The sequence below is a fragment of the Zonotrichia leucophrys genome, chromosome Z, assembly GCF_028769735.1.
Source record: "Zonotrichia leucophrys gambelii isolate GWCS_2022_RI chromosome Z, RI_Zleu_2.0, whole genome shotgun sequence".
Lineage (NCBI taxonomy): Eukaryota > Metazoa > Chordata > Aves > Passeriformes > Passerellidae > Zonotrichia > Zonotrichia leucophrys.
Window position 1 is genome coordinate 66,928,984 of NC_088200.1, and position 58,181 is coordinate 66,987,164.

Genomic DNA, 58,181 nt, shown 5'->3' on the forward strand with positions numbered 1-58,181 from the left:
GCTGCGGCACTCCCACACACGCTGCCGCTCCGGCCGGGCACTCTTCCCCCCCCTTCTCCTCCTGGGCCAGCTGCTATCACATTCGGTGTCACGGGCTCTCTCTCTCCCTCCTGGGGGGTGGGGGATGGCTGCCCGAGGGCTGACTCCCTGGGATCTTCCACCCTTCCATCCTCAAGGGCCTCCTCACCTCCCATCTCTATTCAGGCCCAGGGCCTACCACGTGGCTGCCCCTCCCCCGCCCAGCAGCAGCGGCTGGACAGGGGAGGGTGATCTGACCTCTTCGCTTCGACGTCCCAAGAGAGCCTGCCAGGGGCAGAGCTCTGCTTTTTAACCCCTGTGTATTCTCGGAGGTGTGTCCAAACCCCACTGGCTACACCAGGTGCCAGTATCAAACTCTCGAACATCCATTGGTTTGACCACAGCATCCCAGAATTCCCACTTCTTCCTGGTCAAACCACCACAGTAATCACATGTTGTTTGAAGTTCTACATATTCTCACAGACATATTTTTCCCTTCGTCCTTATAAATGCTAAAGTGTGTTTTTTTCACAATCAATGAAAGCAACTTCTACAGTCTGACAAAAATTTTAATTCTTGTGTTAGTTACACCACTTCTTTCTTGTGTGAAGAATGTCTCAGAACATTTCTCTTTACACTAGGTGAATTGCTCCATTATCATTATACTGAAGTGTTGCTGTATTTGCCTACAGAAGCTTTGCAGCATGAAGGGAGATTCTGGCAAGGAACCCACATACCAGTGACTACAGTGACTGCTCTCTTGAAGAAGAGACTTACCAGCAGGACGAGGATCAGGAGCCGGAGCAGGAACAAGAGCAGGAACTGGAGCAGGAGCAGGGGCTGGAGCAGGAGCAGGAGGAAGAACAAGAACTGGAACTGGAGCAGGAGCAGGAATGGGAGCAGGAGCAGGAGCTGGAGCAGGAATAGGAGCAAGAACAGGAGCAGGAATAGGAGCCGGAATTGCACGAGCTGCTTGGGGTGAAACACGAGGCTGGAAAATAGCTGTTGAGTAAAAGTAGGATTTAAAAACTAAGGAAATGAACTGTTTGGAAATGTTTGTGTTTGAAAGGAAAGCCTAATTCAAAATGGGAATATTTTATATCAGATAAAAATGAAAAACCATTTGGTTATTAAAAAAAAGGGAACATAGAATGAAAGAAAGAATGAAAGACAGTAAGAAAGAAATTTAGAAAAGAAAGAATTCTAAAATCAAACACCCATCCACCTACCCACCTCAATCACTCCCCAAAACCAAAAAAGTCCAAGCAACCAAACATCGAAACCCAAAATAAAACCAAAACAAACTCACAAAAGGTATAGGAACTAGGAGTAATTACATTCCAGTAATGATTTTAATCCCTGTGTTAGCTTTCACCATTCCCTTTCTCTTCTGATAAATGTCTCAGAATGTTTCTGTTTGCACTAGTTGTGTTGCTCCATTGTGTTAACATTTAAGTATTGTTGCATTTGTCTGCAGAAGCCGTGCAGCATGAAGGCAGATGCTGGCTAGGAACCCACATCCCAGTGACTACAATTGTTTGACAAGCAGACTTACAATCATGAGCTTGTGCTAGTGCAGGAGGTGTACGAGCAGCTTGGGCTGAAACAGGAATCCAAAAAAACTCTTTTCAAAAACAGTAAAATTACTTCAGGCGAGGTACATTTTAAAAAGCAAGGAAATGCGAGGTACTAAAATAGTTATGGATGCAAGAAATGGCTATTTCAAAATATCTGCAGTAGTGTTATTGCTCAATTATGTTTAAAATGATGTATTTGTCTGCAGAAACTGTGCAGCATGAAGGCAGATGCTGGCTAGGAACACACATCCAAATGTCTATAATTTCTTGACAAGCCACCTTATCATCAGGAGCAGGAGTACAAGGTGTAGTGGATCCTTGGGGTTGAATGCAATGGTGAAAGGAGTCTGCTCAGAGAAAGTAAATTTACTTCAGTGTCTTAGGGTATCATGGAAAATGTAACCCAGAGGTGTGTAGTCTATTACCATCTATGTCAGCTGTTTAAAGAAATGATGCAGTATTCTTTATTGTCTCCATGACTCATCGCTGACAACTCCCTCCAGGGGCCTATGTCTGCTCATGGACCATCAAGGTCTCACTGCATCACCCATAAAATTACATCATCACATTTGAGATGCTCTGCCCAACGGGGAGAACCAAGCATTCCTTCCTGGATACAGTCTGAGGTTTGGAACACCAGAATGGCCTTACTGACTGGATTCCCAGCGGACAAGAAGTACATAACCACCACTGGATCTTCAGAGGAAGACCAGAACCTTCTATAAGATCAGCACATCAACAGAACCACATCTATCACTCCGGCAGGACTGCAGCCACCATTTAATCAGACTGCTACCACCACCCCGTCCAACTGGGTGTCAGGTTGTATCCTGACTCTTCAGGTTTCCTGCCAGTGTTTTCTGCCTGTATTTTAATTGTCCTATTAAGCTGTAGTTCTGGCTTAGAATCTGACACTAGTTTGTTTTCAAACTAGTACATAGTACAAGATACCAGCTGGTTGGGGTTTTAAGTGATGCCAGAAAGATTCTGTTCAGAGAAAGTAATTTTACTTCAGAGAAGATAAATTTTAAAAACCAAGGAAATGCACAGAATGGAAATGGTTGTGGTTGAATGGAAAGATGATAAAGAAATGTTAATGGTTTACAACATAATGAAAGGGAAAAGTCTTCAGTTAAAAAAATAAAGAAACAAAAAGAAGAAATAAAAAAAATCAAAAATCAAACACCCGCTCACCACGACCACTTCCCAAAATCAAAAATAAACCAACTAACCAAGCAGCTAAACCTAGAGTGATATCAAAAGTATCAAAGCATATTAAAGACCCATTATTAACAAAAATTCCTCCAGCATTAATTTTAATCCCTATGTTAGCTTTCACCATCCCCTTTCTCTTCTGAAGAGTGTCTTCGAATGTTTCTGTTTGCATTAACTTTATTGCTCCATTATGTTTACAATTAAGTGTTGTCACATTTTCCTACAGAAGCTGTGCAGCAGGAAGGGAGATGCTGGCTAGGAACCCACATCCCAGTGACTACAATTGCTTGAAAAAGAGACTCACCAGCTGAAACCGGAACAGGAACAGGAGGCGGAGGAGGTGGAGGAGGTGTACGAGGTGCTTGGGTGAAACACAAGACAAAATATTATCTCTTGAGTAAAAATAGGATTTATAAACCAAGGAATTGCACAGATTGCAAGTGGCTATGTTTGAAAGGAAAGGCTATTACAGAATTTGAATGGTTTGTAACAGAAATGAAAAACCCTTTTGTTATTAAAAAAAAAGAAAGTATTTAAAAGAAGTAATAAAAGGAAAAAATCAAAATGCAAACATCCACCCACCTCAACCACTCCCCAAAACCAAAAAAGTCCATACAACCAAGTATCCAAACCCAAACTAAAACAAACAAAAAACAAAAACTAGAAGGAAATAGGGACCAACTGAAAAAACTTTCCAGTAATAATTTTAATCCCTGTTTTATCTTCTACCATCCCCTTTCTCTTTTTTAAAAAATATCACAACATTTCTGTTACCACTAGTTTTAATGCTCCATTATGTTTTCACTTATATGTTGCTGTATTTGCCTACAGAAGCTGTGCAGCCTGAAGGGTGATGCTGGCTAGGAACCCACATCCGGGGGACTAGAATTGTTTGACAAGCAGACTTACCAGCAGGAACTGGAACAGGAATAGTAGGTGTACGGGGTGGTCTAATCCGAAATAGATCTGTTCAGAGAAGGTAAGTTTTTAAAAGCAAGGAAATGCATAGAACTGAAATGGTTATTTTTGCAGAAGATGATTAAAAACCATTATTGCTCTACAATAAAATGAAAGGAAGAAGCCTTTGGGGGGCAAAAAAAAGGGAGAAAATAAGAAAAGAAAAGTCAAAAAACAAACACCCACCCACTTACTACTGCTACTTTGCAAAACAAAAAGCATCCAACCAACCAAAAAAAAAAAAACCCACAAAAAAACAAACCCGACCCTAAAATAGCCAAGCTAATGGGGATCAATAGAAAAAAACCACAGTATTCAGAGAATTCACAGAATGACTAGGTTGGAAAAGACCTTAAACATCATTGAGTCCAACCCATGCATTAACACCTCCACTAAAGCACTAAACCATGGCACCAAGTGCCACATCCAGTCTTTTTTTAAGCACATGCAGAGATGGTGACTCCACTGCCTCCTTGGGTAGACCATTCCAGTACTTTATCACCCTTTCTATAAAAAACTTTTTCCTATTATCAAACCTATATTTCCCCTGATGCAGCTTGAGACTGTGTCCTTGGGTTCTGTCAGTTGCTGCCTGGAGAAAGAGACCAACCCCCACCTGAGCACAGCCGCCTTTCAGGAAGTTGTAGAGAGTGATAAAGTCACCTCTGAGTCTCCTTTTCTCCAGGCTGAACAGCCCCAGCTCCCTCAGTCATTCCTCACCGGATTTGTGTTCCCAGCCCCTCACCAGCCTTGTTGCCTCCTCTGGAGGCATCAAGCATCTTACCCCTTAAGTATCTCAACTTCCTTCTTAAACTGAGGACCCAGAACTGGACACAACACTCAAAGTGTGGCCTCACCAGTGCCACACTTTGAGTATAGTAGAAGGATGACCTCCCTGCTCCTGTTAGCCACGCAATTCCTGACACAGGCCAGGAAGCCATTGGTTTTCTTGGCCACCAGGGCACACTGCTGGATCATGTCCAGCCAGTGTCAAAGACTAACCCCAAGTCTTTTTCTGCCTGGGCACTGTCCAGCCCCATCATCCCCAGCCCATAACATTGCAGCTGGTTATTGTGGCCAAAATGCAGGACTCAGTACTTGGATTTATTAAACTTCACCTTGTTAGGCTCTGCCCATCCATCCAACCATTCCAGATCTCTCTGCAGAGCCCTCGTACCCTCCAACAGATCAACACACGCTCCCAGCTTACTATTGTCTGCAAACTTACTAATGAAAGACTCAATCCCCTCATCCATGGCATCAGTGAAGATATTGAACAGAACTGGCCCCAGCACAGAGCCCTGAGGGACACCCCTGGTGCCTGGCTGTCAGCTGGATGCAGCACTGCTCACCACCACTCTCTGGGTCTGGCCCTGCAGCCAGTTCTGAACCCAGCACAGAGTGCTCCTGCCCAAGCCGTGGGCTGCCAGCTTGTCTAGGAGTATGCTGTTGGAGACAGTGCCAAAGTCCTTGCTGGAGTCCAGGCACACAGCATCAACAGCCTTTTCTACATTGACCAGGTGGGTCACTTGGTCATAAAAGGAGACCAGGTTGGTCAAACATGACCAACTCCTCCTAAACCCTTGCTGGGTCTGACTGGGTCTGATACTCTGGCCATCCTGTAAGCGCTGAGTGATGACACTCCATATAAACTTACAGGGGGACTGAGGTCAGGCTGACTGGCCTATAATTAACAGGATCCTCCTTTCCACCCTTTTTTTTATGAATGATTGACACATTGGCTAGCTTCCAGTCATCTGGAACCTCACCAGTGAGCCGGGACTGTTGGTAAATGATAGAGAGCAGCTTCGCAAGCTCATCTGCCTGCTCTCTCATCACCCTGGGATGGATCCCACCTGGACCCATGGATTTATGAACATCCAAGCAGCTCAGTTCTCTGACTGCCTCCTCAGAAAATGGGGGGACCATTCTGCTCCCTAGTATCATCGAGAAACCCAAGAGGATGGTTGTCCTGAAGGCAAGCCTTCCCACTAAAAACTGAGGCAAAGAAGGTGTTAAGCACCTCTGCCTTCTCCTCATCTGCAGTTATTAAGTTCCTTTCTGCATTTAATAAACAACAAAGGTTGATCTTACTCTTCCTTTTACCATTAATATATTTACAAAAGTATTTTTTATTATTCTTTACAAAAGTCACCATTTTCAGTTCAAACTGAGCTTTGGCCTCTCTAACTTTTTCCTACATGCTCTAGCAGCCCCCTTAAATACTTCCTGAGAGACCTTACTCTCCTTTCAAAGATAATACATCCTTTTTCTTATTCCTAACTTCCTCCAAAATCTTCTTGCCCATCCAAGCTGGACGTTTATCCTATTGACTGATCTTTCAGCACCCAGGGACAGTCTGTTCCTGTGCCCTCAAGATCTCTATTTTGAAGCTCACCTACCCTTCCTGAACTCCTTTGTTTTTAACGGCTGCTTCCCAAGGAAGTCTCTGAATAAGTGTACTGAGCAGGCCAAAGTCTGCCCTCCAGAAGTCACCTGTGAAAGTCTTATTAAAGTTCCTCTTGATTTAACCAAATATAGAGAATTTTATAATTTTATTATCACTGTGCCCTGAGTGACTTCCAACTACCACATCTCCCACCAGTCCACCTCTATTTGCAAATAACAGATTTAACGTTGTCCCTCCCCTGGTGGGCTCACCCACCAGCTGTGACAAAAAGTTGTCCTCTGAAAACTCTCAAAAATTTCCTGGACTGTCTTTTTACAGCTGTATTGAGTTCCCAAAAAATGTCCAGCAGGTTGAAATCACCAGCAAGAAAAATGGCTGATGATCCAGAAACATTCTCTAGCTGATTATAGAATGAATTGCCCACCACTTCTTCCTGGTTGGGTGGACAATAACAGACTCCCAGTAGGATGTCAGCCTTGTTGGCCTTCCCCTTAATTCTTACCTGTAGGCATTCAACTTCATAACTTTCAATACCCATGGTATCAAAAGCCTCCCTAATATAAAGGGCCACCCCTCTGTGGGGGCGTGAATATATGTTGTATGGTAAGACCTGTGTGGGTCTGAGTTGCTCCAAACGAGCTGCAGCTGCAGGGTCCTTAGTTGGGCAGCAGCTGTAGCTCGTGAAGGTAACTGAGATAAATAGGGGTGGGTCAAGAGCCCAGGAGGAGCCCCTGAGAAGATGGGAAGGACTGTGCTGCAGAGAATGGAGAAGAGCCCCAGCAGAGAGGCAAGAACAACACTGCAGTGAAGATTACAACACAACTTTATTTGAATATTCTGATACTTGTATCTAATAAGTAGCACAATGTCAGCATTTAAGTATTCTATCCATCAGAACATCAGAGATGACTACAATTTCCTATATTTTAAAAGACTTAAGTACAAATTTATGACCCTAGCCTCTAAAAAATTGAAGTCATCCATGCAATATTCAAGTAGGTTACACTGATAATGGTCTTATCTCAGCATACATAGGTTTTTTTAGATCATATAGAAAGATGTATCATATATTTTTAAATTCTACCCTAAATCCCACATTGGATATGCAAAAAAACTAAGCGAATAACCATATTTTTATACACCTTCCTATGTTCTTATTGGCAGCTTTCAAGGCACCTCCTGAATGCTCCAGCTGTATCCTCAGTATGCCATAAATACAGACTCAAGAATTCACAGTACCTCAAGATGCATCATTCCTCTTCAACTGCCATCCACCTATCTGTGCCCAGTGAGTGGATGGAAGGGGTCCTGCTACATCTTTTCTTGGAGCTTGGACAGGAGCGAGTGGTGAGCAGGGATAGGATCCAGTTCTTTGTGAGACGCTCAGCCTTCCTCATCTTTTCTCCTCACCTCATGAGCAGTCTGTGCCTGGACCTGACAACTTGTACCAGGTTGCAGAGCACAGCAAACGTCTCTCTTGATAGGTTCCTGCTGCCTGAACACCTGTGCAAAAGCACTGGTGCCAGAAGTCTTCCAGTCCCTCCAGCCAACATCATTTCTACAGACATTATGGCCTCTGGACAAGCCCTGATACAGCAGCAGCCTGCTGCAAGAGAAGTATGTGCCAGAATTGCTTTTTCAGCCCTTCCTTGATGAATAGGCACATAGAAGTCATCCTGGCACATAGACTGGATGGATGACAGTAAATGCTGGGGCACATACCACTATCAGAAAATGAAGTAATATTACCTAACAGATATATACCCCTGTTAATGTATTGTCAGGGACAGCAGTGATGGTGAGGATCACACAGACTGTCCTGAAGTCTCTTCCTGGAAGACCAACCCACCGGAACCAGCACTGTCTCCTGAGGGGGCAGACCATGTCCTGTGCCTGCATGGACTCTGCTTCATCCTCTTCTGCTCTATGTAACCAGCCCTGTTTTCTGGGCAGGAGACAGGACTTCTCCAGACAACAGAGAGAAGGCACTGCTTGCTCTGCTTGTGGCTCCTGCTGCACTGAGAGCCCCAAGTGGAACTTTATAGAGGCAGGCCCCTCCCCAGCAGGTGCTGCTGCCCAGCATGGCAGTATGCACTTTCATGAACTCTCTGGAGTATTTAGGTAAAGTCAAAGAAACTAATGTTGAATCCACACAAGTGTGCACAAACAATCCTTTTGATGTCACTAGAAAACAGGTACCTGGAAGACCCTGAGTATGCTAAGCAAGTTTTTAGATAAAAATAGCATGATGCCACTGCATGTCTATGCAAATCAGAGTTGTATATATTGCCTTTCTAAGTAGGATTAGAACAACTTAGCCAAACACAGGATCAGAACAACAGCCACAACAAACAAAGTTATGGTCTTATCCTAACCACTAAAAAATTGTACTCCAAAATTAATACAGGGTAAATCTTCCAAATTTCAACAACTGGATCATTTATATTTTAAAACTAGAAGACTAATTAATATTATAAATATTTAAGTTGGTTTTGTGGGGAGTGACACTACACCACATGAACATCCAAGCCTTTCTGAAAATTTCAACAACTATGTCTAGATCCAGATTTTAGTAGTGAGCCATATATATTTAATTTTTAAAGATCTAAAGGTGCTGCAACTGAAAAATAGTTCAATCATTAGGTATGAAGTAATAAATAGTCTCTAAACATGAATCTTGATTCTTAACAATTGTTCCAAAACTATCATGTTTTCTTCATGTCTATGGACATGTGCTATTCATTACTTGTGATATGATATTACTTATGAACTATATGATATTACTTATGAACTCTATGATATTGCTTATTCATTACTTATGATATTACTTATATGATACTTTTAGTCCTGTGTCTCTGATACCAAGTGCAAGTGACTACCTGAGACAAAATCAGTCAGGCTTTTTGGAGTGCAAACCCAGCTGGATCCTGCCTGGCCTGCCAACTATGTCTGTCAGCTATCTGGTTCAGCCAGCAATAACCTTCCATAGGAGAGAGCAAAAAAACCCAGAGCACAAGCGCATCCTCTGCTAATGCAGAAGAACCTGGGCCAAACTTAAGCTGAACCAAGTGACATATTTGCCCAGAGCAGGTACTGCTCCCAAACCATGCCTTGAACAGCTGTTTGCCACAAAGTGATTCCAGGTGTGTAGATCTTATTTGTTTGATCATTCACCTGATGGCTTCCAAAAGTGATCACTCCCACTGACACATCAGGCAGGTCCACTGAGGCAAGTGGCCAGAGGCAGCTCCAAGTGAGCAGCTGGGGAAACAGGTTTGTGACACCACAGATCTCAGCATCTCTTGAAGAAAAAAGGCTTCAAAACAGCACATATTTTGCAGAAACTCAGTTGACCTGTGAAGAGAAAGTTGCATGTTTCTTGGAAGAAAATATTCCAAATCTTCAAGGATTTCAAATGCATTAAAATAATTAGTTCCATGGACTGGTTGTGTTTGCTGTTCTGGAGAAATCAGCATGTCAGCTGTTTCAGATCTATATTCCTAGAATCAGGCAGGAAGTGGGAGGCTGCTCTTCCTTCTTCCATTTTAACCTTACAACTGCAAAAAAAGGAGGAACTGAGACATCAGTCCACTATCTTTATATTATTGTGCCAGTACAGTAGCAACGCCATGAAGACAACTTGGTGATCTCCACAATAAGCTTTTTTTGTTTTAATTAATGATTATTTAATTTAATTCTCTTTTGAATTTTATATATATATATATATAATAGACAGTGATAGATACACACGGATAGAATTATATTTTGTATACCAGAAGAGTATATATATAGATATTTTGAGAGTGGTGTACATATCTAGTACTCAAATGAGAGAATATATAGAGAGAATATATATAGTCTGTATACTTCACAAATATAGACTATACACTATATATAAGTTCTTTATCATAAATATAGACTATACATTATATATAAGTACTTCATCTATATGCAGTGATATATATTTACCTCCACATCCTTTCACTCTCTTGTATTGATTTATAGTGGGTATTTTTGTAAAAAATGCATATTTTTGTAAAAGATCAAAGCTAAAAAGGCTAAAATGTAGCTTGTGCCAAAGTACACATCTACCTCAGCTACCCAAGAAAAGGACCAAAGATAAGGTGATACTTTCTATAAGTTTCCTGTTTGGTCATTTAAAAGAGGCACAAGAGATAGTGAGGGTGATCTAGAGTAAACTGGGATTCCTCTTTGAAGGTGTGTATTTCCTAAGTAAAAGGGAAACATAAAACTGAGGATACTTACATTAAAGGAAATTCAATATCATGCTTAAAAACAGGTACGCAAAAGCTCTTTACTATCTGTCTTTATCTGAAAGTGAAAATATACCTAAGATAAAATGAGCGTCCTTATGGTGAAGCTGGGTTTTTTAAGGGTTGAAGTTAAAACAATCCCACTATGGGCTACTCTGGAATAGTCATGCTGAATTTTATTAGTATCACTTTCAGTTTACACAAAAATTATTTCTAAGCAGATTCAGTGATTTCATTAATTATCTTATTGCCAAATCATATTTGTAACCTCTGTTATTGAAATGAGAGGCTTGGTGTCCTGTTTCTTGAAAAATGCAACACAAAATTAATCAAGACAAATAAAATATGCTGTAGGATGCAATGTAAAATAGATAAATAGATTATTAGAAAGCCACACACCCTCTCTGTAGCTAAATTTGTAGTTTATGCAGGCCAAGCATTTAAAAAATCCCTTCTAAGATATCAATTTAATTTCAATGCTTTTTTACTGAAGTTCACATCTATTCATCAATGGATTCCTTCTAACTTATTACTTCACTGAGCTCTTGAAGCTGTTTTCTTATGAAGAAATTTGAAAATGTGTTTATTAACTTTAGAAACTATGTTGATCACTTTCTCTACACTTTTGAGAGATTAATATTTTTTTTCTTCGTCTCTCTTTAGCATCTGTTATCACTTGAATTAAAAGCTTGAAGGAAATAGATTTTTCAAAGCCCAGGTTTATGCCTCCAGAGGATAAAATTAGCCACAGCAGAGTGAAATAAAATTTGTCAAAAGAGAATTGTCTTGCAAAACCAGATTTTTGCTTAACATGTCTGAAAATATCTTAAAGAAAAGTAAATATATGTATTAGATACAGTATCAGCTCTAGTGGCAACAGTGCCAGATTTTTCTGCATTGTTGTTTTGCAAACTTTCCTATTCCTCAATGGGAAAGCCATAATCAACATTAAATTGATAAACTAATTGTTATAACAGCCAGAGATAGTGCTATTTGGTGGAAATCAATTATGCTGGAAGATTTCCATTTTTCCTACTTATCTTTTGCCTGGTTTGGCTATAATGTAGACAGATGCCCCAAGTCAGTTTACAGCAAAATTGTAAATTATGCAAATTACAGCTGCATTTGGGCTGTGAAACTTGAAATAAAGCAAATTCTGGTTCATGCATATCCACTGTGCAATTTTCAATGAAAAATTGCTTTCACATACCCTTATCTTGTATGTCCACAAAGTGGGGAAAAAAAGGCTCTGTGGACTGGAGGCTACATTGTGAAAAAAATGACTGGGAATATTTGAAACAAATCTTTCTTGTTCCTAGTTCTCATTATCCATGCAAATGCAAACATTTTGAGAGATATTTGTAAGTTGGAGTGTGTGTTTTGTTTTCTTTTATTTTAGGGCTCTGGTTCTTTTAAAGCAGTGGCAGACACGTACCAGTGTGTCTGGACGGAGTGAAGAAATTTTTTCTCAGGCTAATTTTGGACTATTTGGAGTATTATTAATACTATTTTTTCTCAAGTTAATTCTGCAGTCACTTTATAATTTTTATTATGCTAAATACTATAATCAGCCAGAAAGCTACATTTAAGATTAAGGCTCATCAACTCGGAGAGTTTATAATTTAGATTATGTGCATATGTTTTGCAGAATGGGATTTTCTCACCTAATCACAGTTGGTGTAAAGTTAAGCATCTACGTAAGTACAAACTTCCTCTCTTGGCAATGAAAATAGGCACTCATCATTAAATTGCTCCTAGTGTAAGAGTTAAAGATGGATAGGATGCCTGAGAAATCATCTATTTGTTTTTATTATCTCCTGCCACAGCCCAAATTAGGTGGAATAGCTTTCATTAGATTGCTACCTTTTATCCTGAAGTTATTTGATGTGAACTGTACCCAAATGCATATGAAAAACCTAAGGGAGTGCTGAAGTGCAGGATTTTGGAAGGAAGTGTTGGATATGCATGTTCTTAAAATTCCAACTATGGTTTCAGAGAGCAGATTTCCATTCTCTTACTTTCTGCTTTAAAATCCAGGTGAATTACCTCAAATAAATCACACTCAGCAGGCTGAGAGGGACAAACTATTTAAAAGCACTAAAAACCTATATAAGACCTGATGCAACGACTCCCTTATTTTGTACATGGGTAGTTGCAGCAAGGGAACAGCTGGAAGCCAAAAAGCAGACCTTCCACAATCTCTTTGGAAATCCTCTTGGCAACTCCCTAGCAATGACTTCAAAGGCCAGAGAACATACAAAATACATTGTGTCCACCATCTGGAATATAAATAACAAATATTATTCCTTATATATTCCAAAGGCATAGTAGCAATGTCACCTTTGCCTTCCACATACATTTTATGAATTAATTAATTAATTAACCAGCGCTATAGTTCAATGTTTTGAGAACACAGATCTTTGAGAAAAATACTGTCATCAGTAAAACTTGTATATATTCTGATGGTAACACCTGAAAACTCTCAGTCTCCTTGTGATGGACCAAGGCCCCATTACTGCAATCCCATAGAATAGCAGTAGGCTGGTGTACGTGTTTATAGCAGCCCCTACTTTGTGCCAAGCAAGCAGGGAAATAAGCTTCCTTCCCACAGACTGCAGACCTGATGGAACAGCACAGTTCTGCCAAGGTTTACAGCAGTGAGCTGGAGTGGTTATAATACTGGTTTTTGCTGCATATCAAAATTGCATATCTCATTTGCTGCATATCAAAAATGCATATCTCATTTTCTTCCATACTGCCACCTTCTGTACCCTTAGACTTCTTCCATGATTGTCCAATGAAGAACAAATATGCAAAAATCTTCCACTTCATTCACATTCTGCCTTACTCAAATCTTCTAAACTAAGATCAGCACAGGAATTGTAACACTTTGAAAGAGAAAGACAGTATAGACCTTCTTCATCTATCAAGTGATAACACAAAATCATTTAAAAACACTCATCTTAGTAAGTCCTGCGCTAGATGGAGATAGTACTGCTGGCTGATAGAGATACAATGAGATGTAGATCTGGTTACAGAAAGTTCTTCTCAAAGTGTGTGCTTTCAGCAGGTGATTTTTAAAAAAATTCTCCTACAAATAGACACTTGGAAATGAATCGTTGCTTTGTTTGTTGTTGGTAGTTTTGGTTTGATTTGGTTTTTTCCCCTTGACATTCTTTTCGTTATGGTTCTGACCACAAAGTTCTCGCTAGATTAAATTTTCCCTGGACAAATTAGATGAAATTGAATGGGAATGTTACATTCATCACTGGTGAAGCGGTGGCAGTAAGAATTAGGAGGCACTGGGCATTTCCTAGTGCAGTACCAGAAATTAGCTGCAGAAAAGAGGATCACCTCTGACCCTGACTCCCATTTGAGGAAAAGAAAATGTTCCACAGTTTAAGAAACAAGAATCCATTACAGAAAAATTCCAAAGATCTAGAAAAATTGCTCAGATCAAGGCCTCCCTTACATGAAACCTCTTCTCTATCTGGAGGAATTTCCCAATGGTATCTTTTGATGTGCCACCCAGGGACAGCACCGATACTGTGCAGTGACTTGTCTCTGACACTGTATGGAAGGTCCAGACTCCTTCCCTCACTGTTCCCTTTTTTTTTGTGTCATTCAGTTTTGGATGAAAGAATTAAGAAAACTCACAACATAAATATGAAGAGATAGCTCTAAAAAAAAGGTGTCAAATAATAGCAACCAGAATTAGGGGATATAAACATCATTTGGATGACAACTAAGATTGCACATGAATCTTTGAAGAGATTGATGGCTTCTGATGTCCTTATATCTAACTGAAAGTCCTAGCAAATCAGAGAATGGTAAAAAAATATATGTTGACTTCAGTGATTTGACATAAAAAACCTTGTAAAAATTTATCCCTGATAAAATGAGTTAAAGCTATTAATAAAATGCTGCAAATGATCATGCCCTACATCAGACAAGCTGCACATTTTACAGTATTTTGCTACATTCTCTGAAAGCAGGAAAGCAGGTCAAGACAGTTATAGACACTTTATAGTTATAGAAATGTATGAAATTAACTTAGTCATGCACCACAGCTTTGAAATTACATGGCACAAAATTTAACTGGGCTATAACTGGATAAACTAGGTCAGGGAGATGAGATTAACACTTGGTCAGAGCATGGTGCTAATAACACCAAGTTGTGGGTTCAATACCCACACAGGACATTTACTTAGGAGTTGCACTTGATGATCCTTGTGGGTCTCTTCCAACTCAGAATATGCCAGGATTACTTGGCACTTAGGAACCCATAGTTCCCTTTATTGTGATTAAGACTGTGCTTCTCTCTGTGGACAAAAGCAGATCACTGAAGAAGTGTTAACTTCAGGCAGTTGCATATTACGCTTTTTCCAAGTATTGTCCCATCTCCATCCATTCTGGATCTTTTAAAACACATTTCCTACTTTGGCAAGAGATGTCTCAGGTTGGTCTGAGACATCAGGTAAACATCAGGTAAAATGTTGCTAACATCATCTGGTATTTGTCTTGAGCATGACTCCTGTATCAGAACACAACCCATGAAATTTGACAGACAGTTGTCAAGGAGCAGGATTCTGAAGCCCAAAGCAAATCAGGATCTCAGAGGCTACTCTGTCTTTTATAAATTGCAATGACCTGGATTATCTAAGATTAGCAGTGCAAAATAAATTCAAAGCTCTCTGTTGTAAATAATAAACAGTGGAGGAAAATCTAAATAGCAGGTCAGCATATGTAACAGTAACCAGTGCTTAGTTGTCCCTTGCTGTTAGTGCTTAAGAATCTTCAAAACAAAGTACTTCTAGATCATTCTAACAGGGTAAACATACCCAGCTAGTGCAGTAGAGCTCCATATTTAAGTGTACTGGAACATTAGATGAACTAGAGAATAGAAATTCTCATTCCATTATTTGTTAGAGGGCAGAACATGCCACTACTCCAAAGGCAAATGAAATATCTAACTGATAGAAGAACTGGTTTCTTTCACATACATTAAAAATATTTCTCTGTAATATATGAGAACACTGACCACTCACTGGGAAAAAAAGGTGACAGAAAAGGTGGTTTTTTTAATAAGATATGCAATTAAATACTCAGATGGAAAGACAGAACAAAAGAACAGTCATCATAATTTGAAGTGTAAAGTTTATTTGTCTGAAAGTATGAGTGGGCACAAAATCAAATATTACAGATTTGGTAAATACTTTTGCTTCGTGATTTTTCTTAGGAAGGCTGACTCACTGAAAGTCTCTACTGCTGTGAGTGAGCGCAGTCAATATACAAGAACACAATATTCCTTTTAATATATTTTATAAAAGGGAAAAACAAAATCTCAAAAAATGTATTTCCTCTAATTCTATGCGTTCTGGTGGTTGTTGTTGCCCCATGGTATTTAGCCATTTTCTTAAAAAATCTCAGAATGATTGAATGTTACCAGAGGAAACATTCCTTTGGTATTTCTTGAACATTTATCTTTTATGACTGCTTCATAATAAAGCTTATGAAACAATATATGTTAATCTATTATAGAGTAGGTACAAAGCCAGTGCAGAAAACAAAGTTAAAAGCTATTTTTCGGTGATTACAATTTTTTTGTAATTGGAAGGATGAATTGAATGAAAGATGAATGATCTACCATAGGCCTGATACAATTTAATATTCTCACCAGAAATAGAAAGTGGGAAATGCATACTGTATTTACGAGTGCCACCAAACAGTTGTAGCATAGTTTAAGAATTTAAAATCATCAAAACAAACTGGAGTAAATGTTGGTAAAAATACAAAATTCAGTAGGGAGAGATTTTATCCAGTCAGAATAATCACTTCCTACCTACAAAGTGAGGCCAATACCTGTCCTGAATATGGTCACAAACTGAACAAGGCCAGCGTCGTGCTGCTGCAAAATTAGACTTCATATGTGTTTGAAGATGTTTGACTGGTAGAATAGGGATGGAATTTCTTTTCTGATCCTAGAGAGCAAAGCATTAAAGCAGTTTTGCTGCAGAAGTTTTGGAGTGTTCATCACTGGAGTTGTTGAAGAAAAGGTTACAAACATTTTCCAGCAAACAGACTAGGTGATCTCCTGTGGCTCCATCCAGATCCAAACCACGCAGGCTGACCTTGAACTTGCATAATTCACTATCACTCTCTCTCCCAAAACAGTTATTTCTAAGTCATGAATCATGTTTTTCTTTCAGTTTTACTGATATTTCAGTTACTAAAATAACACAACATTACAGTGGCTATTGTACTAATACAATCCTAAAACAGAGTCAGTGAAATAAGACACTAAAAATCAGACATATTTGATTGTAAACCTTGATTCACATTGCTTGAGCATGTTCATCTTTATTTTGCATCTAATTTAATAGTTTTTGACAGATGGGCAGAAGGTAGTAAAAAGGACAGTGCCTAAACCCAGATAAGTTCTTGTAACTATCTCAAGGCTTCAGCACCTCTGTGAGCTGAACCAGGGAAGCCCTGATTATATGGAGCCCTAACGCTGTTATACTGTTCATTTAAAAAGCAATTTAAAACCAAGGGTATTATACTCCTGAGTGAAACCTGATTCTGCAGAGAAAAAAAATGAAGCTTTTTATTGTGTAAGAGCTCCCAGGTGTGTTTATGCAGAGTACATTTTTGACTTCTATATGTCCTCTAAAGTGCTGGACTACGGAGACTGGCAGAGCCCACAGATGCTGGGGGCAGAAGAAGGAGTGGTACAGTGACAGTTTCATGCCGCAGGTGTATTGATTTGGAGGAACTATTGGTTGGTGGGCCAAAACCAGAAATTACCTTTTTCAGAGGGTTCTCAATGGCTCCCAAGGCTAATCAAGAAAGTTTGGGACCTGACAAGAGTTAATAAAGGGAAGAAAGTGACACAATAGAGAAGGAAAGAAATAAAAGGCTGCTCCTGAAAATGGGTGGGGGTAAGGATAGTACGGTGATTCTGGGGCTTCCTGCCTAGGTCACAGAACTGTTGAATTGTTAGGTATTCTAGCAAAAAAACCCCACAAATCCTTGTGATCTCAATTAGGGCATCTAGGTCAGTAAATAGTTTAGGTCAAATTTTTTCCATCTCTGCTCAGTTCCTGCGTAATGGGCATCATACCCTGAAGATAAAATTCATCAGTGCTTGTCACACAGGCCATGACAGACCTCAGAGAAATGGATGGATGTGAGAAGACAAATCCTTTTGTCTTCAGTGTAGACTTGAGAATGCATATAATAAATGAATGCAGAGTGGTTAGGAAAAAAGGGAAAACGGTGACTGTAGTAAATGCTACTTGGGAAGAGGGCTCCTGTAAAATCTTATCACATAACCAGATAATTAAAGTAGGCACGTGGCATATACACAAGCTCCACATGTAAACTTAGCTTTGGTATTTCTATTTCTGCTGTTCAGCAGCTTTGCAACTTTATTCATATCCATCTCACACAGCATTACAGGGGTGGATTTATTGGCTGCAGAAGAAGGGGTGGCAGTGGTTTCCACTAGGATCCATGAGTACCTTCCTCTTAGATTTTCACTTAGTAGCATGAGGTACCTCTTATGTATTTGTCAAATGACATATTAATACCTACACTGACAAGGATAAGGCTTCGGTTTAAACTGGGGTTTTGCTTTTTGCAGTAACATATCACAATCTCACATGTGATTGGCTTTTTGCAGTCCCTCTAAATTTTCCTGCAGCATTCATTATTTTCCAATTTATTTCTTTGAATACTTTTCTCTAATTTTGGTTCTTTTTCCACACATATTTACTAATCCAGTTTTTCAACCCTGAATATCAATTAGTTAAAAATCCAGGTTTTATAATTATCTTTGGGTTATTTCTTGTCCCCTCTGACATAAAAAACCCCCTTATAATAGGTTTCTGTGTCCACAGTTCTCTTTAGCCCATTATTGAATCAAAGAAGTTAAACTTCTCGCACACCTTTCTTAATGAGTGCCCAAAACCAAACAATCTAACTTATGGAATTCTGCGTCTTTACCTCTTCTTGGAAAGACTAAGGGGCTGTGGATGCGACAGGTGCTGTGGCAGGGGTTTGATGAGGGGCTGCGGATGTGGCAGGGGCTGTGGATGTGGCAGGGGCTATGGAAGTGGCAGGGGCTGTGGCGGCTGCAGGGGTGTCGCAGGGGCTGTGAGGATGTGGCAGGGGCTGTGGCGGCTGCGGGGATGTGGCAGGGGCTGTGGATGTGGCAGGGGCTGCGGATGTGGCAGGGCTGTGACGGCTGCAGGGGTGTCGCAGGCCCCACGGACACTGCCCGGCCCCTCCCCGGCCGGGCCGCCGCGGTCACGTGCGGCGGGGCGGCGGGCAGTCACGTGAGCGCTGGGGCCGGGCCGGAGGGGAAGATGGCGGCGGAGCGGGAGCCGCCGCCGCTGGGAGAGACGCGGCCCGCCGACCTCGAGGAGCTGGAGGACGGCGAGGACCTCTTCACCAGCACCGTGTCCACCCTGGAGGTGAGGAGAGGTCGCTCTCGGCTGCAGGTCCTGCGCGCCGTGGCCGATCCGGCGCCCGCCGGGCCCTCCCCTCCTGTAGCCTCCTCTCCCCGGCACGCCGCCGGTGCTTCGCTCCTGCCCAGGCCCCCCTCACTCTTGCGCGGGCCCCCGCCCCGCCGCTGCCCTTGCCGACCTGGCCCCCACCAGGTCGCGGCCCCACCGCACACCTCTGCTTCGGCTCCTCGGTGCTTCCGTCACGGAGAGATGGGGGTTCTGCTGCCAGGAGAAGCTCAAACCTCTTTTCTCCAAGTACCAACGTTTTGCTTTCATTTACCCTTTTCTTCTGCTATATGGGGAATATTCTCACCTTACCTCTTTCCAATTTCGCTGGGGTATGTGGGTGTGGGTGTGAGTGTGGGTGTGTGTGTCTCCGTCTTAGAGTGGATTAATAACCACCCATTTTCTTTGTTTGGCCTCGTTCCGAGGCTTCACTCCATTTCAGTTTGCAGATCTTGTAGAAACTTATTTGTCTCTGAGGTTTTTTCCAAGGGAGCCGACGCAGTGCTGTGCTGCGGCTGCTGCTGGGACCTGCCGGGAAAGAAGCTGGAGGAGACATGAGAAACGCTTATGTGTTCATTCGTTATAGCGGGAGCCTTCTTGGCACGTTGTTGTGGTCACGTTCCACCTACGTGTCTTGCCAGTATCTTCTGGAAGAACTTTATTCTTCCTCTGCATAGATGGCCATCTAAAAAGAAAATTGTTCTGTTCCTCTTTTCCTGAAGCGTTTTCTGTCCCTGACATTTACAGAAATAGGATTGGTGCATGTTTCTCTGGTTTTGCTCTGGTTTTGTCTGTCCTTGGCGAAAAACCCTGCAGTATAGAAAGAGGGTTTTAAATGTATGTTAAAGTCACTTGCCTTTTCTTAAGCTACTTTTTTTTTCTCTTTTTATAGATTCTTTTTATAATCTGTGCATTGGTAGAAAAAGATCTGTGGGAAAAATGCACTGAAGGAATAAGCAATGATGTGAATCTGCAGTTGACAAAAATTGCATGAGTAGAGTTCTGTGCATCTCTGTGTGACACAGTGTGTATTACTGGAGTCTTTTTCAGTGCCCGGAGAAAGACTGCAGTGTAACGCAAACAATGTTTTTATTGATGTGGTTTGAAACTAAAGCTGCAGGAGATAAGATAGATTTAGTGTCCAAATCACAGTTACCATGAGATAAAAAAGTTACTGAAACTCCTCTAACTGCAGACGTTGGCAAAGAAATGGGCTTTGTATCAATTGCTGACAATTCCGCTCTGCTGCTTTGTTTATGTACACAGTCTTTTTGGGATAGAGTCTCTAAGGGGAAAGGGGAAGCCTTGTTGCTTAAAGAGAAGCTTTTAAAAGCTGTGTCAGTAAGCTTTTTCTGGCATCAGCATTTAGGGAACTGCCTTAATCTTGTGATTTTCCTGCAGATTTGGAAGAGAGAGGTGATGAAAATTGACTTTGGACTTATTACTAGCTTGAATATAAATTGGAGGATTCATCGTGTAGAGTACCATAGTCCAGAGAAGAGTGATTGTCTGATGATGTAGGCCTAGTTAAACTTTTGTCTTGAGTGTTACTTTAGTCTGGTAAATATTCATGGACAAACTGATTATAAATGGCAGTGGGAGTTGTATAGTAACAACAGAATGGTGTCATGCTTTTTGTAGCTAATCATGCATACGGTTGCTGATACCAGAAGTGAGAGTGTGGCAAGGGACACTGAGGTCCAAACCCAGCTTACATGAGGGCTTTGGTACTTTGAAAGGGTTCCCAACTGCTTTATCTTGGAGCTATTTGCTTTTAGCATGATTAATTTCACTTCCTTCCTATTTTATCTTGCTTTCATTCTCTTTGCAGTTCAAAATGTGTGCTCAGCCTTTCCTGTCTATAATTTGATTGTGCAGAGGAAAAACTGTGTTTTCTAATGCATCTTTCAAATAGCTTCCATATTAACAAAGTCTCCATTTGGAAAACACAAGCTAAGTTGCTTTTGACAAAGTATACATTCATTGTACAGTGTGAATGGCAAATATGTAGCATTTAAGTACAGAGAGGCTTAGTTACTTAAGTGGCTTCAAATGGAAAATATTTTCTCTGTGCATGTTGCAAAAAAGTTAATGTGTTGAATTAAACTCTCTCAATTATAGAAAATGAAATAGTAGAAAGATCTCGCTGAGCTGTAACACCTGGGATTTCTGAGGTGTAGTGGAAGCACATTTTAGGACTTGAAAATTTGCTGTGTGGCAGAGAATGAGAACTCTTCCTTCCTATGGTCTTTGGACACCAGTGAACTGGGAACTAGGTTGTCTGAGCTGATGGGATGCTCATTTTACTGTCAGGTATCCACAGTGAGTAGTAGATTGAGAATGAATATTTTGCTTTCATTGTGCCAACTGTATTGTGAGTCTGGACCACTGCCTCTCTTACATAAAGCGTTACTGAGAGATTTCCCTTCAACTGCCAGAGTAGCTTTCATTAGTGAGAACAGCTGGGATGAATTATGTAAATGGTTTAAGCCAAAATTGCATTTACAGTGATAATCAGTGGTGAGTTCCATGTGATATCGCTGGTTATTACACATGTGTGCTGGTTGGCATCTGCAGTGCTCTCCTAGGTATCAGGTTTTTGTAGCTCAATATCCTCCTGAGGTTTAGGTAGACTTTTACCTACTTGCTAAAATTTCGAGTGCATGGATTTTGGTGGGGTTTTATTTGGGTGTTTTTTGGTTGGTTTTTTTTTTTTTTGTATTTTTCATGATGTTGGTTTTTTTGAGGTTTGTTTTTGGTTTTGTTTTGGTTTTGGCCATTGTGGGGTTTTGTTTTTTTAAAAAGAGTGTCCAAGATTTGCACCACAAGATGTTCTGGAAGTTAATTGTGTATTATGAGAAGAATCACTCCGTATTAAAGTTTAATCAACAAACTGCTAATTTGCTGTTTGTGTACTCTGCTCCCATTAGAAGGGTCCACAAACAACTGCCTGAAACTCAAATTTGGTGACATATGTGTAAGATATACATTAGATTTTCTGAAAAAATGGTCACTGTTACTCTCTTTTCACCATTTCTACCTTCTTCCTCCTTCATGCACCAGTCTTTGTCATCTTTCTTGTTTATATATTGCACCATTTCTTATTTCACTTTCCCTAAACTTCTCACTTATCTCTATACTGCCAGTCTGTCTTTCATGAAGTTGCCATGTGAACAGAGAAACCTAGGCTGCCTCATTCAAACCTACATTTTCATTCCTATACTCCTGTTTATTGGTGTTTTTGGGTTTTTTAAATGGAAAAATACATGGAGAAACTTGAAAATAATCAGTAAGCAGTAGATGTAGTAATTTATCAAGGACTGTAATTTAGGGCAGGGTGTGTAATAATCTCATTGCCAGTTGATCTGTTCATGTCAAAGATCTGCAGTATCTGTTTTTTGTACATGAGGCAAAACACTAGATAGCCACAGAGGTCTAGATGGCTTTAATAATATTCATTCAGTTTAACAGTGGCTGTTACTGTGGAAGCAGTAAAGCTCCCATTGGAATATCAGAGAGAAAAGGACTAAGTCCTTCAATACTGTATTATACCTTTGCAGAAAGCTAAGTCTGTATCCAAGATTAATTGATGTAATTCCACTGAAAATGTGTGTCTTGTTGCTTGATGTTAAATCCAGGCTGTAATGGAAGTATGTGGAAATTTATTCCAATGTGGCTGCTTGTGTCATCTTCCTTTCTGGTGCAAACGAGACTGTCCTGCCATTGAGTGTGTTGTCTCTGCCCATGCTGTGATTTGTGAGCTCCTGTAAGCCTGTTTTAGACAGTGAGATGGGTTAACCTGAACAACTAGAATATGATGATGGCCACCTTCTGTCAGCCTTCTGTGTTTTGACTGAGGGAAGTGAGGAGGGGCTCATGCAAGCAGAACTAGTTTGGAGGTACTCTACTATTCAGAGAAAGGAGGATGTCCAAATGTCTAGAGCTATAATTTCAACCAGCTGAAAATGCAAGATCTTGTTGTTGTTTCTTCATAAGTCAGAGCTGTAAAATACTTGGTTATTGCCTCCAGATGTAAGGAACAATAAAAGAACAGAAAATAGAGCTTGTTACTGACGTTGTAAATTGGAATGGGCCCACAGGCATCTTACCAGAAACTTGTTTTCAAGAAAAACATGGCAGGATCCTGACTGTCCTGGATACCTGGATGTCCTGGCTATTGAGTATCTTGGTTATTGGAAGCTTCACCAAACCTTCAGCTCAGGAGTTGTTCAGAAATTTCACAGCTGTGCACATTTCAGGAAATGGATGTGTTTATGACAGTTTGTGAATCCTTGGCATTGAGTAAAATTAAAGTTTCTAAACAGCTATGCTATTTGTCTGTGCCATGAGGTTTTTGTTAGTCTCATCTCCATATCTTGTCTGATAAAGAGATTTTCATTGCGCTGACTGCTGACTCCTTTGACAGGCATTTTTCATTGGCCATTTTAGCTGTATTTTGTAGAGATAAAAAAGCAAAGCTGGGGTCCTGTCTTCTGGCTCTGATCCATAGAAGACTGCAACTGAAACAGCTTAATATATTGTTCACAGGTATGGGTGCCTCTTTGGTTTCTGAGAGGCACTTTCTGACCCACTGGCTGTGCAAAATAATCAGGTTATTAGAAATTATTGACTCAGTTTTTCATACATAAGGGCAGTGCCTTGCTGGGGTTTTGTAGTTCTCTGAGAACTACGCCCATTTTGAAGAGAAGAAACTATGCTTCATTGCAAAACTCTTAAACAACCTAATGCAGTGTTCAGACCATGAATAATTTTTGAGATGCTTCTACACATTTTTTCTTATAAAGTCACAACTCTTAGTGAATATATTTAGTCCCATTCTTAATTCATCTTGTCTGAGAAGATAGCTGTTTAAAAGGACCAAAGAGCCACAGAAAGATGAATAGACCAGTAGGGACCTTATCACCTGTCAGCTTGTTGAAGTTTATTTCTGTCTGGCATTCATGACTCCCCCTGACCTGGGAGAGAAAAATTGCAAGGGTAAAAATGAGAAGACCAGTAGACAGAGATGAGGAGAATTTGATGGGTAGAATAAAAGTTGCAGTTATTCATCTCTTCCATGGGCAGGCCTGTGCTTGGCCATCTTCAGGAAGAGAGAAGTGTAACAAGTGTTCTAACTCTGGATATCCTCTCTGTCCTTCTTCACCACAGCTTTGCTGAGCATGGTTTTACAAGGTTTGGGATATCCATCTGGTCAGCTTTCCTCTTCACATTTCTGAGGTGCCCATAAGGTCTGTTTGAGCCCTTGCTGTTTGCAAATATTCCCATAAGAAGTTTGAAGAGAGCTGCCTGTAACTGCTCTACTAACTACAGCTATGAAGCCTGGTATCCAGTGCAGAAATATTGGCTTTTTCTGTGCCATTGGACAGGCTCTTTCCCAGCTCAGTAACAGAAAGGGACTTGGTGTCATGTATTTATAGCTATTCTTAGAGGAATCTGTATCTCTCTTTAAAGTGGGAATACCTCTGTATTGACCTTTGGTTAATTTGTAACTTTAGGCATGCAGATATTTTCCTTGGGTTGATCAGATTTAAGTGTTCAAAGTGAATTTTGTGTCTGATAGAATAGATTTGTGATTAGAAGCCAGATATGGTCAAAAATAACCATTAGTAACTGAAATAGCTACTTCCACTAACACTCAGAGGATAGACTGAGGGAATATCTTGAAGGTATAAGCATTCTCCAAGGGCTCTCTTCCACCATTCATTACATAATTAAGTGATAAAGCAGAAAGCTCTCTGCTGATGTGCTGTAGAGGTTCAGGAAGGCTTTTCTTCCCTATGGCTGTTTTTCATGGCAGTGACTTGACAAGCACAAACCTACATGCATTCTGCATCTGTGCCAGTGGGAGACTCCCACTGTGTCCTAAAGCTCCAGTCTATCAAAATGTAAGTGGATTGCTGTTCAAAGCTAAATAGCAGCAAAACTGGTTTGGAATGAGTACCTACCATGTTTCAGTGAAGAACTGCTTTTGCTGATAAAACTTTAACCTTTTTGAACCTCAAGCATTGAGAAATCAAGCATTTCCATGCTTTTCTGTTCTAGTTAGAATGCAAGGTTTTGAACTCGCACTTCTACGCAGCACTGGCTGGAGAGACAGACCATTTCTTCTGAAATATGCTACTTCTGAGTTGTGAAATTGCTTAAAACCTTCAGCTATGAGGTGTAATACATACTCATTTGTGGCCTGGTTTCAATGTTGCTTTAGTTTTCCTTAGTGTCTTCAACAGGGCAAGTTCTAGTCTTTAGTGAATTAAAAAACTGTGTCTGTGGTAAGCCCAGCTTCTATGTACTATACAGTGTGATCCTCTGATCCTCAGTGGCAGTAATCCTGTTGCAAAGCTAACAAAATTTCTTACAGCTCCAAGCTGTAATTATTTGGATGGCCTTAATATGTTCTTTTCAATCACAGAGCGCTTGGAGATTTCCATATTGATTTTTGGCTATGTACAAATCCAGATTTAAATCCAAGCCTTTCCAGGAGAAACCTAATAATCAAGTTACATTTGGCATCACTAAAAACTTATTCTAGGTCATTCTGTAGTAGCTTTTGTTTCATGTTAATAAACCTGAAGAAACTGTTGACTGTTTTTTCTCTCAAACAAAGAAATTAATAGCTGTTGACTAGCTCATGTCTTGTATTCATTGTTGCTGTGCTAGGAATGGGAAATGGAAATAGCTGACAGAGTTCCCTTTCTGTAAATCTTTTGTTTCTTTGCAATGAAACAGTGTTGCAATAATTCTTATATACTGACATATGGCAACTCATTCTCTTATAATCATTTCACTTTTTTTCTTTTTTTTTTTTTTAACACAGTCAAGTCCTTCATCTCCAGAGCCAGCAAGTCTTCCTGCCGAAGACCTCAGCACAAACTCCAATGGTCCAAAGCCAGCAGAAATCGTGCTGGATGGTGACAGAGAAGATCTCTTTGCTGGTAATGACTGTTTTCTTCTAGCATGCCTGCACTAACCATTTCACCCTTGGACTGAAGGAAATGTGCTTTTCTGAGAGGGAGGATTGAAACCTTAAAAGTAGTTTGACAGTGTTGTAGAGGTCTTTTCTTGTGAAAAATGCGGCTAGTTGAGTTTGTTTATAAGTTTCTCTGTGATGTGTACTGTCGGATTCCCGGCTGTTTAGATAGCCTGGTGCAGAGGAGAGCGTATGTGGCCCGAAGTTTAGAATCCGACTAGCTGAGGGCGAAAGGCCGACGCCCCTCTGCAATTCCTGGCCAGCACCCTTCCGGCGTCTGATGGCCTCGGGCTGTGCTGGCTGCGGACTGGCGTACCTCGCTGGTATAGGAGAGGAACGGAGCTGACCATTTCCCGGGGGTTAAACATCGGTTTATTGAAGGTGATGCCGCATCCAAACACCGGGAAACCATCCGGGAAAAAGTTTTTTCATAGGGGGTGAAAACAGGATTATAAAGGAGGGGGGGTGGGTACAGGCGGAGCCAATCGGGAAAGGTGAGGGGATGAACTTCACAGAACTGACACTCCATGGGGACCAATAATCAAAAGGTAAAGGAGGTGTCCTGGGACCCCAGCCAACCACCATCTCCAGAGAGGAGAAGGTTCTCGAAACCTGGGAGGAGGAAGGGAGTGATTGACTGGACAGGGAGGAAACAACTTTCACTTATAAGGGAAACCAGGGGAGGAGCAATTACATATCGGCAACTATGAATAGCGGTTGCTATAGCAACTTAGCTGGCAGGCTAGCAGTGGCGGGAAAAACTGGGGGAACGAAACCATTTTACACATAGTAGGGGAGAACAATACATAAATTGGGGGAATAACACAAGAAACTTAACAACACACTACCACAGCCTGGAAAGGCCCGGGGTGGCCTTGGGGCAGCCCGCGCTTCAAAGGACGAGGAGAGGCTTCAGATCTTTTCTCGGTCTCGGTGTTTATTAATTGTTTATCTAAAAGATTTTCTCTCGGCCCGACAGAGGTCTGCTCAGCAGCCAGCCATGAGCTGAGTCTGGAATTAGGGGATCAGCAGAAGTTGTAAATGTCCCCAGAAGATCTAGTCCTTTTGGTTTTTCTTCACTCTCAAGACTCACTAGAGGCTTTCCAGCTTCCTCAGGCACTGTATTTAAATCAGCAACAGGCCCAGGCTGAGATGGAGCTGTGATGATACTCTCATTAATGCAATAGTACCATAAACTGGTTTTCTTGGACTGTCTCTCAACAGAGGGTCAAAGTTCAAATACAGTGACTGTTTCCTCAAGGCTGATTCTTTGAATGATGAAGACCCAAATTGTTCCAGATAGTCTGTGCCCATTCCAAAAACTTCTGATGATGGTCTGAAGAGCTCTTCAGGTTCAGCACCAGCTGTCTCATCTGCTGTGCCTTCAATTCCAGGGGAACTAGGTTTAATTTCTTCTGCAGACATTGGCTTTTTTCCGCTGTCAGTAGAGACCAAATTATGTTGAGAGGAAGCAACCTTCGCTGGAGATCTTTTAGATGGGCTTATTTGCTTCTGCACTTCTGTCCTCCTGCCACTAGGTGGCGCTGTCACCGGCCTCCCTGGCTCGGATGATGGAGTGAGCTCGACTGCTCCTCTTCCGTGGAGGAGGAGGACTGTCGTGCCGGCGACCTCATTTGAGACCGTGTTTGCTCAGCTTTTAATTCAGCTGGAAATGGAGCTTGAACACCAGAACGTCTCCCTTGAAGGGATGAGTCTTGGACCCCGAGGGTTTCAACCAAAGGTACCAAGTCTGGAGAGGGTGTGGAGCCCCAGGATGTAGAATCCCGAGCACGGCCCCTCCTCGCCCGAGACGTCACAGGGGATCTGGCCCGCCCCTGCCCGCGTTCTACTCTCTGCGCATGCGTGCTCTCCGAGCCACTCCCTGTCTCTCCCGAGCTGATGTCACTCTCTCCCCCTTGTTCCACCTCCGAGGTCTCCTCCCCTCGGTCTGCCCCCGACTCTGTCTCCTCCTCCTCTGACGCTGTGTCCACTCCTCCCCCCACCGGTGTGTGCAGCCCGCCTCCCGCCGGCCCCCGGGCCCGCTCCGTGATCCGAGCCGACCTCCGCACCGGGTCTGATGTCACAACCGCGCGCCTCCTGCGTCTCACTACGGTGGCCCTTTGGGGCTGCGCAGTTTCCCCCATTTCGCCGCCCGTGTCTGACGCCCCCGCGCTGGTATGTGACTCCCCCCCCGGGTTCTTGCGAGTTTTGGCCGCCGCGCGCGTCTCTGCTACCCTGCCAGCCGGGACGGCCGCCACCCCCGGCGCTGCGCTGACCAAAGCCGCACCTGAACACGTGTCTCCCGTTATCTCTTCACCCGCGCTCCCCGCCTGCACCGCCGCAGCCTGGCCGCCTTGTTCTGCTGCCGCCGTGCCGCCGCGAGAAAGCGCCCCCCCCAATCCCTTCTCTCCCCCCTGCTTCCCCCCCTCCAATCCTGAGTCCCCTGTGCTCTCTGGAGTTTCAGGACGCTTTAGGAGTTTCCTGGGTGTTCTGGTTTGACATTGGCACAAGGCCAAATGCCCACATGAAAATACACCTTCTCTGGTGTCTGCTGTGAGATTTTGACCAGGAATAAACAAAGCAGGCTCTCACTTGAAAAAGAAGAAAAGTTTATTAACTAAACTACAAAGACAATTACTAAACACACACAAAAGGAAGAAAAAAGAGGGAAAAAAACCAAGGAAAATGAAACCTCACAAAAACACTCTCCTCCTCCTCCTCCCCCCCCCGCAAATTCCCAATACAATACAATCCAAAATCAATTCTGGGTCCAGCACCACCCTTTAGAATGCTCAGCTTCAGTTCCTCAAGAGGAAAGGGAGTCCTTCCATGTGTCGTGGTGGCCTTTTCCGTCCTTGTTCCGGTGCTCTCACCACCGGACCAGAATCAGGGCTGCTTCCAGGGTTGTCCTTTTAAGGAGGCTGTGTCCAGTTCCAGAAAAGCTCAATCTCTCACCTCTGGGACATCTGTCCCCCCCATATTTTATATACCCCCTGGGGCCGAGGGGTACCCACACTGAATCTTCTTTGGCTCTGGGACATTTCTCCCCCTGGACTCAGTCTCTGTATTCCAGGGAAACATAGCTCTGTCCATGGCTACACAAAAGAGTCCAGCATAAAATGCCACTCCCTCTTCTCCATCTTTCTAACATCTCTCACTCTCTCTCTCTCTCTGGTCCAGATCTTCATTACTCGCTCATTTCCTTCGTCCTCCTCCACTCTTATCTCGTCTAGGAAGCGTTAATGTTCTGTGAAGTTTTCATTGTCCAAAAAAGGGTTAAAAACTCCTCCAAGCAGCTGGACTCCTGGCTGCATCCCCCCCACCATCTCCTCAGCCGGGCTGCCTGCTGCCAGCACATGTTTACTGCTTTCAAGGTAACGGCACACAAACACCGGCTGCACTCTCTCTGTCTGTCTCCAAGGTGGGGGGGGGGAAACAGGCTGCCCATTGCTTCCCGGGTTCTTTACTTCTTCCTTCCACCCTTGGGGGGAGGGGGGCCAGGCCTACCTCTCCCGGGCCGGGCCGCATGGCTTTTCCCCTCCCCCAGCCCAGCCAGCAACTGGGCCGGGGGAGAGACTCAACTCCTTCACCGCCGGAAATCCAAAGAGAAACTGCCAGGGGGAGAGCCCTGCTTTTACCCTGTGTTCTTGGAGGTGGATCCCAGTGCCCAGTGGTTGGGCCAGATGGCAATATTCAAATCTGAGCACTCATTGGCCCCATCCACACAGCATCCCAGAAATCCTGTTTCTGGGTCAAACCATGACACTGGGGTTTCTGGGTTTTGGGACCGGGGGTTTTAATATTATTTCCTGCTCTCTTTTCTTGAGAGCCCTTTCCCCCTGGCTTCTTGAGGCCAGAGCTAATTTTTTCCCGGAGCCTTGCTCCCCCCCTCCTTCTGAGGGTGCCGCAGCCTTTCGCTGCTTTTCCCGGCATTTCGACTGCACCGAAATGCCTTCTAGCATAATTCTTGCTGGCGAGAGCAGCTTTAACGCTGTCTTGTCTTTTTTTGTTGCTAAGAGATATAAATGTCTGTTTATCTCCTGCCAAAACCCCACTTCGAATAGCAGGCCTGTTTCTGCAAGTGGGTAGTTGAGCCTTGCCCATAACAATAACTGTTTTAATTCTCTCTTTGGGATCCCTTCTGTGTATGCTTGAGTCACGCCTTGTAAGGTGGACAAAATTTCCCGTCGTTCCTGGGAGAGTGTGCCCCCATGTTCTTATTTTTGACTTTCTCACCGAATCTGTCGTCAGAGCGGTCCGGAGGTCTCGATCTCCGTCCAGCAGGTCACGAGAGATGATCCAGAGGCGCCTTTCTGGTTCTGGTCCGGGCTGCTCTGCTACGAATTGGCAGAAGCTGAGAGGTGGAGTTCTCAGTGACTGCTGTTTTTTGCAGACTGTCCTGGCCGTTTTTTTTCTTCTTCTTTTTTTTTTTTTTTTTTTTTTTTTTTTCTTCAGGCTTCTCTCCTCAGGAGTTATCAGTGCTCTCCTGGGAGCTCGTCCAAGGTCGGAGCTGCCCTCTTGGCTCTTCAGGGCTTCAAGGCTGCTCCCCCCCCGAAAGGTTTTGGTGGGGGGTAGCCCATCCAGGGATGCCACTTGTCGGATTCCCGGCTGTTTAGATAGCCTGGAAAGGCCCGGGGTGGCCTTGGGCAGCCTGCGCTTCAAAGGACGAGGAGAGGCTTCAGATCTTTTCTCGGTCTCGGTGTTTATTAATTGTTTATCTAATTGTTTATCTAAAAGATTTTCTCTCGGCCCGACAGAGGTCTGCTCAGCAGCCAGCCATGAGCACACTCCCTGCCCTCCGGGGCGGTCACCTATCTTTATACCCAAAGTTGCGTATACAATATTTATCATTTTTCCCCAATACCTTTTACCCTTATTAGCCAGTGCACTTTTAGTAATAACCAATCCTAAAGTGCCACCATCACCACAGAAGATGGAGGAGAAGAAGAAGAAGAAGAAGGACAGGACACGCCCCAATTCCTCCATCTTACTTCTCTAAACCCCCCTGTACAGAAATCCTAAACCCTGTGTCTCACCCTCTAATTAACTAATCCCTTCACCATTCACCCCGGTGAAATCCTCCTATCCTCATACAGGTGTCGTCTCCCGTGTAGGATCAAAGTCCAGCCACCAGACACTTCTGGCAACATTCCAGGACTCCCGAGCCCCCCAAGGGTGGTCTCGGTGACTCGGCACCTCAGTCCTGAGGTGCTGAGATCCCACAGTGTACTGCCAGTGTGTAGTGTGGGTGTTAAGCTGGACACTAACACTGTCTGCTGACAGTAAGAATAGTCTTTATAATTTTGTGATTCAAAATGTTCAAATCTGTTGGTCTGGAAATGCATGACTTAAGTTACTTTCTTGTTTTCTACTCAATAGTCATGCATAAGCTGTCCCAGCCTTTTTTCCAGTTATAAAGAGAGAGGTAATTCAGATTGTATTGCAACTATTTCCTTCTTACTACTCTTGTTTTAATGGAAAGGTAACAAACTGGCACAAGGGACAAGTCCTGTCATTTTACTAGTGCATGATTGTGTCTCTGACAGTTGACAGTACTGCATGCTTTAGAAAAAGATATGAAAGTTCTGAAAAGTGATATGTTAATAGACAGAACATTTCTAAAAGTTCATAAATCAGTAGCTACTTCGGTGTCAGTTTTGAACTATGCTAATGTGCGTTGTTGTTTCTGTCAATTACAGTTGTAGGAACATAAATGTTCCAGCTACTTTCTTGGATAGTTAGAAATATATTATGTGCATAAGATGGTTCGGAATGTTATATCTCAATACTATCATTTTCCCTATTACTTCATGTTGCATTAGTCAGCTGACAGTCTGCTTTGAATACAGTAATCTCATCCTCTTTGGTTACCTGATGTGTCATTCCAAAAGAATGACACTTTTGGAATGACACATTAGTTCTGTGTTATTTTGTATAAATGCATATATTCACATGCCCATTACATTTGTTCTCAACTTCCATAATTTGTATTTCTATGTATTTGAAGTTGTTTGTTCATGACACTGTTAGAATGTATTGACAAGTTTGGTACCCCTCTGAAAGTGTCTTAAAAGAAAAAAGGAATGAAGGATAGAGGGGTGATCTTACTCTTTTTCTGCATTTGTTTTGCCTTATAGCTTACAAAGACCATAAGTGCTTTAGCAATTTAGCTTTCTAGTACTAGTACGTAATTTGGTTATTTAGCTTCAGTATTTAAAGCCAGCTTTTTATAACCACAGAGCCATCTGGAGTGGATATTTTAAGAAAGCCAATTCTCCTTTGGATAATATTAAGAAAAGAAAAAGGGAGACTGGAGTAAATATTGAGGGGAGTCAGACAGAAGGAACAAATGTTTGTAGCCAGATTGTTTTAACTGAAATGAATGCTGTGAGAATAACACAAGGAATTGATTTAATGAGTTTGGGTTTTGCCATGTAGGACATTCTCTGAGCACTTGCAGCACTGAACTGAAGGCATCTAGCACTTCACTTCCACCTCAGCTGAGACTGGTCTTTTGAAGTTCAATTTATAGTACAGAGTCTAGTACTCTCAAACTGAGGAAAAAACAAATGTGATTTATGGAGCATGAGATAAAATACGATGTTTTTCACAGTTTCCTGTTCTAAGCAAAAAGTTTGTTTAAAGCTGTTGAACTCAAGTCATGAACTTCAGTATTTGTGTCACTGCCATTCTGAAATGCCATTGTGAAAAAACTGTGTTGAATTTGTGCTTCAGTGCTGTGCACTCACAAGTATAACTATTCTTTTCTTTCTTAGGGCTGTTTTGCTAGTCAGTATAGAAACAGCATGAGAAGGGCAAGATGAGATACCTAATTTCTTGCTCCCAGCATGCTTGCAAAAGTCTGGCTTTCTAGGAGAGCACAATTTAATTTTAAAATGATTGTGACAGAGTTTTTCTTTGACAATTAATTAAGATTCTTTTCCAAAGAATCTTAACTTGGCACATCTTAAAGGAACACTTAAGTGAGGAGAAGAAAAATATGAAGCTCCACAGCTTTGTAGCTTCTGTTGTTCCTTCATATTGAATTAGTAGATGCTTTAAAATCCAGGTAAACGAAATCATGTTTGTGGCTCCTGAGAGGAGTGATTGCCATTCTTCAGGGTCTGAAACAATTATAGTTTCTCAGACTTCTAAAAACTGTGATGGTATGCCTCTGTAGCTATTGTAGACATAATGAAACTTTGCCATTTTTCCACCTCATATTGCAGCGTAATGGAAAAGAAGGTGAAGCAGTACAAATTTTCTCTGTGGCTTTAATGCAGGACAGAATCCTGGGAAATGGTTTAGACTTTTTTTATTATGCCTGAAATGTCTTTGCTATTGTGTTTCTGTGGCTGCTGCAAAATAATATGTGCAATATAGATATTCGTTACCTTTACTCTGGCAACTTATAACTGAACTATTAAAACAGGGTCTGAAAAATTGAAGAAATTAGTTTTCCTGCTGTCATTGGATGTTGGAGATTTTTTCAGGGATGGCCTAAAAGGCAGCTGTGAGGAGCAGGTTCTCACAGCCTGTTTCTGTGAACAGCAGAGGTTCTCAGGTTATTTTTAATTACAGGTAAAAGTGACAAGCATGAAGGCCTTGAGAGCCTTGCACATCAGAGTTCTCAGGCAGCTTTCTCATAACAAGTGGATGTTCTATCTTTGGCTGTTTTGGGAAAGCAAGAATAATTTTGAGAACCCAAATCTTGGTATTGAAAACATAAGGAGGGGTTGGTATGTTATCTCTGACCTATTGTGAGCTCAGATTTTGCAATATGCATGAACTTAATTAACACGGTTATAAAAGGTGCCTGATTGATGAATAAAGTGGAGTCGATGGCTGACCAATGCAAGGTGGGTCGTCTCCCTCCAACTTCAATAATTGGAGATGAGTAAATTTTTCTGCTTTGTTGTGGTTCTTCGTTCTGTAACAAAGCAAACTGTCTTGCTAAACCCACTTAAACTTTCACCCTCGGAATAAAAGTCACTATGTTGATTATTTGGCCAGAAGAATTACTTTATCTTACCTCTAGAGCTCTTACATGCAGAGACCTTAATGGTCAGTGCTTCAAATAAGGCAGTATTAGGTGTGTCTTAAGGAATTTGGAGATGCATCTTAAAGCTTGGTCATCAATAAACTGCTATTGTACAGAGAAGAGCTGCGTATTGAACTAGTCTTCCAAAATGTTGACCCAAAATTCAATGTATAGCTGCACAAATGTGCCATGGACTGCCCATGAAGGACACAGTTGTCTGTGCTTCTTATATCTGGGGCTCATAGAAAAGCACTAGATGGTGAACTCATCTGTAAAGTTTTATCAGTTTTTTGTCACCTTCTTCAAAAAAGTGGCAAACTGTAATTTTTCCCCTCTTCTGTTGGGTAAAAGATTACTGTTATTATGTTTTTTCAGGTCAGAAATGTGTTTGGGAATGGATCATGTTATGGAAGTGTCTAGCTATTGTGTCCTGAGGAAAAGCCACTGTTCTAGGGGTTGGGGTAATTTTTGTTTTCATTGGGTTGTTTTTTTGTTTAGTGGGGTTTTGTGTTGTTTGGTTTGTGGTTTTTTTTTACCCTTTAGGGTTTTTTCTTGGGATATGAGACAGGAAAGGAAATGATAATTCTCTGATCCGGGCAAGATAGGTTCTTCAGGCACATCTGAACAGAAAAGCTTCTAGCTGATGGTGTCTGTCAGACCGTTGTCATATGATGTGTCTGCTATGGAGAGTTTGTGCAAATGCCTTGCTGCTTTTTAGAATCTGCTTGTTCAGTTATTTTGCAAAAAATAAATGCACAAAAGCATGTGAACCTACAGTTTTGAAGTCAGAAGGTGGTCGTATTAGTGTGTCGCTGTTGCATTAAAACTATTCCTGTTCTCATTAAGGCTGTGTTTAATACCTCTGATATAATAATAAGGACAATGGGCTATGACTTAGGTGTAGTAGTTCTTACAGTCAATTCAGTTCAATAAAGTCTCTGAAATATTGCATGCCCAGAGATGCCGTTTTTAATACCTTGTCCTCTGTTCTACATAACAGCTTCTGCTTAAGTTTACTTCCAGATTTATATGTTAACATGGACAAACTTTCAAAGATAATAAACCAGTTTAATCGTTCAAGCTATATCAGAATGATCTGACATTTGAAAGTGTGACTAGTGAAATAACTTGTGGCCAAAGTGAGCTGCTAGTGAAGAATTGCAAACTTGCATTTTCTAAGATGGTATTTCACAAAACCTGCTGGTGAAAAATAAAGAAATGAGCTCTGTATAATGCTGAGATTAAGGCCTGTGCTTGAGTTTTGGTAGAAAAGTGTGGCTGGCTGTAAAACGTTAATTAAGCATATGTAGTTGTCTCCTACAGCAGAATGTTTTCATGTTCTTTTGGAGCTAAGCAACTTGACAGTGATCCCTAACAAAGACTGTTTATAGATTGTAAAGTATGTAATTATGTCTAGCAGTCTACACTATTAGGTTGGTGGGAGTTCTTAATATGTTCTGGTAACTCCCATAACTGATGTTAAGTGTTGGATCTCATTATTTTCCTCCCCAAAGTTGGACAGAGCAGTTGCTTGCCTCTTTACGTGGGAACTTAAGCTCTTGAGAACTGTCCTGGAAAAGAAGACATCTAGATTTCATTTTTCATGCTAATAAAGATACTGAATATTTTAAAAACCAAACAAACCCCACACAAGCGCACAAAACCTCTCAAACCGAAAACCAGCAATAAACTACACCACAAAACCACAACTTCATACTAAGTTTTCAGGAGAAGATCTAAAATTAATAGATTAAATAAATGTTTCTGGAAGTGCCATAGTTTCTACTGTGGAGCCTACCATATTAATGTTTCCATGGGGAAAAATAGCACACCCGTAAAACAAGCAGAAGAATTATTCAGTAAAACCTTTTAATCAGACTTTGTCATCTGATTACTCAAAGTGAAGGGACATGTAAGAAGCATAAATGCCAGAGTTCATCTCTATTTCATGAGAAATAGATCTTCAACTCATGTACTCTAAGACTGCTTTTCTGAGGGGGATAAAATAGCTTGAAGAGCCTGCTGTTTTATATAAAGCTAATGCTTCTTTTTCTTTTCAGAATCCTTAAACATTTTTGTTAAAAAAAACCTTTCTCCCTGTCCAACTGAGTCCCATCATGCCCCTTCCCATATCTTTTCCATGTGACGCTTCTAGATTTGCAGTGTCTGGTGGCGTGCCAAACCTGGGGTGAGAAATAACAAGAGGGAGAAAGGCATAAATTCCCAATTCTTCCTAAAATAACTGACTTACTGCTATCAAACAAACAGATACTATTTTCTGTGGGTAAATACCTTCAGGAAAATAAAAAAGAAGCACCAGGCAGCACCTTTAAAAATTTGCTAATCCTGCTTGGAATTCATTTGATGCACAACCTAGATCACTTTGTGATACTAAGGGTATGTGGATACAAGTCTGAAAAAGCCTGGAGAAGTGTGCTTCTGTTTCATCTGATAGCAGTGCTGCTTTCTTACATTAAATTCAGTTTTTTCAGGAGGATTTCTTTTCAGTAAGAGGATTGTGTTCTCAGCTAATGATTGAATTGTTTTTTGACTTGTTTTATTAACCTGTCTAAAATTTGAAGGTATAGAGAAGTAGAAAGTGGTGGTTGATGATTTGCTTCCTGAATGTGCTGGAATACAGCTAGTGATAGAAAAAAGGAAGAACTGAAGTGCAGTTGCTTTATTTTAGAAATGTTTTGTATTTTACATTTCATCATGTATATAGTATACATTGTTATGTATGTATGTGCATATTTTTCCAAGAAATGTTTCTGTGAAATATTCATTTATATAACATGTATGTTGAATGCTGTTAGGTACCAAAGGAGAGAACTGCCTCTTGTTGAAATGTTCCTATTCTGCCAATCTAAAAGCTCCTTTGCAACTGCCTCAGTATGACTTCCCACCTGATCTTAGGTTCTGAATTAAAATTCCTTATTAAATTAAGACTCAGTGTCCTTCCTGTGGCATTTGAGGAAAGGAAGCATAAGCAGATATTTATGTTTTTAAGCTTTAGCAGTAAGAATAAAGCAATGCTATGAAAATAATTGTTTTCAAAGAATGGCTGTAGATTCTTCATTCATATTAAAAATGCAAAATATAATAAGGTGCTTGGTTTTTACTTTAGTTTGAAAATATTGTGAAAATACTATGTAATTTGAAATTAGGAAAGGCAATGCCAGCCATCAATTCCAGTGGAATTGATCGTTCCACTTGGGTCAGCCCTGCTGAAGCCACACCTGGGGTGCTGAGTCCAGGTTTGAGCTATCAAATACGAGGGAGACATGGACAGATGGGAGTGAGTCCAGTGCAGGGCCATGAAAATGATTGAGGACAAAATTTATGGCATAAGAGATGAGATTGAGAATGCTAGTGGTGTTCATCCTGGAATAGGGTCTTGGGGTGGGGAGGATCATATAGTGAGTATGAGTACTGTATGGTAGGGAATGGAGAAAGGGGAGCTGGACTTATCAGTACTGCCTGCTGACAGAACAGGAGGCAATGGCTACACACTGAAAACCAGATAATACATAAGACAAATCTTACGGTTTTGTTTGCTTGTCTTTGAGGGGGTTGAGGGGATGATGCTGGCTTTGGGGTTTTTTTCCCTTGTTGGTTAGGGTGGTCAAACACTGGCACATGTTATCCAAGGAAGGGGTGGATTCTTCTCCTTGAAGATGCTCATGTGATCTATTTGAGCCTGCTCTAGCTAGAGCCCTGCTTGAACAGGGAGGTTAGATGATTTCAAAAGTCCTTTCCAAACTCAGCAATTCTGAGTGATATGCTCCAAAATAAAATTATGACAGTAAACTTTGTTAGCCTCAAGGCAGAAAGAGTGTCTGGTTTGGTTTATTGCCTTTTTACCTGTTAGGTAAGTACTACCCACAAAAGTCTAGCTTGTGAAAGGACTTGAGGTCTATTGGAAAGTCAGTTTTGGTATCAAATGACTATTCTGTGGTCCATGTTATCTTTTAAGAAACTGGAATTCTTGCATATGCATGTCTAGTGAGAACACAACATTGTTTGTTTATTTGACCTAGAACAGGAACTTCTGTATACCCAGGAAATGTGTAGTTTGTCAGTGGCCAGAATCTCACAGTGGCAGGTGAGATTTGTAGAGCAGGGGTTTGTGTTGTCTTTAAAGGTAGGTGAACTGTCCACAGTTTAAAGGAGTACTCAGTTTCTAGTGAGCTGTTTTAAGCTCCAAAGAGCATGGAGGTAGACTAAAGATTATCTTAATGTCTCACTGGCTCATACTGCTACTTTACAGTTTGTGGGATATTTGGCAGGGGTGGGAGTTTGTTATACTCCCACATTTGTTATATGGCTTAGTCTGCTTAATTACCATCTGATATGACTAAATCAGCTATTGTTCAGAGTGCAAAACAGGTGATGAAAAAGCTTTGCTCCTGTGGTAAAAAAAATAACAATATGTAATATGGAAACAAATTGTTTGTAGCTTGTGACTGCTTTAAAATACTCTTTACTGAACAATGTTCAAAAAAAAGGCAATACTGGTCTTAATTTAACCCATTCTGTACTACAAATTCAAATGCCATATCTGGTTTTAGCTAGATGTTGAAAAACATCATGCACAAATGGGTGCTATTTATTTTGTCATCATGCATGTTTGTTGTCTTTGTGATGCATATCCATCTGTGTTGCACAGGAAATTTATTGCTAACTCAATATGTTTATCTAGAAGCAACAGAAGAAGTTTCATTGGACAGTCCGGAGAGGGATCCAATACTTTCACCAGAACCTACTCCTGCAGTCACTCCTGTAACACCTACCGCATTAATAGCTCCCAGAATGGAATCGAAAAGTGTAACAGCCCCAGTGATTTTTGATAGATCCAGAGAAGAGGTATGCTGTAAACTCTAAACTATGCAAATGTTTCATTTGGATTTTTAAGTTTTGCCTTGTTTTAAAATACCAGCTCCTAAATATTGGTGCATGGCATTATACTTTGCTGTTTATTTTGCAAAAAAAAGTTTAGTATGAATTAGACTCATGGGAATACTGTGAGAATTCATACTGAGGTGATTATATTTGAGATATGTAGTATTAGGAGTAAGAAGTTCTATTCCTTCAGAATAGATACTTTTAAAGTGTGTGTAGGAGTAAGCTGTGAACTTGATACATAAGAAATGTTATTAATTAAAATAATTCTAACTAGCTTGTTACAGTTTCAACTTGTATTTCTGAAGCTGTTCCTAACAGGGAAATTGAACAAGCAGTTTTTAGAGTTATCCTGCATGCAAACAAACAGCTGAGGGTAATCTCATTCTTAACATTTCTGTTTACATTTGGTGTTCCAGTCAAAGCATGAACATTGCTGAGTGCCATTCATTCTAGAGAGTTCTCTTACCAGACAGTCACTTTGCATATAAGACCCTACCCATGACTCAATGATGCCTGCTTCCCCAGATACCACATGATGGCATTTGATTCAGATTTTGCCCCCTTCAGCCCTGGTTCTGTCCCTTCTGCCATGGCATTTCTTAAGATATCTCTTTTTATCAAACTTAGGTATAGTACATGAAGGATTATGAAGTTCTGGAACTCAGACGAGTATCAGAGAATTTTTTTTCTGTTGCTTTTTCCTTCCCAAGCTCTTCTGCTACAGATACTGTTACCGAAAAGGAATGTCTGTTCTTGGATTACAGGCACATGGAAGCGTTGCAAATGAGAGTGGTTGTGAACCACAGTGTCTGCTGGCATTGTAGGTGATACAATGAACAGACCCCTAAATCTCTTGCACTGAAAGCTTTTGCAGTAGGTCTTAAAACTGAAAAACAGTACCATTTTGTTTGGAAAAAACCCTTAGGATCATTTGAGTCCAACTGTAAACTTAGCACTACCAAGTTTACCCCAAAAACTTTGGTTGCAGTCACAGTCAGTGTTAGAAAGTTTATTAACATTGGAAAGTATATCAACATTAGAAAGTATATTAACTGGAAATGTTTCATAATTACACAAATACAGACTTTTTCTCCTCCTTCTTCTATATTCTTATCCTTGTATCCATAGATAATATGGGTGTCCATTACCTTGTTAAATGTGGTCTCTCTTTGTCCTAGATTGAAGAGGAAGCAAATGGAGATTTGTTTGATATAGAAATCAATGTATCAGACCCAGAGAAAGTTGGTAAGTTCCTTGAGCCTAAAACTTCAGATTGTAGACTGTCTTATTCCTTGAAGACTATTCCTAGATATAAGCATGATTTCCTCTTTAGTTTTCCTTTGGCAATTTTTAGTATCTAAATGGAAATCTATTTTAATGTATTTTTTTGGACTGAAAAGTATATGACAGGATTACACTACCTAAGTATTTTAATTTTCTTACAGGGGATGGCATGAATGCTTATATGGCATACAGAGTAACAACAAAGGTAGGTACCGCAATGACTGCAACAAACTTTTGTCAATACTTTGTATCGTAGCCGAGATAAATCAGTAATTTACAACATTTTTTTTTTTAAGACATCACTTTCAATATTCCACAAAAATGAATTCTCTGTTAAAAGAAGATTCAGTGATTTTCTTGGCCTGCACAGCAAATTAGCAACAAAATACATGCATATTGGTTATATTGTGCCTCCAGCTCCAGAAAAAAGTATTGTAGGTAAGTGCAATTCCAGTAAGGTGACACTTAAGTAGTGAATACAAAATACTCTTCTGCATAAATACTGCTTACTTCTCAGGTGGTCCAAATATTCTTCGTGTTCTGTATTTTCTAAAAGTTCATGTTAAATTGGAAAGATATGTAATGGCCTTTTCCAAATTCAGAGTAGTGTTGATAATGAGAAGGATATCTCTTAATGCATGGCCTTGTGTTTCTTATCTATGATTCTTTCTTTGCTGATGCCTTCAAGAGCTGATTAGTCTACCAAAACAAGAATGAAAGAGAGTTTATTTTTAAGTTAAGCTGTTATCGATTGCTTGCAGTATATAGAGATTCATACACGCTTCAGATCTCTGATACTTCTTTTTGTTTCTTTGATCGTGGTGAATGCAAAACCTCTCATAAATTTTGCAAGGTTTTAATGCAAAAAATTACTTTTGGCTTGAACACCTTAAAGGATCAGATCCTTTCTCCATGAGCTAAGAAGCGTGCCTGGTGCATTAACAGTCTTCAGTTTTGTGATCTCTAAGTAGGAGAGATTCTTTCAAAATAGGTAAATATTTAAAATGGTAAAGCTTGTTAAAGAATTTTGTGTTACTCATATAAATAAGTGACTCAAATCTAGAATGTTGTTTGATATGTAGGTAATGACAGAACTTCTTTTCAGTAATTTAGTCTGTAAAGATAATCAGAGCAGCAGTTTTTCATGTAAGTAGGAGTGGCAGATTCCAAGCAAGAGGCTTGGAAAATTCATTATGTTACTTCTCTGGAAAAGCACTGTGTTTTTAAGCCTGTGAGACTGAAAGTGTGACCTGAATTTTTGGTAATTCTTCAAGTTTATGGGTAATTCTGTAATAATCAGCTTTTCCTGTAACAAAAATAAGTTTAATTCCAAATGCTAACAGGGCTTATGAGGTTTCTGATCATGTCTTTTGGATGGTACAAAATTTAGGGCTTTTATGACAGTGTGCATTTACATGAAAATGTAGTGCTTGCATCACAGTCAAATTCAGCTTAGACTGGATTTCAGCTACCACTTGAACCAAACAGCATAAAAATTGATGCACCTGGAAGACAGTAAAATGGGCGGACATACTGCAGTGCAAGCAAGCACTGGCTGCTGCTTCAAAGCCTTGTGTAGAGACTTTGACTTACAGGTAGGTTGGACAAACTCAGATGCTGTAGAATATTTCCAAAAGATCATAAAACTCCCTCTTTAAAGCTGAACTTCATGTAGTCAGTACATTTCCAGTTCTGGAGAAAAGGAGGAGTTGATTCTGGTCTGTTTTGAAATAATGCATCTTAAAGCAGAGAGCTGAGGAAACAGCTGAAAGTAAGATTATAGTCCTTACATTATGCATGTTTATGTTTAAAGTCTTAATACATAATGTCATACATTCAGTGTTAAGCAGTGTGTGTTGTAAAGAAGTCCCTTGTCTGTTAATTCTGCTACACTGTTGGTAACACCTGGAGTTTAAAGCTCTGGTTTTATTGCGCTGATGAGTGGTAGAGGCTGGAGTTTTAGATCTTAGCTACAAATTCAAGTCCATCAATTACTGACTGTGGAACAAAAGGATAAAAATGAGTCAATTGTGAACTGGAATTAGCATTCATTAAGGTACTTCACTATTTAGATAAGTGTATGAAAATCACATTTTCATTTTTAAAGAAAGTAATCTGTTATGTCATGGATCTTTTGTGTGAAGGAAGAGTGCTTGGTCTACAGAAACAGTCTTTGCACTGGTGTTTAAATAGGCTTATATTAGTAGAGAAAGAAATGTGGCAAGACATTTAGAAATAACTAACATTTTTACAGGGTAGGAATTCCTCGTTTGTGTCATTTGTTTGTGTATTCAGTTTCTCCCTAGGAACTTCTGTTCAAAGTTCATCTATGAAGACTCTTTTTTATTAAGCCACAGGATTTCCTTCTTTCTGCAGTGAAATATTATTGTGTAGTAATACTGTAATGTAAAAAGATGAGACATGTGAATTACCTCAACTTCCCTTGAATACTTAAATCACTTCTATTTGAAGACATACTCAATTTTACTGACAAATGTATGGATTTAATTACATTAATTACAATAATTTTGGGAAAAAAAATCTTTATCAGATTTATTTTCGTCATGTTGCAGAGGAGGGAAAAACTAAGGCTGAGAGGTTAAGAGTTCAGTCTTGTTCCTGTAAGGCTTTACTGCTTATCTCCTCCAGGGGTTACTGTGTGAAACTTTTGTGTCCAGAAGGGAGATTGGGTGAGAAACTTAGGGAACTGTTGACAGTGGGTACATCATCAGAATCTCAAAACTTTTAGCTAAAGAGACACAAAAGTAACAGATAAGAAAAATACTAGAGCTAGAAAACAGACATCTTGGTTGTATAATACAATACCTTTTCTTAAAATACCTTTTATTATTTGTATAATAAATACCTTGTTTTTCAGAAAATAATAATTATTGATGTCCTGTGTTTCATGGTGTTTTTGATTGGACTAAGGTTGCTAAACTCCAAGTTTAGATCTTTATCATGACAAATAGTGAGTTCAGTCTGACTGTTTTAGTTCTTCTGTTGCTGAGGTTGAATTTATTTCCTATGGCATGACATATCAAGAACTAGTTGCCACTCTTGTCTTGATCAGAGAAAGCACCGTAAGGCTACATACATTTTATTCTGCTGATTCTGTTCTCCTTGCAATTTAGTTCAGAATTTTCAGAACTTGTTAGTTTGCATTAGTTAATTAAAAAACTATTAGTTTTAGAACTTAAAAGAAAAAATAGTAGAAGGAAAATAATGGTACTAAGCTTACCAGTGAATAGGCTTATAATCTGAGAACATTTTTGTATTCTGCCTTATATGGCTAACTGTTTTCTTTTTCTGGTTGTGAGTTGCCAGTAAGACTGAGCAGCATTTACATTGTTTTCATAAATGCAAGTTAACCTAGTTTTACTTAACTATTAGTCGCAATTAATATGTCACAGGAAATTGAGTATTTCACAGAGCTATTTTCACAAAACCATGCACCTTGCAGTTCATTTTTTATCAACAGACTGTGTAGTGTTTTTCACTGTAATTTGATCTAAATGTGTAAAGCTAGGTGAGCCTTATATTCTAATCACATCAGTTATGTTAATGATTTATCTGTGATAAAATAAAATCAATATGATGCTGTTTCCTTCAAGGCATGACCAAGGTTAAAGTAGGCAAAGAAGATTCTTCATCTACTGAATTTGTGGAGAAAAGAAGAGCAGCTCTAGAAAGGTAATGTGTGTATCTAACTAAAATTTATTTAGGCTCAGAATTACTTGCAGTATACTGCATGAGTTCTGTAACTGCAACACTGGTGATCTGTACTTAAGTGAATCCTGGGGACTGTATAGAACTGTCAAAATTTTTAGTAGAAATTGACTAATTCCCATTAATAACAGGAAGAGTAACTCTATTCATAAAAAATATTATAGCTGACTTGTTTCAGGCTTAAAATTAAGATGGCAGAGGTTCATAAATAAAACTACCATTAGAATCTTATATAGACATTTTGGGTTGAAAGAATTAAGACACTTAGAGTAATGTATTTATTCCATAGTAAATCAGCTGTTGGGCAGCAAGGCAGGTGAAGAGGCCTTCAATCACTTGAAAGTAAAATGGGCTTCTGATGATGTGCATTGATGACATTGATGTGAATTTTGGCATAAGAGATACTGGATCTCTGTCACCCAGCACTGATATATAGCTGATACTGTCAAAGTATCTTTGTCAGGAACGGGTCCTGTCCCTGATATACTGCCACCTTAACCTTAACTTGTACTTCATACAGAGTATGGAACAAGGGAAAAAAGTTGAACAATCGAATGCGTAAAATAGTTTAACTGCAATCCTTACCTTCTTCAGGAAAAAAAACAGATAAGGATCTGGTAAACATACCTAGTGGAGGGTGGATAAAAAATTACACTTGAGGTCTAAGCAGACGTGCGGAAGAAAAGAAGGAATGAGTTACACTGAATTGTATTTGTGCATGTATGAGAACTAAATGGATTGAAGACTCTTGTCTATCCGGCACATAGATAGTTTATATGTAGACTAGAATCAACTAACTTGTCCAATATTCCCTATAATTCTAAAATAAATCAGCCAGAATTACCTGTAACAAAAAGACTGACCACTGCAGTGCACAAAAATGTTTAAACAAGTTCTTTTTTTTTCTGGAATAAGCAGGTTAATAAAGAAGTCCTCACTCAGGTGTTTAAAATAACAAGCATATTGTTTTCCCACTGTGCAACATAGATATGGCAGGCCCCACCTTAAGGAGTTTCTGGTGTAAACAAACTGTGTTGTGAAACACTACCCAACCTTTAGTATGTTACATTGTGGTATGGAGTGCATGGCACTGTATTAGATTCAGTCAGGCACATTAGATCTGTTCTACCTGATATTTTAATTTTTAAAATCATAGGTACCTACAACGTACAGTAAAGCATCCAACCTTGCTACAGGATCCAGATTTGAGACAATTCTTGGAAAGTTCTGAGGTATTTTAGAACTTTTTATTAAAGTTCCTTTAACTTCTCTTATTTATTTCTAGATATGGTATCCTACCAAGCAATATATTCTCTTTATATTGAGACCTAATCCTCTAAATTATTATGAAATCAAATTGGACCATACCCTTCATGGCTAGAATGGCAGAGGCTACTTAGGTAATGGTGTGCCTCAGGCTCTGGTAAAACTTACAGGCTAGTGACAAAATGCAATTTGCTGTATAGTGACTTCTCAAATGAGTCAGTCTTATCAGTTCTGATGCTTTTTAAGTAAGATCCAAAATTAAACTTCCAAGCTGGCTTGGAAGCAGCTCTCTTGCATCTAGGAATTCAGCTTGAGGTATATTGGTAGGATAATGTGAAAATGCTGGCAGTGCTGCTCACCAGGCTAGGTATTTTTGTAAATAAGGATTTCAGTTGCCTGTACTATTAATCTGGTACCTTTCACAATATTAAATACATTGTTAAAAATACAATGTATGTCTTTATAAATGTGCATAGTGTTTTCACTCTAATACTGAACTGTGTTTTGGCTAATGTCAGTATCTTAGTTATATTAATAAGTCACAGAGGCCACCCTACTGACAAAAGCATCAATAGATAACTTACAGTGGGTTTGTCAATGCTGCTGACAGACAAAACATCACATGAAGGGTAAATGGTCTGACATAGGGGCCACCTTGTATAGCATATACAATCTAGCCTGAATAATAATATCAATTAAATTTAAAGTTTGTTAATTTAACTCCGAGTGTGTCTCAGTACCAAAGAAGATAACATATTTGAGGTACGTTTATAGCTTTATATTGGAAAGCAAAAAGTCATCAACCTTTTATTATCAGCATGCAGTGCATGTGCTGCATTACAATTAAATGTGTAACAGAATTTCCTTTGTCTAATTTGTTATAAATCTAAGCTTTTCTGTTCCTGTAGTGGCAGTTTGTTTATTGTAGCATATAGGTGGCCATTTAGGACATTTGGCTAGTTCATAACAGCTTTGGACAAGTGGTTTGTTTGTTCCATTTAAATGTAAAGATGTAGAAGAAAAGTAAATAGTCTGTATTTTTAAGTTTTCCTCTTGAGAATGTAGAAGTAGTAAATTTGAGAAATTAGATTCCACAATATTGAAACACATAGGACTATAGAAAACACTATATCCTTTTCTTTCCCCCCTGTGCCCAGTTAAACCTCCATCCTTTTAACCAGTCTCTTTGCCCTTATTTGTCATTCAATTCCAGCTGCCGAGAGCAGTTAACACCCAGGCTCTGAGTGGAGCAGGAATATTGAGAATGGTGAACAAGGCTGCCGACGCTGTCAACAAAATGACAATCAAGATGAATGAATCGGATGCAGTAAGAGCTGATTTTTCAGCTTGAATAATGAGATGAATTAATGAGCCTCAACAATTGCATTTTAAAGCTGTAGAAGTAGAAAATGGGTTATTAATTTCCTTATTGGCTTGAATTCTTAGCTGTATCAGTTGACCACCCTGGAAGTACCTGGATAATTTGCTTCTTTAGAACCAGAAATATTTTTGGTAATCTAATTTGTAATGCTTGACTCTTTCATCTTTTGTCAGTGGTTTGAAGAAAAACAGCAGCAATTTGAGAATCTGGATCAGCAACTTAGGAAGCTTCATGCCAGTGTTGAAGCATTAGTCTGCCACAGAAAAGGTAACTTTACATGAGCCTTAGGAAATGGTGATGAAACAAGAGCTCAGCATGTCAGAACTCTTAACTAAAATAGTTACACAACATATTTTAGTACAAAAATTTTCTACTTGTATCTTCTATTTTAAACTGCTCTAGTATTTTTGTATATCTGCCTTTAATTTTAAATTTAATAACCAAGGTATCTGTCATTCCTAGAGTCACTCTAATGATCTAGCATATTTTTTTCCCTTGCACAGTGTCATTATCAGACCTAGCAAATGATTCTACCACAGCAGACATCCATAAATTTATCTTTAGGTCTCATGGCAAGAGTAATTTCTTTCTGCAAAAAGTGGCTGCATAAATCCATTTAAACATCTTTTGGTTCAGTATTGCTCTGTTAACTGAGTTTAAGTGCTTACACAGGAATATCTTATTCTTGATTTAGTCTGCATAATGATATACCCTCAAGCTACTGTTAAGGTAGACTTTTTCTGGGAAGATAAGTAGTCACAGAATATCAGCTTTTTGTTTGCTTATTTTAGATAGAAGCAAAACGTGTAAGCTTATGTTGCAATAAACTGTGCTGCTCTTTGACAGAGATGGATTTCTATCCGGTTATTAAAAAAACCCAAACATAATAAAAACCAAACCAAACGAGAAAAAACCCTAAACATACCACAATTATGAATCTGTAGCTCAAGAAGACCCTAAGTGTGCTTTCTGATAATATTTTAGTATGTTAAAATATGATGTTACCTTTGAATACTTCCAAAATATTTGAAAATGTCATAAGTTGCTTTCTCATAATTCTAATCAAGAATTACTCTCTGCAGTAAGAATATCTTTAGCCACCTGTCTTCAAGGCTAAGGAGTATTTAAGAAGTAATAGAAAATGGAAATCTTTATTTACGGTTGATTTGACACCTTATAGATTTGGAGAAGTGTTGGATCATTGTGTTTTTTCTAAGAGTTGTGTTCAAATTGTAAAGGTTTTAAATATCTGAAGACAGCTTCCTTCTGCAATCACTTCTGGTGTTCTGATGGTTCTGCAGGAGCAGCAAAATTGCAAACTAACCTGAAGTAATTTGGACCAAACATTTGTTCAAAGGTCTTTCATGGAACTAAACTTTGTACAGGATTACTTACATGGGATTTGAGACAATTGCACCAGTGTTTGTTAATAAATAAGCCCAAAACTTCACTTCCACGGATGCTGATCATATGTGAGCTTTGGTTGTTTTTTATTTTAAGGCATATCAGAATGTGACAATACATTACAGTATGCGCATGTAAAAGTTACTTAAAGTCAATAAACAGAAGTAAATTCCACTCATGGGAGTGGTGATTTTGTGAAAGGGTTGGTTTTGTTTCTGTGCTGAACTAAATGGAAAATTTGTGCTGTAAACCTGTTAAAATTGTTCTGAAAATTTGCTCTGTGGGTGACAGTTTTGTTTTGTCAGTTTGCATTTTCTCTGAAGTAGGCAATTGGATAATACTGAAGTGACTTTTTTCATATCTTTTGCTGAACAGAGTAAGCATGGACATTAACCGACTTGGCAAAGCATTTACTGATTGAGAGTTTTTTTGCACAGGAGTCGTTCTCCTAATTGTGGTTTCATTGTGATGTCCTTGTGTATCTTACTGTGATCTTTACCTTAATTTCAGTTGATCAAGTAAACCTCTGCTCCACTGATATATGCTGCAGAGTAATATAATAAATTAACTAAATCATGCTGAACATTACTCCTGTGTTTCAGAGCTTTCAGCCAACACCGCTGCCTTTGCTAAAAGTGCTGCCATGTTAGGTAACTCGGAGGACCACACTGCTCTGTCTAGAGCTTTGTCTCAGCTTGCAGAGGTTGAGGAAAAGATAGATCAGTTGCATCAAGAACAAGCTTTTGCTGATTTCTATGTGTTCTCAGAACTGCTTGGTGATTACATTCGTCTGATTGCTGCAGTAAAAGTGAGTACTACTAGGAAAAATACTGATTTAGCATTTAAAGTCACATTCCTCGGCATATAGTTTTAGGGTAAATGAATGTGTGCATTTGCTCATGTAACACACTTAAGTTTTTGCCTGATGTTCTAGCGGGGTAAAGTGAAAGCATTCATGAGTTATTCCAGTGATAAAAATGGCTGTGATCAAAGATGTGAATGAAGTGGTTAGATCCAGAAAAAATGGAAATCTACTTTGAGCAATACTGATTTTGTACAGTATTTGGGGATACTGCACTGTACTGTGTCTAAGCATACAGCGTCTGTTCATTTCAGATTACTTACTGTTACAGTAAGCATACATAAATACAGAAGAACATAATTTGGTATTCTATATTTAACAGATAGCCAGTAATGTCTTTAAATGAGAAAAAAACTCAATTTGTGGATCTACATTTTATTTAAAAAAATATTCAATTTAAGTGTAAGCTATGCTGCACAGCATGATTATGTTTAGACATGAGAACAGGTATCTGTGAATTCCTTCCAGAAATACCTTTGAATTTATCAGGTTGTTGGAAGTACATGTTTTTCTTTTGACTTTGTTTCTCTTTTTTTTTTTTTTTATATGCATACTTCTCTTCTGCTGCCTTAGTCTGTGCTAACATAAACGTGTTGCTGAAAATGCATGTAATACATATGCATGAACAGTTTGCTAGTATCTGCAGTTAGAGAAATGTTGTTTGCATGATAGAGCACTTTATAGTGGTTGTTTTGGTAGTGCTTTGATAAAATGAGGGACATAAAATTATTTGGAGCACTGAAGTGTCTGCTCTGAAAAGGGTTCTTGAACAGCCTGTCATTTGTGGAAGGTATTGAACTGTGCAAGCATGATGTCAAGTGAAATGCAATACATGGTAGACACGCTAAGGTTTCTTTGAGTATACTACTTGTTTCAGCTTTATGCTGGAATTATTTTTTTCCTACTGAGAATTTAGATAGGCCTAACAATTCCAGTTGTTGTCTGTTCTCACAGGGTGTGTTTGACCATCGAATGAAATGTTGGCAGAAGTGGCAAGATGCTCAGGTCACTTTACAAAAAAAACGTGAAGCTGAGGCAAAGCTCCAACTAGCCAACAAACCTGATAAATTACAGCAAGCTAAAGATGAGATAAAAGAGGTAATGTTATCAATTATTTTGGAGATCAGGCTTTCTGCATCAGCTCATTCATTCTGCATTGATGCTGCTTTATGCCATTTTTGTTTACAAATCACTTACTTGCTGTTTCCCATATTTACTGAAATTTTTTAAAATAATTTACTTAAAACACTTAATATGTGCAATTTTTACTCATTATAAGATCTGTAAGACAGTTAATACTGTCTCTACAGTCTGGGAGATGGGAGGGAGGGAACATGGACAAGTTGATGCTTTTAACTGCTAACAGCTCACTTGGATAGGCAGAGGAGTATTTCTTGGTTTCTAAGCTGACTGGGTAAATCCAGCAAAGAAAGCTAATAGAGAGCTATTCCTATGTTTTGCTTAAATATGCAGCTTTTCTACCCATATATATGTGCATGTATATATGGTGTAATTTCAGTAAAAATAAATCTAACATGTTGAAGTGTCATAATTTATACACTTTTTCTATCATGCTTCACTAAGGAAATTGAAGAGGTAGGACAACTTAATTATTTAACACTAATGCATTCTGAGTATGCTCTAGTGCTCTCCCATTAAATAATGGAAGAATGTTATTGCAGATTTCAAGCTCTTTTACACAGTTGCTTTGTTTGGCTTCATCATTGGTCACTAACCACATGCTCCTTTGTTCTTTTTGCCCTTTGATATATTTCACATAAAGTATTTAAATTACTCATTAACTTGATTTTCTTTTCCTTAAAGAAGTCCTTTGTTTACTGAGAAAACCGACAATTACTCTTGTGTGACCACATTCTTGTTGATTGCCTCTACTGATGCACAGTAAATTTCCTGATTACTGGTAGCAATGGGAAATAGTGGTTGTTTCCCAGTCCTGATATTAAAGCAATTACTTTCTTCTCAAGGAATTCTTTTTCCTGCATTATTGGATAACTAGAGAACATTTTTGGTAAACCCGCAGTTTGAGTGTGCCAGTTGAAAATCTCACTGGAGCTGAAATGTGTTGAGAATTGCTGAATTCTGTAATAGTGGACCCTCTGGCAGAAGAATTGCAAAGTGGAAGCCTAAGCAGCTTGAGCATCATCCATGACTCAGCTGATTTTTGTGGGTAAAATGACAATGGATGGTCCTAGAGATACCTTATTGAATGAGAAATTTCTCGTTGTCAGACACTATAAAATGGCAAACTGTTACTCAATAAAAATTCACATAGGACCTGGGCATGATGAAACTGAAATGTAGAATTCATTAGGCCTATGGAAGCTTTCACAGAAATCTCAGGCACCTCTGTTTGAAGTGGTAGGAAGGTATGGGCAATCCTCAACTGTGTTTTATACTGTTTAGTTACTAGCTAACTGTTCAGGCTGATCTTCCAAGAAGATACTATTATGACTTACTAAAAAGCTTATAATGTATATCTAAAAGGGCAGTCAGGGAACTGTAAATAAATATATACTAAAAATATAAATATGGAGATGTTTAAGTAGCACCACTGGATTGCTAACAGCCAGATGCTACATTGAAGCATGTTGCTTCCCTGCTACTTTTTTCTGATGATGATGAATGTTACTCAATGTATTCTTTCTCAGTTAATATGTTGAGATGAACAGATACAGTTGCATTTCAAAGAACTGCTCGCCTGCCGTTGGGCTCTCCGTTTATCTACGCAACCAATTTAACAATGCAAATAGGTGTGTAAAAGCAGTTACAGGACCACATAGATGCTGATGATCCTTCTTGTCTAGCTGGGTTCTTTTCACAGAAACCAGGAGAAACAATCTGGTGTCATATATTGTTACAGGAATGCAGTGTTCCCAATATGACATAAACCCATAACAAACATCTCTTCTTCTGAATTTTCCTCTAGTGATCTTCTTACCTGCAGTAATGTTTCTAGTCCAGCTTTCTGTGAAAACAGTTGCCACTGAAAAAGAAGGCTTGTGCTTTGGAAAGCAGATAAGCACATCCTCAGAGGCTTGTCATTTGCAACAGAAATATGATAGCAATAATCAAATACTTGACCAGAGGCAGAGATGAAGGTTTGCTCATCTCTTCTGGAATTAGGAAAGTATGGGGAACTAACCTGAGACTCTTCCAAGCTTGATTGGACAGGTTTAGGTTCCTTTGTATGAAGTTGATAAAGGGAATAGTAAGTAAAGCCTTTCAGATCCATTTTGTTTTCTAAAGAATATTTTTTAAATGTTGTTAAATGTTCTTAATAGCTGTACTAAGATGTTTTTACATTTTACCTACAGATAGCATTGGCTTAAAGATACCTTTGTTGTAACTGATCTGATGACATCCTAAAACACAAAGCTGAAATTGTTTCTGTAAGATTTTCTTTTAAATAGGCCAAAACAATCAAATAGGTCCTTTTAGCTCTTAAGTGACTATCAGTGTGCTAAAAAAATTACAGGTAGACTGAATGGACGACACAAAATCTTACCTATGTATGTCTTTCCTTTGCCAGTGGGAGACAAAAGTTCAGCAAGGGGAAAAAGATTTTGAACAGATCTCCAAAACCATTCGCAAGGAAGTGGGAAGATTTGAGGCATGTATAATTTTTTCCAAGTAAATGACAGTTCTACTGTACATAATATTAATGATATAAGTAAAATTTGTTAAGAAGTTAATACACCATAATTTATTTATTAACAGAAGGAACGAGTGAAAGACTTTAAAACTGTTATTATCGAGTACTTAGAGTCGTTAGTGCAAACACAACAGCAGGTAAGATAAATTTTAAGCTTTGTACAAGTTATTAAATAATACATGCTGTATTATTTTAGTTAGAAAAATACGGGCTTTAAGCTCAGCTGTTTCTAAAACATTAAGAGCTACTAGTCTGTGCTGTATTGGTGAATGATTGCAGTTTCCCAACCCATGCAGAACTGTAATTCCGTGAAGCAACAGAGACGTTCCCTTAGGGATATGGGCAAGCAGAGTGTTATCTTGTTATCTTCTCAAACTGAATTAGTACTTTTACTTTGAGATTGGAGTAAATTGTAATCAATATGTACTTCCACTTACTGGAGAGACTTGGCTTGGATTCTTAAATGTTTATTGCTCTTTTTTAAAAATATAAAATATTATTGGATATTGAATATTGGAAAGTATTAAATATTGAATATTGGAAAGTATTAAAGCAGTTTTCAGTGTCTGAGAAGTGGGTCTTGTTACTAGAAAAAGTCCAGGCTCTTTTTTCTGCTCGTGGCAGGAATAGAACCCTCCAGCTTTGTTTAATTTAAAAAACCTGAAAAACGGTGTCTTAAGTGGTAAGAAGAAGTGGCTGATCTTTCAAAAAAATCTGTAGCATTTTATTCTATAACATTGTGTTCAACATGTGGCAACATATCCATAGCTATGAGGAGATTTGTGTACCTAATACTTCTTGCACTATGTAAAAATATTAATGAATAAGTACCTACATTCTAACTTTGTCTTGTGGAGACAAGTTGACTACAAGAGGAGGTAGGTATGCATTGCGGTTTTCAACATTTAGTACCTAATGAGTGATTTTCCATTTTCTTCAAGCTAATAAAATACTGGGAGGCATTCCTACCTGAAGCCAAAGCCATTGCCTAAAAGAAGAATATTCCAAATGAGAAGACACTCTGGATGTTTGTCCTGGATAAAACTAAATTCCACAGTGAAATCACTTTAAATCATCTAAATAAACCACTATATATTTTATGAATTAACATGTGGCTTTTTTTATATACCACAGCATTTTATTAACAAGCTGCATGTCCTGACCCTCTTTGAAGTGGACTGTGGCATGATGTTCTGCAATACATTGCTGAATTGAACACTATTGTGTCTTAATCCTTGCACTAAAACGTGCACTGCAAGGCCAGAAAGCTGATATTTTTGTTCTCTACAACACAATGTTCTGTAGTATGTTTACCTGATCTTTATGAAACAAATTTAATTGCATTGGTTAATGTTCACTTAAACATTCCTGTACAAAATCATGTTTTTGTGATTACAATAATAAAGGGATGTACCTTGTGAAATGTTAAACACTGTGTGCTTGTGTCTGTTGATACTTGCTGGTGTTCTTCGGAGTACTGTCTAGAGCAAATTAAGATGTATCCAGTGCAAACCCAGCGTTTTGCAAAGAGTGATGGAGAAGGTATTAAAGATGCACAAACAATTACCCATGGTAAACTGTTCTGGTTTTTAATTCTAAATCTCTTCGATGTTCTTTTCACTTGAAGTTATCACTGCCTTGGCAAATTCTACTGTGTTAGTATTCAGAGGGTCAAAAGACATGCTTGAGCAACAGACATGTAAACTGAAATCTTCTTCACGTTTTTACAAAGCTTCTGCAGAATTAAAATCACCTGCTTGGTCAAATACTGATTTTGATCTTACTGGACTGACACACTGTATCAGCTGTCTTCAGTTGTCATCTCAGGATACAAAAATAAAAAAAAACCATCTTGCAGTAATACTGGCAATAGTTGAGGAAAAAAGTGGGTAATTTAGCTGAGTGTTTGATAGTTGTAAGAGCTAGTATTCTGCTTGGATTTTCTTCAGTAGAAAACATATTTGAAGGGACTGGTTATACCTTTTGCATGAAATCAGAGCACGTAAACATTTTTCTGAAATTCACAATATTAATGTAAGATGTGATGTCCTGTCATTTTAATGACATACTGAGCTTGTTGATATATTAGTATTAATGTTAACAAATTTTAGGCAAATATACTCACATAAAAAAGCATGCGAAGCAGTTACTTTCAGCTAATCATAAGACTGCAGGATGAACACATGAATTTGTATTGTTTGGGGTCAAATATAAAAGAGCACATAATACCATTTCTGAACGGAATGGAAACCTTGATTCAACTGGAAGGTCATACTCTATTTTTACAATAAAGTTAGTGTAAACTTGATTAGTATTTGCTATTGTTTCTCTACTTACCTCTCTTAACTCAGTATTTCAAGGAGTTTTCAAGGGAACTAGAACAGAAAAACCCTCACCAAAATTTATCAAGTCTAAATTAAGCTTCTTTTTAAATGATTAAATGCCAAAGCCTTAAGTGAATGGTACCTTATGCATCAGTGTTTGTTCCGTCATTGATCTTAAAACTGCCTTTTGAAGAGCTCAAGTATGCAGGAGATCTGTGACAAAGAAACTGATCTAGGCATAAGACTCTGTAAAGTGTTACAGTGTACTTAATGCTGGCTTACTTGCTGCTCATTAAAATTGACCAACAGCTCAGTATTAAACTTACTGCTCACAATATATACTGCTTACACTGAAATTGATATTTCCACAACTAAAAGACCCAATTTGGACATGGCAAGGTCAAAATAGGTGAACATATCCTGTCATGAATTTCTTTTTTTTTTCTTTTTTTTTTCTTTTTTCTCTAAGTGCCCGGCTTTCTTAGCTCTTGATCTCTTTTTGCTTCCATCAGGGTTAGAATTCATTTGAATGACGGATCACTTTTCTTCTCTTGTGACAAGAGAATAAGAAAGTCTGCTAGCCAGGATTAATGTGGCCGTCCATACCAGTCAACTGAAAACAAGAATGAGTTGTGCAAGTTTTTCTCAAAACCAGAAGCCTTTTGGGGAACAAAAGGATAATGGCATATCTGGAGTTCACTGTCTCACAGGGTTGGTTGCTAATACAAAAGATTTTAGGGTTTTTTTTCCATCACAAGGTTAGCTTGAGGAGAATATCCAGATCAGCTGTTACATTTGGCAAGCATAAAACTCTTGCTGTTTCAAGAAGCCATTAATGATCCTGAGATTGGCTCAATTGGCTGATAATGCCAAGGCTCTGGGTTAAAATTCCAGATGGGTGATTCATTTAAGAGTTGGACTTCATGATCTTTGTGGGTCTCTTTCAACTCAAAATATCCTGTGATATGGAAATTTATTTTGTTTTCCTTCCCCTGCGTTGTGAAGATTGGAGATCTGGTTACCGTCTTTCCTCATGTGATTAACATCCTTATTAGCAGAAAAATTTCTCAACCCAAGTGAATGGAGTTATTACTGAACTCCTTCCTCTGTGGACCTCACTACTAGCTATTGTACTAGATTTAAGTGTGCATTTCATTAAAACTACAAGCCAATATACCACTGAAGAATCACTAGCATAAGCAAAAAGTAAATGTTTGCAAAATGATGAACTGCATTTGGAATACTGTATCAAAGACAAGATGCTACTGAATTCTAGTTTACCTTTTAGGTTAAAATAGAATGCAGATATTTGCAACAAATTATTCTATTCATCATGTCCATCATCCTTTTTAAATTAAGTGTAAATAACATAAAGTGACTCAAATTGAAGACATTTTTATTTCTTTCTTAAGCTGATGTTCAGTGTACAGTAAGTCTGTAATTCTTTCATCACTATCCCTTTTAAAACACAATATTCTGCTTCCCTATCAATTATTCTTTGTTCTACCTCTCCTAGGTTATTTCCCTCTGAAAGCCTCATATGGGAGTTTGTTTCAGCTTCTGTGGAGTTCATGCCCCAAATATGTCAGTTTCTTTTAAACTGTGGAGATGAGCTGCTGGCTGGTAGGTCTTGTACATCTAAGAGAACAGGCAACATCTACTAAAATTATGTGTACAGTGAAATGATTGTCTCAAGGAAAAAAAATAGAAAAAAAAAAACCATTGAGGTTATATTTTTTTCTCTCCTTTCACTTTAGAGTAGAACAGGCTATGTAATAATCTTAATTTGTGGCAAAATATGAGTCTGTTACAAATGTGGGGGGGAAAAGGCAATATTTTAACTGGTTAGAAGCTGAATTTTCAGGTTGTTCAGAATGTTACTTGTTACCTGCTAGGACAATTCTTCCTTTTTCAAAAATTCTTGTCTTCCATAGTTGAATCAATGGCAGTAATTGCAGTGGTTGTAACTTGTTAGTAATCTTTGGACTTTAAGGGTGAAGTCATTCCTTCCCTTCCCCCTCCCCCACCCCAGATCAGTGAGGAAATGATTAACAAAGGAGAGGGGTATAAAATAATCAAAAATTTTTTTCTCTTATTAAGAAAGAAGAGTAGACAAAGCAGTGTAGGCAGACCTGTCCTAGGATATTCATATGCAAGCTAAAATTAAAGAAATAGGCAATGGAAATGGAAGGGCAAGAAAAGACTAGAGATAAACAATTTATCTGTGGTTGAATTTTGTGAGTTGACTTAAAATTAGTTTTTTAGCGATTGAAAAATTGACAAACTTAGATTGTGATCTAATTAAGGACTGTTTTTTGATCTGGCCTCTTGTTTTGATGTGTATTTTATTTATCACTTAGATTAGAATTTTTGTATGGGTTTCTTTGCCTACTTCTATTCTGGAAATTAGCCATTCAGAAAGTCCTTGAATCATGAGAATTAGTGGAAAGTGATCTTTCAAATTTGCCTGTAATTATTCCTTTTTCTCTCCTGTGAATCATTCTAACATGATGGATGCTAAATTCCCCCTCCCTGTCTGAGGAATTGCATAGTGATTCTTTTGGAAATAAAATAAACACAGAAGTGGCCAGTAAAGGAGCAGATTGATGGTTCCTAATTTCTGTAATTATGGATGGTTAGGTAGAATCTGATGACAGGGAATAGTTACAGTTGGAGTTACAGTATATTATGAATTAATTTTATATTCTGGATCAAGGTAATTTAAGAATAAAACCCAAGGTATTGATAGATGCCACAACACCCAGCACTGAAGACCAACACCTCTTAGAGTACTTTTGCGAGTCTGCTCAACACATGAATTTGAAGACAGTCTATGTCACTGGTAGCAGCAGAGTTCAACCATTTTACAGTTTCACTTTTAGGATTACTAACATAATTTTAATGCACGTTATACCAGTTCAAGTCAAGCTACATTTGAAGTATTTCCACCTTGCTTTGTGTTTTGTGGGAAGAATTATGGTAATATCTGTGCAGTTAGCTTTTAAAGACCTGGATGGTTTTGAACACACTTTGATAGCATTCTATGAACTACTGTTTCTTAAATTTTTGATCTTCGGTGTGTTAGACAGAAAGACAATCTTGGCCAGCCAGCCAGCCATGTGAAGAAATCCTTTTTCTTTCTTCAGATGTAACTTTAAAGATTAGCCAACTAATGATGATATATTGTGTAAATTAAGTATTTAACATTCCAAAACATATTGACGTATTTGAATTCAGCTCACCATGTAATCTTCCTTGTTCCTCTTGGCTGATGCACAGTCAAAAGTTCCATTATATTCTATTGAATTTGAAACCAGATTAATGTCTAAAATGTTTCTTTGTTAATAAGTTATATTA

At 39.3% G+C, this 58,181-nt stretch overlaps 2 protein-coding genes across 2 annotated transcripts; both read left to right on the plus strand.

Annotated features, from left to right (window-relative positions):
- Positions 1-18,790: 18,790 nt before the first annotated feature.
- On the plus strand, positions 18,791-53,930 carry SNX2 (sorting nexin 2). Its single transcript, XM_064735280.1, has 15 exons — positions 18,791-18,928; positions 25,803-25,920; positions 38,699-38,862; positions 40,080-40,146; positions 40,347-40,390; positions 40,482-40,623; positions 43,800-43,878; positions 45,071-45,146; positions 46,394-46,507; positions 46,735-46,828; positions 48,568-48,773; positions 49,782-49,925; positions 52,378-52,458; positions 52,566-52,637; positions 53,442-53,930. Exons 1-15 carry the CDS (start codon positions 18,821-18,823, stop codon positions 53,490-53,492), a joined length of 1,560 nt encoding a protein of 519 aa, XP_064591350.1. The 5' UTR covers positions 18,791-18,820; the 3' UTR covers positions 53,493-53,930.
- On the plus strand, positions 26,057-29,274 carry LOC135459656 (uncharacterized). Its single transcript, XM_064735887.1, has 3 exons — positions 26,057-26,145; positions 27,662-28,130; positions 29,136-29,274. The coding sequence occupies exons 1-3, from the start codon at positions 26,057-26,059 to the stop codon at positions 29,196-29,198; spliced, it is 621 nt and encodes a 206-aa protein (XP_064591957.1). The 3' UTR covers positions 29,199-29,274.
- Positions 53,931-58,181: the final 4,251 nt, after the last annotated feature.

Excerpts from the sequence above, each read along its gene's own strand:
- LOC135459656 (XM_064735887.1), top strand. The coding sequence starts at position 26,057 with ATGCGGCTAGTTGAGTTTGTTTATAAGTTTCTCTGTGATGTGTACTGT. Across the intron at positions 26,146-27,661 it reads AGCCTGGTGCAGAGGAGAGC|GGATGAGTCTTGGACCCCGA; the intron begins GTATGTGGCCCG and ends TCTCCCTTGAAG. Across the intron at positions 28,131-29,135 it reads TGTCTGACGCCCCCGCGCTG|ATCTTCATTACTCGCTCATT; the intron begins GTATGTGACTCC and ends TCTCTGGTCCAG.
- SNX2 (XM_064735280.1), top strand. The coding sequence starts at position 18,821 with ATGGCGGCGGAGCGGGAGCCGCCGCCGCTGGGAGAGACGCGGCCCGCC. Across the intron at positions 48,774-49,781 it reads GTCTGATTGCTGCAGTAAAA|GGTGTGTTTGACCATCGAAT; the intron begins GTGAGTACTACT and ends CTGTTCTCACAG. Across the intron at positions 52,638-53,441 it reads TAGTGCAAACACAACAGCAG|CTAATAAAATACTGGGAGGC; the intron begins GTAAGATAAATT and ends ATTTTCTTCAAG.